General features: G+C 36.3%; 1 pseudogene; it reads left to right on the forward strand.

Annotated features, from left to right (window-relative positions):
• The first annotated feature begins 2,440 nt into the window (after positions 1 to 2,440).
• On the forward strand, positions 2,441 to 53,361 carry LOC149263804 (aspartic proteinase nepenthesin-1 pseudogene; annotated as a pseudogene).
• The last annotated feature ends 18,728 nt before the right edge of the window (positions 53,362 to 72,089 follow it).

The following is a 72,089-nucleotide window of genomic DNA, read 5'->3' on the forward strand; positions in this document are numbered from 1 at the left end:
CCGATCCTATGGTAGCTTTGAACCTTTGTGACAGATTGTAGAGAAAGATTCCAGTAAACAGTGAAGGAAATACAAACCTGTAGTAAAGTCGTTAAATTTAATTGCTGCGCAAGGGTTTTCGACTTTTTATCAACCAGGCCAACTTGAAACGAACGCACAAATAGAGACACGGACGTACTCCACCGGTCAAATAAGGAAACGTAATCCATGAAACAAATTGATGAACCAGTCTATAAAAATATCTCTGTCGAAAAAAAATATCATCTTTCTTTAATAAGGTTATTAAAATGGCTGGTTTCTAATTTACTTCTTACTCCAAAAATCATTTTTGTCACATATTTATTTTTGTATTTTTATTTAAAATTTAATACAAAATAGTAGTTATCTATCATATCCTTGATCTATGATTTTACATTGAAAATTATTAGTATACCTTTCTCATTATTTCTGAAGTATCTTTGTTCTGGTCTCAATAAGAACCACTTACACAAAACCGCTATGCTATAGGATTTCTCTATTTCTTTCATTTATTACTGAACTCTGTTGATATGCATGAAAGCGAATAATATTTGTTTTTGATAACAGGTTTGTAATCCCATTATATTCATGGTACACATGCCTATATATAATCTGATGAAAGGTCTGTTCCAAAATCCAGATACCCCTCATCCATACAGAAACATTGAAATGATTAAATTGAGAGGATCATTGTACTCATTCTATGATACTTTTTGAGTCCCCTGCGCATCCACAATTCTTTTGTACACACACCCCATCAAAAAAACCAGCTAGGAATTTATTCCCAATATCGGTATACTTGATGGTAAGTCTATAGCCTTTTGTAATAATTAGTCTAATCTTCGTGAACTATGCAGCAGTGTTTATTATTGTGGCTTTAATGTTTGGTTTTTGTTGAATTTTTTTTTATTTCTATATCCAAATCCTTTGATAGTAAATCTATAGTTTTTTCTAATAATTAGTCCAATCTCCTTAAAGTATAGCCTTTTCTAATAATTAATCCAGTCTCCCCAAAAATATGCAGGAGTGTTTATTCTAATAATTAATCCAGTCTCCCCAAAAATATGCAGGAGTGTTTATTATTATCCCTTTAACGTTTGGTTCGGGTTAAATTTTTATTTTTATTTTTGTATCTCCAAATCCCTAGAATATATAGAAAAGTAATGCCCTAGAATATATAGAAAAGTAATGCAGAATGTTTCCTCTGTAATATAAACCAGAAAAATAAACATCCTTCCATCAATCCCAGTTGTCACTGTCTCTAATGTTGAGTAGTAACATAACTCCATCCCAAATAGCTATTGCAAATGTACATTTGCAAATGGCGGCTTATTCAAAAATACATACTAAAAATAAAAGTTTATCTTAGAGTGTCGGATTTGATGGAGCACCTTGCGAATCTGGTATTTTTAGATTAAAAAATCCATCTTTGTTATTTAGCTATTCATTAAAAAAATTCTAAGGTTTTTATGTCTGACAATGTCCTGAGTCCATGTACATAATATATGTGATAATAATTTTTTTAGTCTAGATATTCTCTATGTTTTATAAAAATAAAATTTTAAAATAGTTCAAATAATAATTTATATTTAGACTTCAGGTTAAACATTATCAAACTGATGTAAAATGGGACAAGGGACCAATCTTTACTGCGTGATATTTCTACTTAATTGTTAAAATTTATTTAGATGATTATATTTTCTGGAATTAAATTTATAATTGAAAATATATATTCTTAACGCTGAGATACGCTCAAATTAAATTATCGTTACGATTAAATATATTAAATTATATTATTATTATTATAAAAATAAATCAATAAAAATTCATTTCAATCATTTTAATAACGGTTCAAAGTACAATAAAGATAACCCGTATCCTCGGTAATCAACAACGCCTTGGCTCACCTCCCATCAATATAAATACAATGCATCCCTTTCCCTGGAATGGAGTGAAGCATCTCTTGCCTTTTACTTTCAATGCATCCCTTCACCTGGAATGGAGTGGAGTGAAGCATCTCTTGCCTTAATACTTTCTATGCATCCCTTCACCTCGAATGGAGTGAAGCACCTCTTGTTTTAATACTTTCTTTCTTTGCTCGTTTCCCTGGAATGGAGTGAAGCATCTCTGGCCTCCTACTTTCAATGCATCCCTTCACCTAGAATGGAGTGGAGTGAAGCATCTCTTGCCTTAATACTTTCTATGCATCCCTTCACCTCGAATGGAGTGAAGCACCTCTTGTTTTAATACTTTCTTTCTTTGCTCGTATCCTGCCTTGGTGAAATAGTATATCTTGGTCCATATGGCTGGAGTTGGACAGTCACTAGTTACATATCCTGCTGTTACCTGCAACCACCAACTTCTTCTCCCTACTTGTTTGTTAATGTTGTTTCTATTTGTATTCGTTCCTTTTATGGAATGCATGTATGCAACCAAATTTAATTCCGTGCAACTGCCCAATGGATTGAGAATAGATCTTGTCCATAAAGATTCACTGCTCTTTCCACATATCACTTCCGCTGAGCGCCTGAAACGAGCGGTCCAAGGCAGCCAAGTGAGATTTGAAGAGTTGCAACTCATGTCTGCAGTTAATGATAATAAATTGCAGCGTGATATGAAAGGAAGGATATCAAAGCTCCAGTACGGGCAGGAAATGGAGAATTTGTCATTAACCTCTCAATGGGTACGCCACCTTTACCGTATTCGGCAATTCTGGACACGGGTAGTGACCTAATATGGACGCAGTGCAAGCCCTGCACTGATTATTATAATCAACAAACTCCAATCTGTGATCCTTCCTCCTCCTCCACATACAGTAAGGTCCTTTGTAACGACTCTCTGTGTAATACATTTTCTTGCTCCAATGCAGCTGAGTGCATATACAGCTACGGCTATGGTGACGGTTCCTTCACCAATGGGATCCTTTCTTACGAGGCTTTTACCCTTTCTTCTCAACAAGACTCCCCTATTGCGTTTGGCTGCGGCCACAACAACTCAGGAGTTGGATTGGATCAAGGAAGTGGAATAGTAGGCTTTGGAGGAGGCCCTCTCTCCTTGAACTCTCAGCCGGGTACATCCATGGGAAACAAGTTTTCCTACTGTCTAGCCTCTCTTAATGATTATCCTTCGAAAACCAACCCTCTGTTCCTAGGCAACAACGCTACATTAAATGCTGCCAATGTCAGTTCGACTCCTAATATTCAAAGCACCTTAAATCCATCATTCTATTATCTATCATTGGAAGGAATCAGCGTTGGTGGCCAATCATTACCAATTCCTTCTGGTACTTCTGATCTCTGATCTGATGGCTCTGGCGGACTTATCATAGACTCTAGAACGATTGTCACTTATCTGAACCGGAATGCTTATGATTTTGTGAAGGAGGCTTTGAACTCATCGATTAATCTCCCACACGCCTATGGCTCTAGTGTTGGGCTGGACCTTAGCTTCCAACAGGGCGCTTCAAACGAAAACTTTCCCAGTATGACATTCCATTTCAAGGGAGCAGATTTTGATCTTTCCAAAGATAACTAGTTATCTGATATCGGCAGTGGCGTGCTCTGCCTTGCAATGTTATCGAATGGGAACACTAATTCCCTCAGCATATTTGGGAATCTCCAGCAGCAGAATTACCAAATACTTTATGACAACCGAAGGAACATAGTGTCATTCGCCCCTGCTGTTTGTGGCAGCGTTTCTAACTAATCAAGCACGGAGCTTCTCCTTCATTTTTAAGTATGCGTTAGGGTTGTCGTTCCGCTATCACATGAGGTTCGCAAGGACTGTGAAGAGTGAATTACTTTACTCTGTAATAAGCATGAATATGTCATAGTCATCGATATAGATTGTCGAAGTTGTATCGGGGATATCTAATTAGCTGGTTCAATATTTGTCCTATAATTTTTATGTTATCATATTGAGGTTATTTTGATGGCCGATATATAATAGCTGATCTAATATTTGTATTCTACGTTTGAGATTAGTTTATGGAGGTGAAATGATTTTGAAATTGAGGTTACTATCTTTGGACAAGAGCATGCAGCTCTGCTATCTAAGTCCAGAGTTATAGGGGAAAATGTTCGTGGTGTGGAATGCTAAATTGACCCTTTGATTGGTTGTGGTATGTAACGTTGTGGTCACTCTGAACCGCGATCAAAATTGACACGCAAAGCCAGATAAGATGCGAAGGCTTTGAATCTAGACGATAAGATTATGAACGCCATATAAAATAAAATCTAAGTGGTTCAAAATGAAGATTCATTTAAATATAAAACTAGGATAAATATGGTTGATATACATTGATAGGTCGTATATGAAGCATATATACAATTATATAACTATATGTTCTAATGTGATTAATATACCCGAATAAACTTATATCAACCACATTAATAATTATTATCTATATTTAGAATTATTAATAATTATAAAAATAACTATATAAAATTATTAATAACTATATAAGTGTTAGAGTTTAGGCTTCTGTGATCCATATCAAGTTAGAGAAAGATTTCGGCGCATATCACATAGAATTTCATTTGTCGACGCGTTTCGAACCAACTAGTGTGGTTCATCGTCAGGACAAGTTGAACAGATCTAGCTCCTCTATTTAACATGAGGAGCTAGATCTGTTTCTTCAACTTGTCCTGACGATGAACCACACTAGTTGGTTCGAAACGCGTCGACAAATGAAATTCTATGTGATATGCGCCGAAATCTTTCTCTATCTATATAAGTGTTAACAACAAGATTATTTATATATATATTACTGTATAAATATTATATTAATATTATAATAATTATATAAATTGCTAATATATATTAATTAATAATGAGAATAGCTCATAATAATATTATATTATCATTATATTATTTAAATAATTTAATAATATAAAATTGTAAAAAAAATAATAAGAATTATAGTAATATTATATTATTATAATACTATTAGGAGTTTATATTATTATTCTAATATTAATATAATATTTATATAATAATATATAGAAATAATTTGATTGTTATTATTTATATAGTAATTAATAATATTCTATTATAATGTTATAATAATATTATATTATTATTATATTATTATAATAATATACAAATATTTTTATAATAATAATAATATCATCGCATATTATCATTATATTATTATAATAATATAAACTCGTAATAATATTAGTAATATTAAATATTAATATTTCATAATTAGTAATATTAATTAATAAATAATAATAATCATAATAATAATAATAATAATTATTTTTATAATATTAAACATAAAGGACTAATGTCATAAATCCAAGGAACTAATATTAGACAACCATGGTCAACCATAGTTGAATGTCACATTGTGACAAGGATTGCCTCACCATGAAAATAAACCATGTTTATTTTAGTCTTTCTAATATTTATGTTAGGGTTTACCAATGTTGGGTTTATAATATTAGTCCCTTGGATTTGGTATTAAACCCTATGATTAATAGTATCACAAATTATAAAGCCAATATTAAAATTTAGTATTATAAACTAAATATTAAAAAGTCCTAATATTATAAACCTTGTATTAAACCCAAGTGTTGTAATGGAACAATGTGAATATTAAACCCTAGGACGAATATTAAACTCTATGATTAACAAACCCAAGGGATGAATATTGTAAACACTAGGATTAATATCAAACCCTACAAATATAAAACCTATGATTAATACTATAAACGTGAGGAGTTTATATCATAAACCTAATGGATTATAAACCCAAAGAATATATATTAAACACTCGTTAATATTATAAACCCTATCAATAATATTATATGCTAAGAATATGAACCCTTAGATTAATAAACACATGGGATTGATAATATAAACCTAAGGAACTAATAACAACAAGGGATTAAAACTAAAAACCAAAAAGCCAAAAGGATTAATAGTATAACCCAAGGTATATAAAACCTAAGATAAATAAAAGGGACTAAAATTATAAACCCGAGGAACTAATAAACCCAATGGTTTAACATTATAAACCCAAGGAATTATTGAATCCAATGGATAAATATTAAAAACCTAAGGGATCAGTACTAAACCCCAAGTGTTTATGAAACCAAGGAAAGAATATTAAACCCATGGGACTAATATTATAAACCCAGCATTGTTAAACCCAAATATAAACACTACAAACACTAAAATAAACATGGTTTATTTTGATGGTGAGACAATCATTGTCATAGTGCGACATTCAAACATGGTTGACCATTGTATGCCATGATTGACAATGGTTGACCATGATTGAAATTCTAAATGCAAAGCAATAATAAAACAAAGAGATTAATACTAAAACCCCAAAGGATTATGAATCGAAGGGAATAATATTAAACCCATGGGACTAATATTATAAACCCAAGGAACTAATAAACCCAATGGTTTAATATTATAAACCCAAAGAATTAGTGAACCCAACAGATAAATATTAAAAACCTAAGGGATCAAGAAGCGCAAGGATTGATATTACAAATACAAGAGATTCATAAAGATGACCATGATTGATATTATAAACCCAAGTTAATAATAAACCCAAAGGATTAATGCTAAAACCCCAAGGGATTATGAACCCAAGGAAATAATATTAAACCCAAGGGACTAATATTATAAACCCAACATTGGTAAACCCTAGTATAAATATTGGAAAGACTAAAATAAACATGGTTTATTTTCATGGTGAGACAATCCTTGTCACAATGTGACTAAGATTAATAAAGATTACCACGATTGATATTATAAACCCAAGTTAATAATAAACCCAAAGGATTAATACTAAAACCCGAAAGGGAGTATGAACCTAAGGAAATAATGATAAACCCAAGGGACTAATATTATATACCCAACATTGGTAAACCCTAATATAAATATTATAAAGACTAAAATAAACGTGTTTTATTTTCATGGTGAGACAATCCTTGTCACAATGTGACATTCAACCATGGTTGACCATGGTATTAAACCCAAGGGATTGATATTATAAACCTAAAGGAATAATTAAAGTAAGGGATCATTCTAAAACCCCAAGGGATTGATATTATAAACCTAAGGGAATAATAAAACTAAGGGATCATTCCACGCCATTCATCCTGGCTTCATTTACCTTTAGTGAGAGTGAAACTTTTTGTACTTGGTCTTGCAATTTTGATATATCATGTTGCATTTCTTCCTCTTCTTCATGAGTCATGCTAGAGATTTCAGGTTGCTTACTAGGTGTTTCCATCTTCTTTCTTCGGGGCACTGATTAAAGCTAATAATTATTCACTATTCCCTTTCAATTCATTCAAACTAATTTTTCAAACCAATCTTATGCAAAATTAAAAACAAACTAGACACCTTTTTTTCTTCTTTGTAAGAGCTCGATATTGAATCTATTGTATCTCTGTAACTGCGGAGCTTGAATATCTAAAATCACGTCTTGTGGTAGCCCTTTGACTCCTATTTCTAACCCCACAAGTCTAATCAAGATTGGATTCTCCAAGGAAGAGTTATGCCAAATCTTCCATGGTGACCTGATTATAGACTAGTTCAGTAGAGCGAAGTTGTATGTCATACCACGTGTCACTGTTTCGAACTTAGTACCTGAAACTGATACACAAAAAACTACAAGCAGTCCTCTTTCTGAAAATTATTATGAAATTTCAATTTTATTCTCAAACTAAAAGTTATGATGATTTTCCCCAAGTCACCTATTTGGAATGTAATTCGGGAGTCTACAAATCCCTAAATTACTCAGATCATATCTCCAAAAATATAGCAAGACAAGCTCTGAAATTCAGACCTAAAGTTCAGAATGATTTTGGCTCAAATAGGTTTTTTTGTAGCTTCTAAAACATTGTAGAAAAAAAGTGTAGAATTTCTCACTGTAGATTGCCTAATAATGCAATATACTAAAGAAAAAAACTTGATCTACTTCTACAAACAGACTTGCGGAAGCTTAATTGATTTTGAGCAAGATCAAATAGAACACATATAATAGAGAATGAGAAATCAATCACACATGAACACAGAATAATACTCTGGGGAAAGCCTCAGCTAAAAACTCTGATCTCCATATTATCATAGAAGTGGAAATATCTATGGATTACACAAAGCTTTAGCTCACAAGCTATTCAACTCTTAGTACAATCCCTCAATGCTACTCATAGACTGAATAGACACAACAAATGCCTTCCTCTAGTCCTCCAAGCCTCCTATTTCCTTGTGCAGTTTCTCCTGGGTCCTCTGGCTGCCACTTGTGTGAAGTCACATCTCGCACAACTCACCAAACTCAAAAATAGCTATGCAATCCTGATGGAATGAATTCCTTCTTGTTATAGACATTTTTGGGCTCTACAACGCCAAGCATGAAATGTCCATAAACCAAGGGCTCCTAAGTCCCTAAAAGTGTTGTTCTAACCCGTAAAGGAACAAGGTCAACAGATTACAACTTCTCCTAGAAGTTCTCCATGAGAGACTACTTAGAATTGGTCAAAACAGGATCATTGCAGCTGCTCCACTGGCTAAGTGCGTTGCATCTCACCTAAATACACTGTGAGGGTGCGTTGCATTTCAAAATTCCCTTCCGTGGGGTGTGATGGGCAAGAAATGACAAATGACAGTGTCATTCCGCGAGGTGGAGAGGCAATGGAAGCTTCCAGAATCTTCTCCTGTGACAGTTGCCTCACTGAATTCGACCAAGGATGAGTAAGAGACCATCAATCTCCAAGTGGAAGCAAGAACTATCAGAGAGAAGAAACTAGTCAAATCACAAGCTGACTCATCCCCCTTACAGATATCTATATATGGATCTCTCATCCCAGAGATCCAAAGGCTGGAATTTTGCATATTGTAAGGAATTGTTGTTGGTTTCTTGAGACAAACATCAGATTATTGGGTGATCCAAGCTTTGTTTGAGGTGAAGAGGCGCTTCTTTGCTAGGAGGTTGATGCTGGGTTAGAACAACTGGTTGTAACTCCTCTTGGCTCTTTTCTTGTTTATCAATAAAAGCTATTTGAGTTTTCCTCCATGCTTTTGTGTCATTGATGCTTGCTACATTTGTATGGTCAATTTACATCTGATCCTAGATCTTTTATGATTATAGATCCATGTCATTGTATAGTGCTATGCTTCTGTGATCTTACAGGTACTTTGTGAAGTTGGGCGTGCAAGGGAGCAGGTAGCTGAGGACTATCAAAGAAGAGAGGGATCAAATCAGGAGATTAGCGCAAGATAGAGGTTGGTCTTTCTGTTCCTCTCTATCTATAATTCATAAAGGAAAAACAAAACTAGCTTTTCTCTGTTTGTTTCTAAGGCAGCTGTCACACCTTAGTGGGATAGAGCAGTTCTATATAGACACTTTTCCCTGTAACAAAATGGTGACTCCACTAGGGAGCTAATTAGTTTGTTTGTTTATCATTCTTTATTGTTTGTTTCATAAACTTACAAGTACCATTCGAACTGCATTTTCCATAACAAATGCAAAGTAGATAACTGCTACTTCAATCCATCTACTGGGTCTGTTTATGATTTAAACAACTGATTCACAAACTATCTGATTGCCCTTGTGATAGCTCTTAGATCCTCCTTAGATCTACCCCTGATTGTTGCATTATTGATTTCTTTTTTCTGAGGCAAAACCCAAGAACTGAACTGCAAATTGTGACCCGGAACCCAAACAGAGTCTCGTTTCTGGCCTAGCGCGGGTACTGTTCAGAGATTCTGAATTTCAGCGCACTTCCCGAGTGGACAACCTGCGCTTCATTTCAGATTCTCTGTGTTACAGGTGCGCTGGTCAGACTAGCTCTGTGCAGTTGTGGCTTCTGTGGTTCATTCTTTCCAGTTCTATTCCTGAATTTTGCTGCCTGTGATCAGTATATGTCTGTTTGAAACCCCTTTTCCTTGCTTTTATTCCGCCTCCTTTGTACAAAATAACTGTAGATGTTTTTGTGTGTTTGTTCAGTCATTTACAGTTCTCCTTTGCAAAAGTAACGTAATCGTACTGTTGTCCTTTGATGTGAAACTGTCGCAAGTGTCGATTTCAATCATAGGAAAGAGTTTGATTGCTGTTGATGGTTGATTATCCTATTACTATTGCTTTTGGTCTGAATTTGTAATTTTCTAGTGTCGAGAACAAGTATTCAATTCAAAATCGTAAAGTGTTGTGATCGTCTCCATTTTTTGATTTCGAAAAGAAACTTGTTGATATTTGTCGCTTGAAAAGAAATTCAGATTTGTGCATCAACTTTCTTTTTTAGCATTCATATACTAAGAAAGTCGAAAACAAAGAAATGCATGTGCATTTGCATATCGACAGTCTAATTGGCTTGATTTAGGAAAGTGCATTTAGAGTGTGCTCTTTGCTCTTTGTGAAAAGATTTTGTCTTTCTTTTCCCTAGTAGCTAGGATTTTCATTGCATAAAGGAGATAAAAAGTTTGTTTATCATCTTAGATTGCATTTTAGGAATTACATCTACATCTCGTGGTGAACCCAAAAGGAAAACTTCATAAACAAGATCAACTTAAAATAAATTCAACGAATCTAAGAACGCTTTGGAACTTAACGCACAACATTTAGAAGTCTAGGCTAGAGAAGTATTCCGGCATCGTAAAGCCTGGTAGTTGTTGTTCTCACTGATGGTTGGGTGATTCCTCCACTTTGAAACGATAAGTGCCAGTACGGACTTGTGCTCCCACGTACCGTCGAGTATATTTTGGGAGACCCCAATAGGCTTAATCCTTTATCCATAGGAAGTCGTGTCTACCGCCCTATCGATCGCAATGCACTGAACACAACATTCAGGAAGATCGACTGCTGTATCGTAAAAAGTATTCTGCAGTTTTGCGATTGGTTTGGTAATCCCTCTACCTACATTTCCAGAGCAATCCCTTTCGTTCCTTTTCAGAATCCTTAACGGAAAAGGTCCATCTAAGAACTTGTCACTTCAGGCTCATTAAAAATCGAAGGAGACTAGAGTCATCTTTTGTTTATTCTCGACTCTTAAAAATTGAAAAAACAAGTTGTGTCAAAGCATCTAAAATTCATTTAATTCGGAAACATACTTCCCCTTTATTTTAGTTGATCGAGTAATCCACAATCATGGAAGAAAGTCAATTGAAACCCCGTCATTCATGGAGGCTTACGAGTCAGCCGTCTTTGTCTTCGGAACCAAAGCTAGTACGGTCAAAGCGAACTCGTTTAACTGGTTCCAAATCTCCTGTTAAAGTTAGAACAAGTGTTCTAACAACCTTAGAGACTCCGGTTACTCAAAACATTTCTCGAACCCCTGCCTCTACAAAAGAAGTTCAGCAGCCACAGAAGGACAGTGATACTGATCCAACTCTAAGAGTAAACACTTGTGTTACTGAGCCAGTTACATTTTCAATCGATTTGGAGAGTCTTGCTCTTCAAACATCTGTCGTTGTCGATTCCATACCTTCTTCGGCACCAGAAATATTCTACGGACCTGACGGTCTTCCCCTTCCACCTGGTCTGATTTCCATAGAAGAAATTGTGGAAGATCCTCCAACGAGTACTCCATCGCAATTTGGAGTCGGGATCACTCTATATCCTTCTTCATCAGAAGTTAGTCTACCACCAGCGGAAGCTCCTGTAGAATCGCTAGGTAATCTTTTGGATAGACTACAAATGTCTGAACAACCGTCAACATCTAGGATTGTGTCATCTGACACAGCGACGGTAGAGCTCCTTGTTATCACTCCAACAATGTTTTCCTGTATACCATTTGTCTCGACTAGCTCTCAACCGCTAGAAGGAGCCCACTCAGGGGCCATTTCGACAGTATGGTCTGTTCTTGTTTGTTCGTCCGGAATAATATCCAGAAACTCTTATTTTGAGTCTCAACAAATGAATCCATTTGGAGGTCAATTTGGGCAGTCCGGCCCCCAAGGGCAAACCATTCCCTTGAGTTCTGGATTACCACCATATGGGGGGTAGTATACCCTTTCATTATCCCCTCCGGGAGGATATCCATACGGGAGTTCACAACAACATTCAGGTTATACTGGAATTACCTCAAGCGGTTGGGTACCTATACTACCTCAACAACCAAGAGTTGTATACTCGATGCAATAATGCTTACCTATGTCAAATATACCAACTACGCTACCTATTGTGACAGCGTCGCAAGTTCAAGCGCTGCCTGTTGTATGCCAACCTCAGGTTTCTCAAGTTGTAATGCAACAGCCCCTTGACCCTGCGACTCAACCACCATCACTGACTAGTGGAATGACACGGGTTCAGACGGGTACAATTACCCCTCATCTTGGTCAAACTGTTAATATCGGTCAACAGCACATGGCTTCACAACCATGGCTATTACAATACCAACAACCGCAATTCCAATAAATATACCAAGGTTATGAGTAACAAATTTTTGCAAATAGTGGACAGCCGTACATTCAAAACGGTCAAAATCAACCATTTTACAATGCTCATGCCCACCAACCTTACCAAAGTTACCAGCATCAAATGCATTATGCCAGTATGCAAAGACCAACTTCTCAGGCAATCCCATCATATCCTGGGTATGCTTCGCCTAACCTGAATCAGCAGTTACTCTTTGTGGCCACTTTAGAGTTACCTGATTTAAATTGGTTAACAAACGATCCAATCGCTTACGCCCCTTGGTGGCCAGCGATTCCGCATAAACTTCCAACAGATATTCCTAAATTTAATGGAAATCGGGGTGAAGATCCATCGAATCATGTGATGACCTTTCATCTATGGTGTTCATCAAACACCCTAAATGATGATTCGATAAGACTTCGCCTCTTTCAGAGGACGTTAACGGGTCCAGCGGAAAAATGGTACATCGAACTGCCTAGAGCTTCATTCGACAACTTCAGTACCCTAGCCACAACCTTTTTAACCCATTTTTAGTTACCAATAAGGTACAAAATGGGAACAGAACTTCTTACCAATTTGAAACAGACAACAGCCACTCACATGTCTGATCATATACATCAGTGGCGACGTCGTCGTAGAATGGTAAAAATGTATATCCCCGATCAGCTCCTAGCTGAATGGTTTATCAAGTCATTACTACCTTCCATCGCGGAAGATGTGGCAAAGTGGGGAGTTGTAACAGAAGAGAAAGTTATCGCTCATGCGCAATATTTGGACATGATTTACACTCAGTCTGGCACGCTCTACGATAAAATACTTGACGCCCCTAGACCGGAATTCTCAATTCCTCCTCCTCCTAAATAAAACAATGACCCTCATGTCGGCGATGGCGTGATTGGCACAACAGACACGAAATTGAAAAAGGCTACATCCAAAAATGCCCGTAAGATTTCAGGTCAAAATGCAAAAGATGAACTTCTTGCTTCGGAAGTAAATGTCGTATCAACAGATAAAAGCAAAGAAACCAAACAACCAGGGAGCAAGAAGAAAGGCAAAGGGAAGAAGAAGAAACAAGAGGGATCATCACCTGAAAAATCTTCTTCAAACCCTCCTGGAGATAGGAAACCAAAAAATCCATGTTTCATATGCGATGAGGATCATTGGACCGCAAATTCTCCACACAAAGCTGAGCTTAAGAAATTCTTGAAGAATTCAAAAACCTCCGTAGTGTTAACTAATCCGTTTCCAAATCCAGGAACAAATCTGGTTGAAAGTGGAAATGCTTCCCCGTCTCAAGTGCTAATGTTGTCGGTTTCAAAACAGCAAAATGATGCTTTGATATCGACAAGGAACAAAGATTATGGGAATCCACATCTGTCGAACAACAAGGATAAAGATCAACCTAGTAGTTCGACAACAACTTCGACAAAAGTTGCACCGCCCATCATTCCTGAATTGACAATAAAACCACCAAAGGGAGTAGTACACAAGTCGACGTTTAATCCCCACGCTAGAGCGGCAAAACATTATAATATAGTGGAAGATTTGGCCCAATCGCCATCTGCTATGTTGACTCTTGAAGTACTACAGAATTGCCCATCCCAAAGGCAGGCTTTATTATCAGCCATTGGTGGGATAGACCCAAAGGATTCCAATCTTGTATCCTTCGACCATAAAGGATACGATCCTCAATTACCAGCTCAACTAGCTTTCCTTATTCAAGTGAAATCCCTCAACAAAACTGTTCATCGAACAATTATTGATGAGGGAGCATCTACATGCATTATGTCGATGAGTTGCTAGAAAACTTTAGGATCTCCAATCTTGTTGCGATCTTTGACGACATTAAAAGCATTCAACGGAAGGACATATACCCCATATGGTATTCTAAGTAACTTGAAAGTTGAACTAGGAGGGAAAACGGTAGAAGTAGATGTTGAAGTAATTGATGGAAATCTTGATTACAACATCCTACTAGGAAGACCATGGATATATGCTATGGCTGCTGTTGTGTCGACCTATTTTAGGAAGATTGCATTTCCCTTTCAAGGAGGGATTACAATCATCGATCAACAAAACTTCCTCCCCAATGGTTCTCAAGTTACAGGAAGCATTCCCATGATCCATGGAAGCCCCCATTTGCTTCAAAATATCGAAGTAGGCCTACTAAAAGATCCTATATTAATGGGAACTTTCGCCCTTCCACCTCCAATCAACCTGGCGGAAGTAGCGTCAGTAGGAACCTGCAATATGATATCTTCTAAAAAGATCTCAGAAAACGATATCGACATGGATCATGCAACGGTTTTGCCCCCAAGCCCGACTGAAATATTGTAGCAATCAATGTTCCTAGCATGGGAGGCAAACCCAAATCAATGCTCATCAAGCGTTTGGATATATATGTCTAAAGAATATGGTACCCCTTCAGATCCTTGGTCGCAAGTGCATGTCACCGACGAAGGAATTGTCGAATCAATGGTAATTGAAGGGGCACCATGGAATGATTCCCACCATCGTTCCCTTCTTCCTGATTGTGGAGAAGATACCCAAGATGACCTTTATCATCCTTTAGTTTTTGATTTCCTATCAAATACTGTAAACATGGTGGATTCCGAGCGAAACTAGTCCAACATTGAGGAGACTATCGCCATAAATATCTCGACCAAAACAAATGTTGTAGAGAATATCTATGTTGGCAAATGTTGTTCTCCTTCAGAACTGGAAATATATAATGCTCTTTTTCGCGAATTCAGAGATGTCGTTGCTTGGTCATATAGTGAAATGCCAGGCATTGACTTGAGTATCGTTGAACACGAAATTAAGATGTATCCAGATGTCAAACCAGTACGACAACGGCTACGGCAGGTGCACCCCAAGAAAGCCGCTGCCATTAAGGCAGAAGTTGAAAAACTTCTCCGTGTTGGTTTCATCTACCTAGCTCCTCTAACCGATTGGGTATCGAATATTGTCCCTTTTATGAAAAAACAAGGAACAATTAGAGTGTGCGTCAATTATAGGGATGCAAATCAAGCTTGTCCAAAAGACAACTACCCTACCCCCTTCATTGACCAGATAATTGATGAATGCACCAGATGTGAAATATTTTCATTCATGGATGGATTCTCCGAGTATAATCAAATAAATATCCGCCCACAGGACCAGTCAAAGACTGCATTTATTTGTCTGTGGGGCACATTCGCATATCGAAAATTACCCTTTGGTTTAAAGAACGCAGGGGCGACGTTTCAGAGGGCAATGAATTATGCCTTCCATGACATCAAAAACATCGTTCAACCATACCTTGATGACCTTCTGACTCATTCACGAAAGCGGTCTGATCACCCGCAGCATTTAAGAGCGATATTTCTACGTTGCCGACACTACAAGATACGACTCAATCCACACAAATGTGTATTTTGCATCAGTTTTGGTCGTTTACTTGGCTTTGTAGTCCCAAAGGACGGGATTCGTCTCGACCCATGTAGGGTCTAGGCAATCATAAATTTTCCTTCACCTTCGAATTTGCTTCAGATTCAGAAACTCCAAGGGAAAGCGAACTTTCTGAGGAGGTTCATTCCAAATTACGCCAAAATTGCTAAAGGTTATACACGTATTTTGGAAAAGGAAGTGCCCTTTGTCTGGGATCAGGTTGCGCAAGCTTCCTTTGATGCTTTAAAAGAATCACTAATGAAAGCATCATTAATGTACGCTCCTGATTATCAAAAATATTTTACCCTGTATCTGGCTGCAGCGGATACTACCATCGCAATGGTTTTAGTTCAAGAAGTCGATGGAATTGAACATCCTATATATTATTTGAGTAAAAAATTAAATGATACAGAAAGCAAATATTCTTATGTTGAAAAGGTAGCACTCGTATCTGTTCAAGCGATACAGAGATTTCGACACTATGTCCTCTTTCGGAAAACTACCATTCTGTCAGATTGCAACCCCATGACTTATATATTGTCGCGACAGTTGCTGGGGGGAAAATATTCAAAATGTATAGCAATCCTACAAGAGTTTGATCTGGAATTTGTAAAATCCAAGTCGAAGAAAGCTCTAGTTTTCGCAGAATTATTGTGCGATCTCCCATCGTCGTCCAACGATGAAACATCCGAACAAACAATCGTGGATGAAAGTTTGTTTCTGATATCTTCAAGAAATGAGTGGTATGGGGATATAATCATTTATCTCCAAACCCAAAAATACAGGCCAACCACCTCCCGCTCCGAACAAAAACGTATTCGATACCAAGCAAAAGACTACATGATCGTAGGTGATACACTTTACCGTCGTGGTATTGATATAGTTCTGAGAAGGTGCCTCACCCATGAGGAGGCCGAAAAAGTCCTGAATGATTGTCATTTAGGCGCATGTGGGGGGCATCAATCTGGAGATGCTACAGTGCAAAAAATCTTACGAGCAGTATACTTCTGGCCAACAATGTTCAGAGATTGCATAACCGCAGTCAGAAGTTGCCATGCTTGTCAAATTTTCGATAACAAAACCAGAAGACCACCCGCACCTCTGCAACCAATAGTTGCAGTTGGGCCATTCGCCAAATGGGGCATCAATTTCATGACATGTAACCCCACCTCGACCGGGGGGCATGGGTATATCATAGTCTCAGTTGACTATTTTACCAAATGGGCTGAGGCGATGCCTACATTAGATAATACTGGTGAAACAGCTGCCCTCTTCTTTTTCAATCATGTAGTCGCCAGATTCGGCGTACCACAGGCTATAGTCACAGATCATTGATCGTATTTTCACAATCACATGATGGTCGAATTAGCTGCCAAACGAGGGTTGTCTCACGGCAGCTCTACTCCATATCATCCACAAGCCAACGGACAAGTTGAAGCAATCAACAAGGTCCTGAAACGCATGCTGCAAAGGATGATTGGAGTTCACAAGAGAAGATGGCACCTAATACTATACTCAGCTTTGTGGGCTTACCAGACATCGGTAAGGAATGCAACCGGGTTTACACCTTTCCAACTGGTATATGGCCTGGAAGCAGTCTTACCAATCCAGTACGAAATCTCGTCTCTCAAACTCGCAATTGATATCCTCCCCAGAACTTCAGAAGAAGAAGCTCGTTTCTTGGAATTAATCCAATTGGATGAAACCCGTCGTGATGTCACTTTGGCTAACGAAGCCCATAAGAAATGAGTCAAGGCGCAGTTCGACAAAAATGTCAAACCTCGTGTCTTCTCAGAAGGTGACTTGCTCTTGCTTTATGACCAAGAATCCGATAAATTGGGAGCAGGTAAATTTACGTCTTTATGGATGGGCCCCTATATTGTTAAATGAGTGTTAGCAAAAGGAGCCTACGAGTTAATGGATTATGACAGAATTCCACTGGCGCAACCTCGTAATGGGTTGTACCTCAAGCGTTACTATGCGTAATGGTAACCTATATGCTTTTGTTATGTTTTGGTTTTCGCTAAAGTGTTTATTTTGGTCAAGTAATCCACTTTTTACATTTGTTGCAAATGTCAAACCTATTGGAGTCATGTGTTGGATATGCCGACGGAGCAAGTCGTAGTTCGCAGATCATATCTTCCGCAACCTGGGCTATTTTTGATCCAAGTGGCGAGTTAGTAAGTTTCAGAGGGGTATGTATTGGTCGATCAACAAATAACATCACTGAACATAGCGCGTTGATAGAACTTCTCTCTGATGCCATCACACATGGTATACGTCGACTAATTGTCAGGCTAGACTCACAACTCATAATACTACAACTCACTGGTATCTATTCCGTCCGAAACCCAGCTATTTATCGCATGTTCCTGAGGGTTAAGATTTTGGAAAGACAATTTTATTTTATTCAATATCAACACATTTCCAGAAACTAAACACATTAACTGACTCATTAGCAAATTATGTGTTAGATAGACATTTGCAACATTTATAAAAAGAAACATCCCATCAATGTTTGCATTTGGATCATGTAACTTAACCAAAATAAAACTCTGAAAATCAAAAATATATAACTGTTTATGGTTTACACATAATGTTCTGTAACCAAGACAAAATCGATCAAGTGACCCAAAAAATTAAAATGCTAGGGGGCACCCTAGTCTAATGATGCTCGTGATAGCAAGTCACAGCCTGTGCGATCATGCGTAAGAGACGAGTCCATCATCTTGGCACACCAGTAGTATGCCGCTATAGCCTCAAAGGTAGCTCATCAGTCCTCACATCTGGAATACCAAGAGTGAGGCCCTCAACCTGGTCCTGTAATTCTGTGAGAGTCTCGGCCTCATCGAGGTCACGAAGGATAGCCCTTCCGACAGCCTCTCCTGCTGGGGTGACAACTGGTACTCTCAGGCGAGCTACTGGACGAACAGGACCAACATCTACATGTACACATGAGTTTGATTAAAGTCTTGATAGAATAAAGCACACAGACATTATAAATGAAAAACAATAAACAGGAATATGGTCAAAGATTTTACCAATGGTGCCCCACTGTTCGCCATCCGGAAGTACTAGATCTGGATCACCCTGGAAGTCCATGCCAGCATATGGATACTCGGAATACACCATCTCCTGACGATCAAACCACCTGAAGAAGGTATCAGAAAATGAGATCTAAGACTGACCAAGATGCCTACACATATGGTCAACCCATCTCTGCATACGTGGTTCAGTAGGTGAAGGTAAATCGAGTGCAATATACTGCGGCTGCATCAGTGGTATCTTCTCCAAGGCAAAGGCGGTCAAAATAGAACCATACCCAAAGTTCTTCAACCTCCCGCTCTTTATCTTGGTCAACTGTTCTTTCATCACAAGAAGTATTGCGTCGCACCAGTTGAACACCTTTGGTTGGACGCATTCCAAGGCATACTGCATATAAGATCGGTTGGCTACATGAAGAGCCGCACCACCGGCCATCCTACCAAAAGTAAATAGGATAGTCCTGAGGGCCCTATCAGTGACATTACGGATGATGATCTTGTCGTCTTTACTCGGCTGAGATCCTTCTCTTTAGTACCAGCGAACGTAATCTCTCACAGAGTCGCCTCCTCGGGCCGAACCTGATAAAGAGATGGGGGCACCCCGCCTCGACAAGCCAGTCAAGAAATAGATGTCTACTATAGTCAAGGGGATAGATTTGCCCCTGATCTGGAAAACCTGGTTGGTAGGATCCCAAGCATCAAGCAAATACTACAGTAAGTTGATTTGTTGTCTCATGCTAGAAATGCGGAAAAACTTTAGCAAGCCACAGTTCCGCAGTGCGCTTACTGTAACCGGATCATGTAGGGCAAGCATGTCCTCTTCTTCATGCTCACGTTCTCGCCATGTAATGGTCATCTTACTCCAAAGATATCTGAAAAACAAACAAGAGAAGAGTTAGATCCTGATTTTGGTAAGAAACAAGCAAAATTTCCATAAAAAATTGTGCACAGAATTCCTTCTCTGCGCCCATCACACCTACAGTAGTGTTCTAGGTGTGTTGCATGTCAGATAGCCTTTAGACAGGCCAACATTCAATGCACCTTTCGATACACAGAGGGTGCGCTGAAGGCAGAACGAGTTCTTCAAACCCCAGAAGCTCAGAAAAACTAGGAATCAAGCTCAGAATGTAAAATGGAAACCATGAAATGGTAGAGCTCAAGTTTAGCTCCTACCTGGTCCAGACGGCGCCGAGAATCGTCCACAGAATCTCGCAAAATCAACTGATGAAAATCAAAGGGGGAAAGCACCTCCAAAGCTCCAACAAACCAAAGTTCAAATGAAATGGTAAAATGAGAGGTAAAAACACTTTTTCATTACTTTTTACATAGTTCAAAATAAAATATTAGTGTTCTAACTCATTTTCAAGCATATATTGTTCATTTATGACTAGTTTAATGAAGCATTTGAAAATACAGTACAATCTTTGAAAGAAAAAAGCTATTTATGGTAAAATCAAAAAAGGGACCATTCAATCGAGCAGTTTTAGCACATAGTTCAAGCTCGTTAAAAAATAAACATAAGCCATGAGCAAATGTTTCCCCCCGCATTTAAGCTCGTTAAAAAATGAACTATTCCCTAGTAAATAACCATCGTGAATGTAGTACTTCAGCCATTAAAGCCTTGGTCATGTTTGCACCGTCACCTCCACTTTTTCATTGGCCGATCATTCACCTCCATTTGATTGTTTACCCATTTTGAGGAACAGCTGTGAAGAGTGATTTCACTAGCCATCCTTGTGACACTGGCGTGATTGGAAAATTCCAAACCTTACCTAGAATTATCAGCTACCCATTTTATCACTCGTTCCTCAAAAGACGAGTCTCCTTTAAGCTCTTTTCAACTGACTCGTAAAATATGAAAATATTGTTGAGCCATTGGCCACTCCAGCTCGTTAAAGGGACAGGAAGTGCTATCCCTCCTCTATATTTTAATCTTTTTGGACCTGAGGGATTATTACACAAAAAGATCGAGTGCTTGTTTTGTTCGGATCGTTAAAAGTATCGAAAATTCATCCCTTCTGTATTGTTTTATACTTTTTCGGACTTAAGGGATTAGATGACGAAAAAGGAATTTTGGAGTTACCTTTACGTTCCTTTTCGGACTCTCTAAAATTGAAAAGGACCGATTTATCTTTGTTGTTAAACTCGTTAAAAGTATAATAGCGACAAACTTGTCTATAGACAAGAACGACTTTCACTATTGCTAGGCTTGTTAAAACATAGCGATGGGTTTGCCAGAACGGAAAATTATAGAACAAGCATATGTTATGCTCCTCAAGCTTGACAAAAATAAAGAGGTACTGGTCAGCAATGACTGGGGATAATTGGGAAGAAAACTTGAAGAAACTTTGTTGGTAGCAAGTTGCTCTTGAACATGACACTTCCACTCCGTGTCCGAGTCGGGTTGGGTTGTTTCATTCACCGGTTACATCACCATGGTCACGCCATACCATCCACATTTGGGGTTAATGCTACCAATCCATCACATCAGTGTCGCCGATATGTTCAAGAGAAGTCATTCAGAGAATTCACCTGTGTCTCACCCACTACCATACATTATACTCCATTCTTTCATGACTGCCACCCTGAACCTTATATCACCAGATCGTTTTCACCTCCATTAAAATCATTTGCTCCGTTCCGTGTCATTGATGTGGGATTCATTATGTCCCTTCTGTGACAGATCACTTCTTGTCGACATTAGCTCATTATCCAAGAAGTAGATCTAGGAACACCCCATTCAGTACTTTGAAGCTTGCATACCTCAATGGCAAGTTTCTCACTTTCGGCGACAGGTTTACATCAATGGCCTTCGACCGAAAGATTTTACGTGGTGTTCGAAGCCAAGTCCTTTATTCACACCACATGAATTGTACTGCAGTACCTTGAGGGTCATTATCATTATCGGTGATTCCTCTCGTGCTTGTTAACAGTTTACATCATTAACTGGTAATCAAGCGATGTCTTTCCATGTTCGACTTCAGAACATTTCTCACATGGATCGACTTGTACTTTGAGTGAAGATTGGACGAGATTGAAGACCCCGGATCTAGTTTCGTCCATCCCGGCTGCGATATATATTCAGGGAAATAAAGACATTAAATGTACATCATTGTTGCACAGATAATCATCCACTCAAAAGGATGATGGCTCTATCAGAATCATCAGTCTACACTCAGACGATTGTCTGTCCTATGTACATGAAAATGAGTTTATAAAGCTGAGCATGGGAATTCCCGCCTCAGCTATATCATGAAAATATTATGAAGATAATGTATTGTATTGTATCTTATTACAGGTCTCCTTTCAGCATTGAAAGAACTTCGGATCCTCATAATAAAGCATTTCGCCCGACATCAAAAGATTAATAGCCTCATGCTTTAGGGGGCAACTGTTATAGACATTTTTGGGCCCTACAACCCCAAGCATGAAATGTCCATAAACCAAGGGCTCCTAAGTCGCTAAAAGTGTTGTTCTAACCCCTAAAGGAGCAAGGTCAACAGATTACAGCTTCTCCCAGAAGTTCTCCATGAGAAACTGCTCAGAATTGGTCAAAACAGGATCATTGCAGTTGCTCCACTGGCTAAGTGCATTGCATCTCACCTAAATACACTGTGAGGGTGTGTTGCATTTCAAAAGTCCCTTCTGTGGGGTGCGATGGGCGAGAAATGAAAAATGACACTGTCATTCCGCGAGGTGGAGAGGCAATGGAAGCTTCCATAATCTTCTCCTGTGACAATTGCCTCACTAAATTCGACCAAGGATGAGTAAGAGACCGTCAGTCTTCAAGTGGAAGCAAGAACTATCAGAGAGAAGACACTAATCAAATCACAAGCTGAATCATCCCCCTTACAGATATCTATATATGGATCCCTCATCCCAGAGATCCAGAGGCTGGAATTTTGCATATTGTAAGGAATTGTTGTTGGTTTCTTGAGACAAACATCAGATTATTGGGTGATCCAAGCTTTGTTTGAGGTGAAGAGGGGATTCTTTGCTGGGAGGTTGATGCTATGTCAGAACAACTGGTTGTAACTCCTCTTGGCTCTTTTCTTGTTTATCAATAAAAGCTATTTGAGTTTTCCTCCATGCTTTTGTGTCATTGATGCTTGCTACATTTGTATGGTCAATTTACATCTGATCCTAGATTTTTTATGATTATAGATCCATGTCATTGTATAGTGCTATGCTTCTGTGATCTTACAGGTACTTTGTGAAGTTGGGCGTGCAAGGGAGCAGGTAGCTGAGGACTATCAAAGAAGAGAGGGATCAAATCAGGAGATTAGCGCAAGACAGAGGTTGGTCTTTCTGTTCCTCTCTATCTATAATTCATAAAGGAAAAACGAAACTAGCTTTTCTCTGTTTGTTTCTAAGGCAGCTGTCACTTCTTAGTGGGATAGAGCAGTTCTATATAGACACTTTTCCCTGTAACACTTCTTCATACAAGAGATATCCTGAATAGAATATTCATGCAATTGATAGTACACTAACAATTCCTCTGATCTCAACTGGGTCTCTAATTCAACTGAAATACATGAGTTATTTATGAGAAAATATTCAGTTATTTGAAGTACACTAGTTACATGCATGCATGCATTAACTAACTGAACTCACAATTAGTTCCACAAACTGTTGTAACTAATCTAACTAGACTTAACTCAGTTAACTGAGCTAACTAATTACAACTCAAAGTACAAATCATCTTGATCTCCTTAATTAAGGGATAACTTCCTCAATTAAAGGGAAAACTATTGCATGTCTTCACATAGGTTTCATGTTTGATTTTCTCCAACTAATTAAATCAAGATGAATTAATTAATTATTTTTCAAACAGCTGCTAAGATCAAATTTGAATTTTAATTCTAAATTTTAGTTCAGGGAGTAACTAAAATATCCTGAAATGCTATTTATAGCAATGCTATTTTTAGCACTTCTATATTTAGCATTTCTTGTTGCTATTTTCAACACTCCCTCTCAACAAGAAAGGGATTATCTGTCACCCAAATCCTATCTCTGTGGAACTCGAATTTGCATTTTGACAATGCCTTAGTTAAAATATCTGCATCCTACTCCTTGGTCAAAACATACAGCAACAACATGATCTTCTTCACCACACAATCTTGAAGATGATGATACACGATATCGATGTGCTTGGACCTATCATGAAATACTAGATTCTTAGAGAGTTTGATGAAACTCTATTTATCACAATAGATCATAGTTGGATCCATCCTCTAATCAAACAATCTAACTAGAATTTTCCGCATCCAAATGGTCTCACATGCTACCTGACTAGCAGCCATGTATTCAGCCTTTAGTGAGCTAAGTGCAACTGACCTCTGTTTCTTGTTGTACCAAGAAACTGCAGCTGAACCAAGGTTGAAAATTCCTCCTGAAGTGATCTTCCAATTTGATGGACTCCCTGCCCAATCTGCATATGTGATGCCTTGAAGCTTCACTCCCTTTGTCTGTCTGTACCACAATCCATATTGAGATGTGCCTCTGAGGTATCTCAACACATGCTTCACTGTCTTCCAAAACAGCTTAGTAGGTTGAACCATAGCTTGAGTCAGCTGGTTCACCGCAAAGAAAAAATCTTGTCATGTGTTCACTAAATATATCAATGAATGTTGAAAATGCAACAAGATGATGGAGCTTAGTGGAAAGGAGTCGCCTTCACTAAGTGGGCCTGCAGGCTATTTTTTGCGCAAAGTCTATTTTTAGACTATGTCTATTTTTAGACATATGGATCATGGTATATAAGTTGCAAGATGCTATTTGTGGATGATTGGTCATGTTGGTAAAAATAGACGGACTTCTACTTTTAGACATATGGGTGGAGTCTATTTTTAGACTGCCAGGCTAAAAATAGAACAGTCGAATATTATTATCTCTTAATAATATTTGGACTATAAACATTATCTTATCATCTTGGAGGACTTCAGTTTGAGCTATGGATGTGGCACATGCAACTGTCAGAAGGAAATACGATTTTCTTATGGGTCAGTTGAGCTATTGCATGATGGACTTCAGTTAGAACTCATGTGGTTGAGTTTGGTGGAGTTGATTGAGGATTTGATGGAGTTGTGTTCAGTTTGACTTGGTTGAACTAGTTGTATTTCTTCTAACTGCAGAATACACTAGTGATGAGTGATGTGAATTAATTGTTAATTAATTCACTAATTATTAGCTCATAAAGCAACTAAATAATACATCATTTAACTTAGTGCATGGACAGTTCAGTGGAGATAGGTGTTAGAGGTGGAGACTGCTATCAATTGTGACTATAGTTATGCATGAGATTTGCACAATCAATGATGGAGATTACCAATGAGGATTGTGTGGTACAATTCAAGGGAAAAAGAGTTTGGATCTGAACTATTCTCACATTGGATTGTGCAGTAGAGGCAGGCAGACAGCGGAGGAGATTTGAACCTGTGACTTGATTCAGATCTGAGCTAGTTTGTGTGTAGCAGGTCGAGATAGTATTGAGTACTTTTGAGGAGTATTGTACTATGTATTGTTACATGTTCTCTATCATTATAATATACAGATAGTGCAGGGTTTTCAGCTGTATGCTTTCCCCATTACATACTATGTAAATGTGTGCATGCAATTTATGTTTCATTGTTTTTAATTCCACAAAATTGATGATCAATGTAGAGGAGGTTATGTATTATGCATGTATTCCGCAATAGTATATAATTAGGATAATCTTTGTGAATAAGTTTCATATTATTCAAAATTTCTACAATGAAGCCACAAGCTACGGATAAATAGTAGCAGATACTACCTCACCTAAAGTAGCATCCTCCTTCCTCCAGTTACCTACTTGAGGAGTTTGCATGGGCTTGCACTTCTCCATGTGGAATCTCCTGAGTATCTCATTGGCATACTTTCCTTCAGACAAAAACACTTCCCCATCCTTCTGCCACAATTCCATGCCTAGAAACTAGTGCATAAGACCCATGTCTTTCATCTCAAACTCTCTTGCAAGGTCCTCCTTACAAGAATTGATCAACTTATCATCACCTGTCAATATTAGATCATCAACATAAAGAACAATGATCAATGGCTTACCTTCTACCATGATGTGGTAAAGGTTCACATCTGCTTCACTCTTTGTGAAGCCCAACCCAGTGAAATAGCTGACGATCCTGGTGTACCAAGCATGAGGTGCTTACTTCAGCCTGTACAAAGTTCTCTTGAGTTGGGACACATGCAACCCTCGATCAAAGGTCTCAAATCCTTTTGGCTACTCTATGTACACCTCTTCCTCAATGTTGCCATTAAGGAACACAATCTTCACATCCATTTGATGGATCTTCCAACCCATCTGTGTTGAGAGTGCCAAGATCGATTTGATAGATGAGTACCTTGCTACAAGAGCAAAAGTCTCATCATAGTCAATCCCCTCGACCTGTGAGAAACCACAGGCAACAAACCTTGCCTTATGTTTCTCCACATTGCATCAGCTACTTTCTTTACCTTGTAAATCCATCAGGAACTCACCACTGACTTCTCCTCTTTTCTTGGGACAACATCCCAAACACTTTTCTGAACTATGGAGTCATACTCCTCCACCATAGCATCAACCCAGACTGGTTGTTGCACTGCTTCCTCGAAGGAAGATGGTTCGGTCTCTATACATTCCCAAATTAGGACCACGTAACCAATGTAACCAGTGTACCACTCAGGTGATCTCCCTTGTCTGCACTGAGAAGATGGTTGTCCCACATTCTCTCTCACATCCATCACTAATCTGTCAGCTTCCCTTCAGCATTTCCGCCAATCTCTGGAAGACTTTGCATGAGTGGATGTCTCCACTCCTAGATCCTCTACATGTGGCTGCTCCGCATCAGTCTAAGGCTCCTCCTCCTTAGAAACCAAAATTTCCTCCTCTGCATGCAACTTGAGCTGTCTTTCAGGGGAAAATTGCATGGTCTTTTGCTTGTCGAACTTCAGATCTTTGCATACCACTATCCTCTAACTGATAGGCAAGAACACCTAATAGTTGTGGGTCTATCAATGTACCCCAAAAGTATACCCAACTTAGATGTTGGCTCTAACTTCTTCTAGGCATCTTTGGTCACATGGAAAAATACTGATGATCTAAAGATCCTGAAGTGACTCACATCTAGTCTCTTCCTAGAAAAAGCCTCCTCTGGTGCCTTCATTCCCAGTATATGATGCAGGCTTCTATTCTGCAAGTATATTGTTGTATTGCATGCCTCAACCCACAAATGAAGTGGTAGGCCCTGGTCATGCATCATCACCCGAGCTACTCCCACAATCATTTTGCTCTTCCTTTTGGCCATCCTATTATATTATGGGTTATGCGTTGCCGTCAACTCCCTTTTAATTCCTTCTACTGCACAGAAGTACTTAAATTGTTCGGAGACATTCTCTCCACCATTATCGCTTCGCAAGGCCCTTATTTTCTTTCTATATTATTTCTCAACCAAGGCTTTGAACTTACAAAACCTTGAGAAAGTTTCATCCTTCTTCTGCATGAAGTAGATCCAACATCTACGAGAAAAATCATCACTAAAAATAACATAGTACCCTTGTTTAGCGGTGGAGGATGTCGAGAATGGTAAACACACATCTGTATGAACTCGCTCTAGGATTTCTCCAACTTGACTATCTCAATCCTGAAAGGAAGATTTTGCATACTTACCCAAGGTACAACCTTTGCATGTATCCACTTGCTCCACTTTACCCTTGGGAAGTCCGGTAAAAATCTGCTGCATGATCCTCAAGGCCCCATGGTGCAAGTGGCACAATCTTCTATGCCATAGCTCACCAATATCTTGGCTTTGCACCAACTCTGCTTTGGAAATCAATGCAACACATTCATCTACCTCTAGCTTGTAGATATTCTTTACTCAAATCCCAATCCTCTCGGTTTGTCCATTTTCTATGTGCCTCAAGAAAGTCTTTCCTTTACTAAACGCTACATCATAGCCTTTGTATTCCAACATAGCGATGGATACCATGTTCTTCTTTAGTCCATGCACATACTTTACATCAGTCAGGGCGAGAGGAACTCCATGCTCCCTCTGAAACACAACTGTACCTTCACCTGAAACACGATACTTTCCATCATTGCCCATCTCTATGCGCATTTGAAGGTCCTTCTCCTCCAAGGTACTAAATAAACTCTTGTTTCCAGTCATGTGGAATGAGGCTCCACTGTCCAAGTACCAAACACAACCCACCATTGATGAAACCATCCATGCAATGAGGGTGAAATCCAATTTGAATTGTGAGGCCAGTGCCTCACCATCTGATCCCTTCAAGAATCCCTTCTTGGATTTCTTCTGTGGATAATTTGTTGCATAGTGGCCAACCTCATGACAATGAAAGCATCACACTTTCAATTTGTCAATCTTCTTCCCACCATGGGATGAACTCAATTTGGAATGGGAAACCTTCCCTTTCCCTTTCCTCGCCTTGCTAAGCCTAGGTTTTCATCATCATCATGTTTTCGTAAAGATCCATCTCTGGTGCTTCTCCTTATCTCCATCTGCATTAGATTTGACCATAGTCGTTCCCAATCTGGCAGTTTCCCTCTTCCATTTACCGAGTCTTGGTAGCTATGCTAGTTCTTAGTAAGCCCAAGGGGAGCAAGACTCACCATGTCATCATCGGTTGTCATGATTCGTACACTTCCAAGCTCATCCCTACAGGTGGTGAGCTTATTTAGATATATAGACATCATGTCACCCTCTTCACACTTTATTTTCTAAAGCTTGTCTTTCAGCTCCAGCTTCCTCTAATTGCTACTATTATGATATAGACCCTTCAATGTTTTCCACATTGAAAACGATGTCTCCTTCCCATGGCGACTCGAGACAATGTGGTCTCGAATTCCTCGAGAATAATCATCCTCGCTCTAGCCACACATTTCCTCCATTCTGCCAATTGTTGGGCATTAGCTACTATTGGCTTGGGGACTTCTTGATCAATGAAGTCCTTCAAACCCTTGTCTTCTAATACCACTTCCATGTGATCCTTCTAGACTATATAACTCAAGCTACCATCTAGGGCATACTTGAGTCTCAAACCGTTGAATGCCATTTGTGAAATTTGAGATGTGATAAGAATTCGATTTCTATAATCAGGAACTTCAACCTTCAAAATTCTCCCTTCTTTGTATAATGTTCTCTACTTTGATCACCTCTAGTCTGATACCATGTAGAATTTCTCACGGTAGATCACCTGATAATGAATAGACTAAAGAAAAATACTTTATCTACTTCTACAGACAAACTTGCGGAAGCTTCATCGATTTTGAGCAAGATCAAATAGAAAACATATAAAAAGGAATGAGAAATAAATCACACATGAGCACAGAAGAATACTCTGGGGAAAGTGTCACCTAAAAACTATGATCTCTATATTATCATACAAGTGGAAATATCTTCGGATTAGACAAAGCTTTAGCTCACAAGCTATTCAACTCTATGTACAATCCCTCAATGCTGCTCATAGACTAAATAGACACAACATATGCCTTCCTCCAATCCTCCAAGCCTTCTATTTCCTTGCATAGTTTCTCCTGGGTCCTCTGGCTGCCACCTATGTGAATTCACCTCTTACAGAACTCACTAAACTCAGAAATAACTGTGCAATCCTCAAGGAACAAATTACTTTTGTATGAAAGAGATATCCTCAATAGAATATTCCTACAACTAATAGTACAATGTTCCATCCTCTAATCTCAACTGGGTCTCTGACTAAACTAACATACATGAGTTATTTATGAGAGAATATTCAGTTATCTGAAGTACACTAGTTACATGCATGCATGCGTTAACTAATTGAACTCACAATCAGTTCCACAAAATGTTGGAACTAATCTAACTGGACTTAACTCAGTCAACTAAGATAACTAATTACAACTCAAAGTACAACTCATCTTGATATCCTTAATTAAGGGAGAACTTCCTCAATCAAAGGGAAAACTATTGCATGTCTTAACATAGACTTCATGTTTGATTTTCTCCAACTAATTAACTCAAGATGAATTAATTAATTATTTTTCAAAAAGATGCTAAGATCAAATTCGAATTTTAATTCTCAATTTTAGTTCATGGACTAACTAAAATTGGAATGTATCCTGAAATGTTATTTATAGCAATGCTATTTTTAACACTTCTATATTTAGCATTTCTTGTTGCTATTTTCAACAAAAAGTTATAGTGAAAATGCCATGATGACCTGTTTGGAGTAGTGAAACCATAGAATCCGAAGCTTTGATACCAAATGTTATGAAACCAGCTCACAAAAGATAGGAGATAGATCAACGCCTTAGAAATAATCCTCTTCTAGCGGGAAACCTTCTTTTCATTACATAAATGAACAATTCTTAGATGATTCAAATGACTAAACCTCCCTTCTTTATATAGGAGTCTAAGGGGTCACAATATAATCAAGCCTACATAACAATAATAACATAAGGGCACAAAAATAACAATTGTGGGTTTCTATGGGGCATACTAAAAACAATATGGGCACAATAATAACAATAAGGGATACAATGACAATAGTATGGGGGAATCACTAGTATTATAGGGGCCTAACATATGTCATTGCCCAGATTTGCTCAAGAAGCTTGGTTATTCTCCCCTAGGGTTGAATCAAGACCCCTAGGCTCTAAATAAATGATTAGGGAAGACTAAATAGCACTTAGGACTTGCCTCGATGCAAAACATTTCAGTGATTTGGGTTAATGGACAAATTTATGAATTGGATAATACAATGTTGATTTTCTTGATTCCCACATCTAATGAATTATGTTAGTGGATCTAAACTCTTTATGATGTAATGGTTGACATTTAGTTTATGATATTTATTTTATGCAATTATGATAGGCTTATTTCCTTGTATTTTCATTCTTGTGATAGGTTAAGGTTTCCATTTCGAGCATTTCAATTTTTTCAGTTAGTTTAGGATCTGATTTTATGACATTCACTCCATTACATCATGACAACAAAGGAAGGACACATTGTATGCTGCACATATAGTGTCAATAGCTCTTAAGTTTGTACAAACCAAGGGTTGATAATTAAAGTTTGTAGCCTTGAGAGTTGCAACATTCTTGATGCAATATTGAGGCTCATCACATTTTGGCACCATTATCGGGGAGGTGTCAAAGTATGCATTGTTTTCTTCCCTAGTTGATTCATTTCCTTTTACTTTGTGGAAAATCTAAAAAATTGCATTAGGCATCTTGCATTGCATTAACATTCTAATTCTAATTTTTTTATAAAACCAAAAAAATTACTTCTCCAACACCAACCTCCCCATTTCATCATGTGGTGCTGTAAAAGGCACATCACAATTCATTTTTGTAGGTAGAAGAAGAAGAGGTGACAAAGAAGGTAGGAGAAATTGATGGATACGATGAAAATGAAGAAGATCCTATTGGATTTCCCATTCAAGATATTGAGATCAGTTTGCATATGAAGAAAATTCCTCGAACTTGTCTTCCAAATGTCCATGGTATGAGGTTAGAGGATCTAGAAACCTTTCTCTTTGAGTTTGAAATTGTTTGTAGATCTTATGGTTCCTTATTAAACACTCAATAATTGATATTGTTTTCGGTGACATTGAAGGATAGAGCTGTTATAAATGGTTCATGAGTTTAGGGACTAATTCAATAATACCATGGAATGATATGCAAAAGATATTTCTAGAAAAATATAAAGATCCTGATCTTAAAGAAGAAATATTTAGAATGAATCAAAAATAAGATGAGAGCCTTGAGTATCTAATAGAGAGGTTCATGCATAATGTTAGGAGGGAAAAATTACACCATTTAGGATCCAACACACTAAAAACCCTCTCACTTAGAACAATTAGGGATGAATGGATTGATATAATTGATATAATGAGTAGAGGTTATGTATATCAATTATCATTTGAAGAAATTTGTGAAACATGCAAACACATATCAAGAGGTAGGACAAGAGTAAGTAAATCAACATCAAGATCGGTAAATCAAGATAAACTTGGAAATTTTTTTTATGCCTTTAAAACAGAAAATTCTTAGCAATCTAACCAAACAAGTAGAAATGTTAAGAATACAAAATGAGCAAAAAGAATATGTTGATATTTTTGTTGTCCATGCATAAACACATGATGTTAAATATTTCCCCTCCCTACCAAGGTTGAAGAAAGTTTACCAAGAGGACAATGGAGCAAGTCAACTGCCAATGCAACTATGTTATGTAGCTCTCAGAGGACCATGGAAGCTTATTTAACTTGATATGATCCAAGATCCTAATTCACAATTTCAAGCTTATGCACATCCATATCAAAGTAATTGGACCACACCCTTTTCATGGAAACCTTGGCCATCTCGAAGTCAAACCCAATCTTGGCAACAATGTTGGCAAGGAACTTATGGGAAACCACAATATCCTCAATATATTCCTCAATATCCTCCATACCAAACTCCATTTTATTCTTACCATTCACCTCCACCACAACCCTAACCACATCGATCTGAAATATCCACTCCCACTCAACTACCTATACCACAATTTCTGAACCCACACAATGAGGTAGCTTAGCCCACTTGCAATGCTGAGGTACAACACTTTCAATCATATCCTCTTGATATAAATGGTATTCATCTTAGCTCAGGAAGAGTATCACAAAAAAGAGATTCTATTGATATCATTGAAGGACAACATGCAGAAAAAGAAGATTCAAATGAGAAGACCAAAGAATCATGGGCTGCTCTCAACGAAGAAAGGACATCAAAATCAGAGATCGGGAAAGTGTCCTCATGTTCACGATCAGATCATCTATGTGTTGAAAAGAATAATTAGCAAAAATAAAAAGATATGAATTTCAAGGAAGAAGAAGACATCCAAAATGATCCAAATCAGCAAGTGGACTAGGAGCATCACAACTATATTGAAATATTGTTCCAACAAAGTGTCAAGTTTCATTAACCCACTCTTCCTCAATGATTCCTGATCTCATATCAATCAAAGAAGTTGGTATCTCATATTAAGGTACCTGTCAAAGAATATATTTCAAGCCTACACATTAATTTATGTGTCATCTCGATGTGCATTTGGCTTCATTGGAAGTATTCCTACACTTGAAAATGATTTTGTTTATTCAAGTAGAGTAGGATAGGTAAGGAAATAAAAAATAAAAGATAAGAGAAAAAATAAAATTTAAGGGGAAAAGTTGAAAACCTCCTTTGAGGTGCCTGAGTTTGGTGCATTGATTGAAAACCTTCATGGGGTAGTCAATGGGTTGAAAAAAGGAAAAAAAAGAGAAAAATAAAATATTTCCAACGTGAAAACCTCCTTTGAGGTAGCTCGATAGACCTACTAATTGAAAACCTCACTGAGGTGGCTAGTAGGCCTAGAAGAAAAAAGAAGAAGAAAAAATTAAAATCTTTGCTCCATGTATCTCTGTCTCATGAATGCAAGTGTTGTCCAACCTCTGCAAGCAATAAAAACAAGTTATCTAGCAAAAGAAAAGTTGACCACAAGCCTAGTCAAAAGAAGTCAAATTTTGACTCTCTCCTCCTTTGTTCAAATGCTCCAATAGGACCAAGGCCATGCCAATCCATCACCCTCATCTATTTCCACCATCCACCGATCATTCCCAAGCTTTTCCCATTCATTTTACTTGTTGTCCTAAAATACTACAGGAAGGCTGTGTTTTACTACAGGAAACATAAATACATAGAGCATAAAATTATTTTTTTCATATATTGAGAACCATGCATAAAATTGCCAAGTCGTTTCATATGGAGATGCATATGGATGATTCTAACATGCTCAAGTGATTTCAACAAATTCCAGTGAACATTTTTCGAGAAAACAACCTCCATCACCTGCAACCATTTTTTATTTTTCTCGATATTTGTGCATCCATTTACAAAGTTTTTTCATGGGGAGATGCATATGAATAATAGTAACATGCCCAAGAAATTTAAGAAAATTCCAGTGCATGATTTCCAGGAAAACGACCTCCATCAAATTTAGCCATTTTTTTTTTCTTGAGATTCATGCATCCATTGGCCAAAATTTGTTTATGGAGAGATGCATAAGGATGATGCTAACATGCTTAGAAAATTTCAGGTCAATCTGGTATATAATTTGGGAGATATGGGCTTAAACAAACTCCTACAGATTTTCTAGTAGTACTACAGGATGTCCTCCTTGACTACATGAAATAGGCTAAAGGGTATATGAAGGTATGGAAGGTGAAATAAAGTGTGGAAAAAGTGTCTAATGGTGGAATAGGGTATAGGAAAGGTGAACATCACCCATGGACAAGCCCAACACTCTAAGAAGGTTGGATTTGACTAAAATATCTTGATCATGGTAACTGGAAGACAAAGGTTTAGAATTACCAAGCTATGAAGACCTATTCAGAAGAAGCAAAATGAAATTATCACCTCCAGAGGACCATGGATCGATCATCAGTTCAGCAGAAACATGGATGCCTCTCCAACAACCATCAAATAGGTACAGTTATGAAATATTCTTGACCTCTTCTCTTGAGCATATTATAGTTATAAATTTGATGTCAATGCATGAGAGATGGGATTTTATAAGTTAAGAATGGGTCAGTAGTATTAGCCACCTTCAACTAGTTAATTACAACTCACTCCTTGACTCATGCAATGTGGAAAAGCCAAATTAGGAAGGGTGATGATTTCGAGCAATGGGACAATAGTTAAAAGAGGAAAATTATACAAAGTCCAAGTCACCACAACACTCCAAGCCCTCCATCCACTTCATATCCACTATCTATCTGTCATTCATCCATCCCATTTCATAAGAAAAAAATTAATATTTTTCAAATACAAACCCTACACTCTGTCTCACCCTGAAAATTTATTGAAAAAACACAGAGCACATCCTTTCCATTTTCACAAACCTACACTACTTCCTATGAGCCCTGGCATCATCCTCCAACTCCTCTACATTATTTATCATCACTCACATACATTTAGAAGACCTTGAAAGAGAAGGAATGACTACTACAAGAAGGAAGAATTCTACTACGAGAAGGAAGCAAGGAAGAAATTGTGTTAAAACACAAAATTGCAGTGCATAAGAGAGACCTAATCAAAACAGAGAACTCAAAATCCTTTAGGCAATCATCTAGGCCACAATAGAGAAGAAGAAGGCAACAAAAGTCAAGAAGGCATTCACCATAAAAATATAACTCAAAATGTAGTGATGAAAAGAGGATTTCCAAGAGGTCTCTAATCTCTTTCTAGATTTTTTCCAAGGCCTAAAAGATGTTATATAAAGGGGAGAAAGGCATGGAAGTCAATTTTATGACCTACCCTAGGCTTAGACTATCATTTTTGCTCAAAACAAGTTTAAACAAGTTTAAACAAGCTACTACAGGGTTTCATGTAGCTACTACAGGCTGCTACCGAGTTTCCTGTAATTACTACAGGAATTACTACAAGATGTCCTAGCTCTCATATAAAGGCGTTGTGAAGGTTTCAAACGTGTCCAAATGGTGGAAAAAGGTAGTAGGAGGTTGGAGAAATATGTGGAAGACCTTGTCCAGCTGAAAAATATTCAAGAACCCATCTTGAATAAGGGGAAAAAGGCAGGCTAATGGTCTCAAGAAACACTATGGTTTTTTCTATGCATAAACAGTTTTGGAAAAATAAGTGAAAATGGAATGAAGGTTTCAATCGAGAGGATAGGAATGAAATGGATCTACAAGCCAACAAATTTCACTTGCAAAGAAGAAAATTATTTTTGTTTTCTTGAAAGAATGTTAAACAATCATGAAAAGAACAACCACATTTTTGTGCTTATCCTCACAGAACTTACAACTAATATTATTAAGAGAAAGGACTGAGGAATGCACAAGAGAGAGGCCACCAGGGCCATGAATGAGGCACAATGTGGTCACTAATCTGCTTAGAGGATGAGCAACACTTTTAGCCAGGGTGATGATGGGAATCTAAATTAGACATAGATTAAGGCCCATCTTACCATCCTTCAGCACATTAAACCTCTCTTTTTACATTAGATAATGTATCTTTAACTTTAATATGTTCATTAGGAAATTTTATGGCTAATTGTATATTTGTGTCTAATATTATTTATTTTTTTGGAATAATATGAGAATATTGCGTAGATTATGGAGATTTAGAGGAGGAGATAATCTAAGAACTTTCTCCCTACTATAGGAGGATCAATATTAAATACTAAATCAACAAGAAATTTTGGAATTATCTCACAGATTGTAGAGCTCCAATGATTGAGAAAATATAGGAATGTGTTCCCTGCCATTTAATGCATATTCCTAGTATTAGGAACCAGATCCACTAATCAAGGGATTTTGGTGGGGAAATCTTCCTCCTTTCATGAGGAATGATTCCTAATAATTTTGCATAAGTAACAAATCGAATTTTCCTATAGGGTGTGTTTTCTATTAGTCTTATTGTGGACAGAACTCGTATTTTTGTAGCTCCACTTTCATTTTCTGCAGGGATGTAATTGTATTGATGGAAATAATGAAGACTTGTGACATTTTCAGATAGTGGTCTCCTTCATAGGACTCTTATTTTCCTTGGACTTGGCCATCCTAGTAGCCTTAGATCCCTTTTGTATCATTTACTTTTCTTCTATTCACTTTTTATTCACATGCATCTCTTGTTCTTGTCCTTTTTCTATTTCTGCATTTAGTATTAATGATTTCTTGTTGTAGGATTGCATTAAATGGTTGAAGTTATTTTTCAAGATCAGAAGCATCATTTCATCATTGGAACATATTTGGAAGGCCATAGTAATCATTGAGTTACTTGGATTAGTTTGTTTATTCCCAAATCTAGATTTCTAAATGTCCTTTGTGGCAAATAACAGTAGATCTATGCTATTTTTTAGAGAATTATAATGATTTTCAATAGAGTTTATTCCAATTCCATTATATCACAAAAGAATTGAACAAGAGAAAATACTACATTGCATTTTCACTTGATTAAGTTAGGCATTTGATAGATTTACTAGCTCACTAGTTCTCAAATTTCTAGATTTTAGAATAGTAACTTTCTGCTATTTTTTAGTATGGGTTAGTAGAGGTATTATTGAGTGATTCCACTTAGAATGGAGACCTAATACATCCTATTCAAGATGAAATTGTCCCATCCAATTTGGATATTATTTTCTTGTTCATTAAGTGAATTATAATTTCTTGTAGTAAATCTATTGTTTCCTGTAGTACTCTTCCATCATGTATATACTTTCCTAAATTTTCTCAAGAAGTGGTTGTTGTCCCTTATGGTTGAATCAAGACCCCTAGGCTCTAAATCAATGATTATGGAATACTAAATACCACTTAGGACCTGCCTCTTTACCCATGCCAAACATTTTAGCAATTTGGGTTAATGGACAAATTTATGAATTGGATAATACAATGATAATTTTGTCGATTGTCACATCCAATGAATTTTGTTAATGGATCTAAACTTTTTGAAATGTAATGGCTGAAATTTAGTTCATGATCTTTACTTTATGTCATTAGAATAGGTTTCTTTCCTTGTATTTTATTTCTTGCAATAGGTTAAGGTTTCCATTTAGAGAATTTCATTTTCTGCAATTAGTTTAGCATCTGATTTTATTACATTCACTCCATTACTCCATGACAGAAAATAAAGGACACATTGTATGTTGCACATATGAAAGGTGATTTTTCCGATAAGGCAAAATCCCTTTCATTTACAAATTTTGATCCTGAGGCCTGTGGGTTATGGCCCACAAACCTATCAGAAGCGTTATTGAGGCCTTAAGCCTTTAAACCCAAAACCATTCAACTTAATCGATACACAGGAAATACACATGGAAATATGGAAACACCTGCTTCGAACCCATAAGCCGGATCTCAAAAAGAATGAATCGCGTTCATAAATCATCAGGTCCACACATCAAAGACATCTCCATGGTGTTGCTCCTTCCTTTCCCTAATTGCTAATCAAGCAACTTGCACAACAATCTTCCATTGTTGATCAACTCCTTTTGATCTGACGGTTGACATTGATTTCGGGTGGACCACTTGCATGGTGGTTACCCACCCGAAATTAGTGGTTTTTCTCTCTCCTCTACTACTAAATGTCGAGTAGTTAATGGAATGAGGTGCCCAGCCCGAATTACCACTTACTACTTTTTTCTTGCACGAAATACCATTTCCTGTATGAAATCCACCTTTTCGTTGATTATCTTCTGCATGCCTTCTCTATGTGATGATTGTTAGATCTGTAGATCTATCGATCAGACGGCTCTCACTCCCCTTTAACAATCCGCTGATGCGATATGAATACTCTACTCCATGCGAATTAATCCAGTCCGTTGATCCATGAGATCCAATGACCCTTGTGCATCCACTCTTCTCTTCTCGTTCTATTGATGGACTTATGCCTTTCACAGGTTTCCTCTACCATAATCTGTTTCACACATGACACCCATATAAAAATAATATGATTAACATTTGATCATCATCAATCCTTCTAGTGATCGATGGTCGATCAACACTCCAACACACAGAATAACTCAGAAAGACATAAATACACAGATACATGGAATTCACACACACAAGTAGATTTATATTATACATAATTGATTACATTCTAAGGCATTTCAGCCTTAGTCACACTTCCCCCTCTCGACTACATTGAATCTACACTCTGGTTCCACAAATCTCTATCTGTCACTCTATCTCATCTCTCTTACACAGACTCTCTTTTTATAAGATATTACAACAGTCATGGATCATTTAAGATGCACGATTTCCTCCCACAATCACTCAACAAATCCCTAATCTCCCGTTATGCATACATATGGCAGATTAAATTACATTAAATAAGTCTTCTAGAGACTTATCCATTCCATCATTTAGCTTAGTTTTAATAGAATTTGTCCCCAGTTTTTCTCATTTGTCCACGTCTCCTCCTTTCTCAGCTTTGGATTCCTCCTTAAATGAAGATTGCCTAGATGCTCCTCCATCATATAGTGTTGATACCTCTTAAGTTTATACGAACCCCGGGTTGATAATTAAAGTTGGTATTCTTGGGATTTATTCTTGTTGCAATACTGAGGCTCATCACTAGGGTGCTTCAGAAATTTACTATCATATAGCAGCATGAGAATTCCAATATGGAATTGGTTATGCTTAATGTAATAATCATGTCATGCCTTCTCCCTAGCCTTTTACACAGTTTGGTGGATCCCTACCAAGGATTTGTCTTATTAAATCTATAATAACTCTTTCAGCCTTTTCTCTATTATACTGGAATATATCAACTATATTTTGGTAGTAACATAAAGACTATGGATAATGAATTCCATTGACATTGTTATTTCCTACCCATATCCCAACAAGAATGGTGTTTGACATGTAATCTTCTTTGACATATCTTAGTAGACCCATAGCATTGTAGGAATCCTCAAGTACCAGTAATCCCTATTCATATTGTATACCTTCTTCATTGTTTTCTCTAGAATCTTATTGATGGCGTTAACTATACCATTCACTTGAGGATAATATGGTGTTCTCTTTTGATGGTGCAAATAGAATTATTCTTCTAATGCTTGAATGGTTTGATTTAGAAAGTGAGTCCTTTGGTCACTCATCAAGGCTTTAGGACATCCAAAGCAATTGACAACATTATCAAATAAAAATATTTTTCTGGTATTTTTGTGACAGTCCTTGAAAGGAGTTTCCTCATCCCATTGTATGACATAATCCAACACAGTTATAATATATTGTTCTCTGCTTCTATTTCATGGTGAATTAATAAGTTCAATGATATATAAAACCCACTTATCAAATTATTGGAGTATTAATAGTGAGTTATGGAGTGGCATTTAATCCTAATGCGAAGGTTTTCCTACTCTTTCAAAAACATAAAATAAGTGTGACAAAACTTCATCATGTCATGGTGTACTATCAACCACCAGAGACATGCATGAAAAAATTTCTATTTAGTTGCTTTTCCTCCATAGTGTCCTCTAACCACTCCACGAGATTTCATCAAAATGATTGACCTTTCATGCTATACTACACAACTATGGAGTATACCATATTCTCTTAGCTTGTATAAACAACCCGGAATCAATTGATAGCCTACCACCTTTACTACCAATTGTTTCTTCTATGCAATTCTGTAATCTTATGGTGTTGTTCATGTGCTGACTCACTGAGGAAGCAGATGTTCTATTCAAAATAACCATCTACCATATCAACCCTAAATAATTATGCATATCGTAAGTTGTCATTCATGTTTCATGAATCCTCACTAAATAGGATTCTATAAAAGTGATCTAGCCCTATGTTTATCCTACCAAGCTTCATTATCACCTCAAAGTCATGCTCCTGGAAAGGAAATAGCCAAATGCATATTTTCCCTAAATGACATAGGGTTTTTGATGATGTAGCATAATGAAGAGTGGTCAATAGACAATTTTAAATGTGATCCTAGCAAGTAGTACCTAAATTTCTGTAGAGTGTAAGATATCACCAATCCTTCATGCTCCATCATTATATAATTTCACTCTATCAAAGATAGCTTCCTGTTGGAAAATGTGATTGGGTATTCCATCTTAGGCACTCTTGGTTCTACTAGTACAACTCCCATTGCAATGAATGACACATCCACATGAACATGAAACTCTTTTCTCCAATCAAGGAATATGAGGATCGACACAAATACTAATTTATCCTTTAATTTGTCCATTTCCTGTTGGCACTCTGCAGTCCATTTGAATCTTATGTCCTTCTTCAATAATATTTTGAATAATGTATTAATTTTCATATGCCAATGCATAAAACTTATGTAGTATCTAGTATTCTCCAATGTTGCATGGATTTTCCAAACTAAAATTGGAGGTGGAATGTTCACGCTAATCACAATATTTATTGGATCCACCAAAAACAATTTTTGGCACACAACATGGCCTAGAAGAGTCCCCATGCAAAAATAAAAAAAATACATTTATTTAAATTTAGGGAAATATGTACCTATCTACATCTATTCATCATGAATCGTAGTACATCGATATGATTTTTCAATAGACAAAATACAATCCACCCATCCCAATAGACCTCTAAAAATTGATGTATAAAATACTTAGATGATGCAACTACCACTTGACGAATGATCCCCACTCCATAGAAAACATCTTATTATGGAGGTCCTCATTAGTAATCTTAATCTAATGGTATCCTTGGAAACCATGTATCAAGGATTAGGTCTCATGTCCTCTAATTTTTTCCAAAACTTCATCAATGAATAGTGTGGGGAATTGGTCATGAACACAAGTGTCATTCAACTTCCTCAGATCTACAAAAATCTAAATGTCACCAACTTTATTGGTTTTATGACCATTATACTAACCCACTCAGACTTATCAACAAGTTCTATTATTCCATCATCCAACATCCTATCAAGGTATTCTTCAACTTTCTACTTATATATTTCCTTCAGTTAGTAAGGTCTCTATCAAACTAATTTAGCATGTAACTCCAAAGAAATTTTCTTGTACCCTAACTTTCCCACTATACCCTTCATCTCTAGAAATAAATCTTGGTATTTGTGTACTAAGTCAGATATTTTTCAAACAATTTCCTCATCCCAATAGTATCCAATCACTATGAAGTTGGGGTTGTCCTTTTTTACAATATTCACTTTGCAGTTTTTGATTGTTTTAATGTAGTTATGCATGGTGGATTCCAACTATGGCATGATTTCCTCATGTTCTCCATTTAATTCTGAAATATGGAGATCTCTAGGATCTTCATCATCATTAATCTCTTCTGCAACAATGTAACACTTTTACAACTTCTTTGTAGCCTAAAAATTATAATGAAGTGTGCAGAGTGGTACCTTCTTTGATGTAATCCTCGGTCCGGGTGAAAATATTTTGTCCTTTATACAATGTAGTGCTTAATCAACCAATTGATCATCTGATTCAAACTAAAAGGTTAATATCAAATTCTTTATTATTTTACCCTATGTGTGGTACCCCATTGCATCTCCAATTGCAGATAGCAATTTTGGAGCATAATATCCAACGTATGTAAAATGTGTTATACACAATAAACCTCTAGAACCTTATCCTCTCTTCATTCTATAATACATTTATTTAGGTGAGTCATCTAGGATTCCTTCACAAATTTCATTTCTTTACAATCCCCAGAATCCAATCCAAACTAAATCTACAACTTGTTCCTACAGTACTACTGAGACTCTGTCTGCCACTTATGGATTTTAGATCAACACAATAGAGTATCTTTCAGAGTGACATCTATTATTGGTAGCCTGAGATGATCTAACAACTATATTTCAAATTCTTTAATAAAAGTGAAACAAATTGTCAATCTATTGACATAGGAAGGTTCCCAATTTTTTTTACTAATAGATTGTACTATATAGGTTATGCATGTGAACCTCCATGTGGAAACCTCATAAAGTCACTTCTACCAATCCTCCAATGTTTCGTTCAAGTTCGATGAATAGGAAGTAATACTATGTTAACTCATCATGCCATTTTTTTAGATTGAACTAATCATCACACCAAGCTATTGTTTTATAAACATTATTGAGGTCTAATGTAATAAGGTCATCTCTCATAGGCTCAACATAATGGTCCTCTTCTTTAGGATTTAGAGGCACGACAACCATAAAATATCCTGACTTGAAAACCATCTTCCTTTACTTCATATTGCTAATAGCTTGATTATCAAAATCCCACTAAATTATAAGAAACGCTTCATAATGATCTATGTCATCCATGATCTCAATGAATTCAAAGTCTACCTCACTCCTTACTCCATCATTGTCAACTTCGACATCTGATAGTATTCAAATAAAAAATATCTTATAATGATTGGAAAGTTATAGTTGAATCAATGACCACATGACATTTGGCTTACCCACTATTTCCCATGTATCATTTGTTAGTATATTTACATCGGGTCCCAAATCCAACATTTTGTTGTCCATTTCATAGTCTCAATCTAGCCATTGAACCATAATTTTGTATTTGTGAACCTCTGGTGAAATTATTTCTTTATTATCTTCTACATAACCTATCTAGGAATGTCTTCCCTCTCATGTGCATAGTGGTCAATTATTTCCTTCATGAAATGTTCAATCATCCGACATAATGTTTCCAAAGCACACTCATCCTTCATCAAATATAAACAAATTTTAAGAAATTTTTGAATGGGTCTTACCTCCCTAAGAATCACTTAAGGTGGAGTATTATTTTAGATTAATGGAGGCTAGTCATGGAATATTACCATTGATGAATGCATTATTAATCTTAACGCACCCCATTCAGCTACTTGGAAATCCTTCATAGCCCCTTAATATGTTTGTCTTTCTTTGAACATTTCAAACTTTAAAAGAGGTTTTATAGCCTCCTGAACCAAATGGTGAGCTTGATTTGGTGGGTTCACAACATCCATGCTAGTCCTATTTCCTCCTCTTATTACTATGGACACCTAAGGGCATTCCTTTCAAGCCTCAACTATGACCATATATGCATTCAATTGTTACTTATCATGTCACTTTGTCAATAGTAACATTAAATCTTCTATAGCATGGTCTAACTGCTTGTAGTATGTACAAGTAGAGTAGGGTTGTAAGTAGTCTCATTCCATATGTCCCAATTTCCCACAGTTGCAACAGAAAACATCTTTTTTTATGCCCAAAGCCTCCTCGTCCTCTAGTAGAGGGGCCTTATTCTCTTCTTGAAGAATATAGATCCCTAGTTGGTTCATTAAATTTTCTTTTTTCATAGGGATACACACCACCATTATCCCCTCTTGTATTGTGCATGTGGTAAGGATCATAGGTCTTCTCACATATTGATTGAAGTGCATGACATGAATGAATATTATGTCCAATATATTTTTAAAAATAACAAAACAGGGTTTGCGTTGAATTATAAAATTTTTGGATCATTGTGAAGTTGGTATTTACGTACCCCTATACTTGAAAAACTTCACACCATAAAATTTTCCATTCGTCTAATGGATTCACTACCCCTATTGTGATGTAATCGGTTAGTGTCAAGCATTCATTTCTATGGTGACCTTCTCTCCTACATATGGTGCACCACACCTCTTTGAACTTTTCCTTTTCCTTTTTTACCTCCTACAACTATATGGTTAGAGAAACCAGTTGCAAGTGCACTTTCTCCATGCATATGCTACTTTCCCCACCTATAGGTGTATCTTCTAATGGTATCAATGTCTCAAATGCTTCTCACTGGGAAGTTACCTTCTTTTGCATGAATGGAATTCTAATATGCAATAAAAATCATACAATAAACCATTCCTAGTGTTGTGCGTCAAGAATATGAAATGTCAATAGGACCACCAATACCTTATATTGATGGTCATAATAAAAACCAAACTCCATAACATTCTACTTAATTTCCTTCATCTTTTTTATGCACTGTGATTTAGAATTTAGCTTCTTAAATAATTTCAATGGTGCTTGCTTGATATCTACCAACATCTTGGGCTGCCATGGGGCCATTGTAGATTTATACTTAATGTAATACACTAACACACGGTCTTGAAAGGTCATTTATAATTGGGCAATACTCGTCCCCTCATCTGGAATATGCTTCACTATCCATAGTTCCTCACAGATGAGCCAATGATGTTTGAGATTCTTTGTCATAGTTCCATGAAACATTTGTAGTCTTAGTGTAGAAACAGCTTCAACCATTTTCTTTCTTTTGTTGTATTCCTATTCAAAATTCAATTCCTATGTAATCTAAAGGGTGACTCATGCTACTTCTCCTATTGCTACTCCATGGTCCTTCCTCCAATTTCTTCATCCTATTCCCCATTATCAGTCTCACTATCTAGATGTCTTTTAAAAACTATCTTTGATGAATGAGAAAATATAACAATCAATTAATAATTTACCTTAGATTTTGTGAGTGCAATTAGGGTCATAGGTTCTATTTGTAGGATGGCTAAGGCTTGGACAATGGGATGCCTCAAATCTCTTGCATAAGGTAGGTATTCTTCCTCCTTTATCTCCTCTTTTACAATACTTCAATTGTGTTCTTCCCTCTCATCTCCTTCATTGTAGTACCTCTCCCTTGTGCCTTGGGTAGAGGGATCGCATGACACAATGCTCCACTCCTAGTGTAGGATATCCTCTTCTCTCACCTCTGCACCACTCTCCACACTCTCTCCCTCTCGATTTTCCCTGTGATCTGGATCTTCTCTGTCATGAACACTCTGATCCTATGTGGCATAATTTTTCCTCCATCTTCTATCAAATATGGGTTCCATCATAGTTTTCTTACCTTTATCTAGGTTGCATGCATACATCATCCCACTATGCAGGGTACTAGCCACCCTATTTGCCTCATCCCCTATTACTGACGAGATGTAGGTCTCCATTGATCTTATACTAATCACAACACTAATAATCCTACACCTCTTGGGAGATCTACACCCGTTATATAGATCCTCTTTTAGCACTGAATCAGCTACATCTCCAATCATTTGTCTGTTTCTTGGAATTCTTCCCTGTATCTTCCTCTGAACCTTCAACACTTCTATTACATATGCTCTCTTTCTTCACTTATCTTTGCATCACTTGTCCCTTCTGTAGCTTAGACTACCCTTTGTTCAGCTCCCTGATTCCCTACATCTCATAAAGATTTTTTCTCTCATCGTATTAGATTCTGGTGACATTAGACCTTTGTCACAAAGAAAAATCTTTACTCGAGTTGGTCATACTCTCAAATACTGTCCTTTCAATTTCTATAAGAAATCCCTTTTATCCGCATTGTAGGACTGAGTAGACTCTAATAGAAATTCAAGTACATATCCTTAAAGTACACCAACTAACCAAAAATCAATAGCTCTAGATATTAGGTTACTCACTATGTTCAACTGTAGTAGTAAATATCGTGTTTAGATGTACAGTTTTGGTAAGTTTCAACATCATTGTCACTCTTCCTCTCACTTCATCCACTCCCATAGGATTACAAAGCACTCAGTAAAGAAAAATGATTGAAATTATGAAAAGGTGTACCTCTATAGCCACTCTTCGAGAGTGATACACATATTTCTTCACTTTTCCATAGCATACTTGTGTTGTTTATGGTCAAACCACCATTCTATTTCTTCTCTCATCAACCTCCACATCCCCTTATTCAATGCAGATCTTTAGATCTTTACAACAGAACAATTTGTTGATGTTCAAGGGTGATCAAGGGTTCATATTTAAGACAATAAAGCCCCCTCGAATACTGACATTTTCAACACCTGCAACTAGGTTAGGTATCACCAAAGGGATATTGATGGATTTGTATAGCCTTTTAAGGTTATGCTAAGGAAGAGAGGAAGTAAAGCTGACTTTGATTCAGAAAAACCCACCCGAAACTATTACACACACCATATGTTTCAATTGTATTCATTAAATAGAAGTAAATTTAACATCTTTAAAACATAATTTCGAACATTCCCATTATGGTATGAGGTACATCAACCTAGTGAAAATACATTATCTAGACAACAAAATAAATATCTAATAGGAATGTATTAAGTGAGTTCCACAACTATGTCCGATGTGAAGAAGGGAAAATAAATTCTTTCATTTATAGAGCGACATAGTTATTAAAATTATACTTCAACCATAAACTATCCACATGGAACATTTTCCAAAAACACTCAAAATATTTAACTTATTCGTTGATCTAACCATTGTTACAAAATACATATGAAACAGAATAAGGAATTGGCATCAAAGCTTTGCATATTTCATTTCATAATAGACATCATATGTAGTATAAGTTACACAAAAGTACCATACACCCAAACAAGAGAAATCAGATCATCATCATTCATATTAATTATTTAGCCAGTGCCATACAATAATAGAGTAAATATTAACAATATGACAACAGACTATCAAAATCATAGTACAACACTCAAACATAACATTCTACCATTGAAAAAAAATCCTTATATAGCTTTAGTCCTTAGCATAATTCTCCCAAGAATCTTCCACCTGCTCACCTAGACAGCTCGATCTGATGATTTTTCCTCATAAATGTCAAGCCACAACTAATTGTTGGACCACACTAGGTCAAATCAAACTTCTTACCCCAACTAGATAACTCTCATAGCTAGAGGTTGTGTTTTCAATTGGATAATATATTAGTTATGACGTGGTCTTCTTGGCCTTTGTTAGACATCTATGTTGTTTTATGAGCATATGTATGACATGATATTTGTGATGTCCAACACCCTATATGCTTTTCTCCATACTTTAGAAAAAAATCATTTTTTTCTCCTTTTTCTCCTTTTTTCTCGTTGGCCACAATAGGCCACCAATATTATTCATGGCTTTCCCCTGAGAAAGATGGCATGGTTGTGCATGAAACAAAGGGAGGACATTTGCATGTTTTCCCAAAATAATTTCAAACTTTTGTTTACATGTGTACAAGATTGTATTTTCTTCCTCTATCAATCCCATAATAGTTATTGTAATCTCAACAGGTGTAGGAATAGTTTGGAATAAAGGTTCATTGTCAACAATGAGTTGTTGCATGGTGGTCCGTTTTGTAGCAAGGTCCTATGTGAGTTGCATGGATTCGTCCTACAGATATACCACTTTCTAAACAAATTACTGTTGTTTAGCTCTCCACTCATTAATTTTTTGTGTAGTGCCACACTTTCTAGTAGTGCAGCTGTACAATTTGCTTTGGGTAGAGATATCAAACTACCACTTACAGATCCAATTTGTTACTCATCAATTTAAATTCTTATACTGATATATTTAAGCTCGACACTATTCTGTAACTTATTTCACATGTATATGGTGACATCGTATAATATGGTGCACTCATGCTCAAGATCCTATCCGCTTTCAAAAAATTCAAAGGCTAGATGCACCGCTTCTCACCTATCTACTTCCTCTAGAGAGATAGTGGGATTTATTTGTGACCGCATATCTTCCACCTTTTACTTTAGGCCATGGATGACCAATTTATTTTTTCATAATTTCTCCACTGCGGGAGTGTCGATTTCTATTATGACACCTGACATTTCAATTTGTACTTCTACTACTGCTGTTTTGTGTGTCCCTTATCACTCTATGACATTTTTTTCATGGTTCTAGTAGTTGTGTGTGTGCCACTTATAGAATATCATACTCATTAGTGACCTATGCCACATTCATTGAGGTTTCATGTCCTCTAATCTAAGCTTATTTTGCAATGGATTTTTGTAATGAATGTAAACCGTGCATAAGCAATTTTGACATAAGTAATTTTCTTTAGGGTAATGCGTGAGCCCACTATTATATATCGGTGTTGGAGAAGTGCACTAAGAATTGGGGAACAACCAAGTTGTGGCACTCCATCAAAGAAGAAGATGGTTGTGATTTCTCTAACCAGCTCTCTAGTGCAGGAGATGCACTTTGGCCACGATTGCAATAGTTTCTTTTTCCACACTAAGTGTAGGAGTGGTAGCCCTAAATGATTCAATAAAAAAATTGATTTCTCCAACTTGGTTCTATAGTTCCCACTGCTCCCACACTTCTTTTTCAGTGGTGTCATGAGCAGGGGAATCCCTTGTTTTGTCACTTCTTTAATCTGCTCTGCTAATTTCTCTATGTCTTCCTCTTACAAAGAAGTTACTTTTGTACTTTTCAGTTAGGTAGCCTTTCTCTTATTGCTTGCACTATGTTGCTAACCTTTTAGTGGTTTCTCTTCTCCTATTATCAGTACTTCCTCTGCTTCAGGGTCCTAAGGTGGGGGTTATATAAATTAGACTCGCTATGGAGCCATTTTCCCTTCCTGTGGTTGACCTTGGCACTCATCCTCTACACCATTGTCAATTACATGTGTGTCTAGATCCATTGACCATTTCTTCATAATCTAAGACATTATCAACTTTTCAAACATATATAGGCATTGGAATCATTGTTTGTTAGGGTTTGTGTAGGCATAAATGTACAAAAAATATGGTGTGGTATGGAACCGTGTAACAAATTTATAAGCCTCAATAATTTTGACAAGGATCTTAGGTACCTAGTTAATCACATCGCTAATGGCATCCTTTAGCCATCTTGCCTTGATTGAGTTGCCCTCATACACGCCAAACTGCAATTAATTGTTGGATCACACTGGTCTAAATCACAAATGCTACCCACAACTAACTAATTATCACAATTGGAGGGTATGTTGTCAACCAAAGGATATTTCAGTTATTATGCAGTCTTCTTGGCCTCCACCATACATTTGTGTGATCTATCGGAAATCTTCACAATATGTTGTGTGTGATGTCGACCATCCTCTGTATGGTTTCTGCATACAGAGGAAAAATTTCAAATCTTTTTTCCTCCATGGACAAAACTATTGGAAAATTGAGAAGCTTTACTATTATATTAGATTTTCCATTTCTATGATAACTGCTTGTGAAATTTATCGACTTCTTATTAATTTATTTATGTTCTTCTTCATCAAACAATTATCAAATGTAAAACATGAAGATCATAGTACATAAGATATAGGCTCCAAGCTAGGGAAAAACCCCTCCAAGGGTAAAACCAAGAAAATTCTCTTCTTATAGAATCAAATCGAAGTGAGATGTCCAAGGCCCATGATAAAATAAAAAACTTCACCCTAAAGATGTCAAGTTAAACCCTCCTTTAGCACAACAAATCCATCATTAAGAGACCGACAACAAGAGATATATCAAGGAAGAATATTCGTAAATCTTGAGTTCAAGAAGAAACTCCTTCTCTCGTACTTCGACCCTCCTCTTCATCTTTGTCCTTCTTTTGATATTTCAGACCAAAAACATCCAAGTGTGTGTGTCCAAATGAGCTCCATCTTCCCTCTATTTATATTATCCAGAGGGGTGCAAATAAACCTGTCCATTAGGGTAGGATCGACTTGACAGGTAGGATGATTTAGCATTTAGATGGCTTTTTGATCCAAATTACATATTTAAAACTATTTTTTCCTTTTTCTTTACAATAGGTCCAAATAGGACTTTAACTTTTTGACTGAACAAAATGTAGAAGCATGAAAAACATTCTTATCTAAATAAAGTAATAATTCTTGAGCATAAAATGCATGCTTGAAAAATAATTTCTTTTTTTTCTTCCTTTGCATTTTTGCATAAAAATATATAATGACAGAGGTATGATGACAATTATGAAAATCAAACCTAGTTAGATTTTCCAACACAAACAATATGCAACACTATAGAATATCTCGTCCTTACACCCATTAGAGTTCCATGCATGCATGTAAGTGGGCACATCCATATATAATCACCATTCAACATATCAACCAAGTAATCCAAGCTCTCTGCTCCCATTGCTAATTCTAGTACCCCATCCTCCACCCTTTTGAAACCCTCTTATTACCTTACCTCAAAATATACAATAACGCTAGCCCGCACTTGTAGAAACCCTCTTCCATCATTAACATATTATATGTCATATCACGTGATATCATATCTATATTAATGAATTAACTAGTTTAGCTTTTAGTTTTAATATTTTAATACCCACTCATAATTTTTTCCTAAAATAAATCTCATCACAGGCAATACATTTTCTTCCAATGTTATTATATAAACAAATTAAAACTTTTCTTTTGGCCTAAGGAGTATATAATCAATCCATTTTATTTTTAGCTCCTACAACCGCCTTATTTCTCTTAGAAACAACTTTTGTGACCCTAATACTAACATATTACATGCCAATCCTACTAGGGACTTGCGACAAGTGTTATTATATCGACTTCCAACAATAGTAATTTCTAGATGCCATGCTAGGGCAATGCCTACGTATGGAGCCTCATCACAAGGATCAAAAATTTTCAATCAATATGTACAAACTCTATCCCATCTCTAATTTTGTACCTTTGATATATAAGGAGAAAAATCATGTTTCTAACCATTAGACCCTCTCAAGTTTGCACAAAAAAATTGTCTAGGTAGTGACACCTTGCATGACATTAATAACACAAACTTGTTAAGGGACGAGACATTCAGAGACAATACCACATAGGAACTCAATATGTCACTTGTGGGAATTGAACTTGGGTGGGGAGGATAACAATCACTCCTCCCAACCACCCAAAATAAACTAAATTGATAAAATGTTGTGTAGATAGTAATGAGAGCCCACAAGCCAATACTAATAGGAACTTATAACTTGGAAATGTTGAAGATGTTCAAAGACAGTGTTATATAGGGGTGACGCTAAGCATCCTAGCCCATAATTGTTTAGGGATCTAGGTCATTGAACAACAAGACTCAAAGACATTACAACGTCATTAAGCTATGCAATAATCATTCTTCCCAAACATCCGTAATAAACATGATTACGACTATGTTATGAATAACACACCAATATATATAAAATTTAAACTTATATGATCAATAATATGAAAAAAAGAAAAACTTTTGTCAAAAATTACATCATAAAATGAACCATCTAGTAGGGTTCATTCTCACAACAAGATAGTATAAAACGCATGAACAAAAAATAACAAAAAATTGTATTAAATGCATGAACAAAACTTTGATGGTGTGCTTCTTTACCTAAAATTTTCTTATATTTCCTTGTATATAGTTAATAACACCATGGTTATTTAGCCAATTCTTATAAGCCAATTGGTCACGTTACTTAATCCATACACTCGCAGTTAATAAGATTAATGATGAGTGGGAAGGCAGAGGCAACATTGGACAGGGACTCTTAACAACCCCACCGACCCTATGGCGCGCTCTTCTCCAACGAACTTGCACATGGCCATTACAGATCCCGGTCACGCTGGGCCTGTAACGGGCACTACTGCAAAAGGGGCCCGTTAAAAGGTCCCGCACTGCCATTCCGCAACAGGCGACGTACTCGGTACATGCAAATATTATGCTCTATCCTATTAGGAATAGGAATCCGTGATATAAATGAGGACCGTTCAATGGACTTATCGCTACGAAGAGTATAAGTAACGTTTTTTCCTTTTCACAAGAAAAGGAATCCCCCATTTGGGCTGCAGAAGAGATATGGCTGTACGATCAGCTATATCTCCTGCTACATGCATAGGCATGTTTATTTTTTTGTTATTCTGCTGTGTATTTCGTTTGATGCAATGCAGGCATGCATCAGTAGATGGACTGGTCGGAGGAACTGGACTGCTTGACCAAGCGCAGAAGGGATTGAGAATGGAACTTGTGCATACAGATACGTTGCTCGGCAATATTACATCCACTGAGCGCTTGAAACGAGCAGTGGAACGTAGTAAAAAGCGACTAGAAACCCTACAGTTGTCTGCAGTTCTAAATACTAATGCTAGACTTGTTGATGAAATGCAAGTAATCGAGGCCCCTGTGAGTGCAGGGAAAGGTGTGAATGCAGAGAATGGAGAATTTGTCATGAATATGGCGATTGGTACGCCACCTTCATCTTTTTCTGCAATTCTGGACAGTGGAAGTGACTTAATTTGGACGCAGTGCAAGCCCTGCCGCCATTGCTATAATCAGACAATACCAATGTATGATCCTTCATTGTCGTCAACTTACAGAAGGGTGCCTTGCAAAAACCCTCTGTGCTATAGATCGGGCTTCTCTTTTTGCAAAAATAATTCAAGGTGTGTGTACGGGTATTATTATGCTGACGCTGACTACACCAGGGGGATCCTCTCATACGAGACCTTTACCCTTTCTTCTCAATCAGCTCCCCATATTGCGTTTGGTTGCGGGCATCGCAATAAGGGAAGGGGATTCAGCCAGGGAAGTGGATTAGTAGGCTTCGGACGAGGCCCTCTATCCTTAATGTCGCAACTTGGGCCATTGGTCGGTAATAAGTTTTCTTACTGTCTCGTCTCTGTTAATGATTCTCTTTCCAAATCCAGCCCTTTGTTTATAGGTAACACCACTAACTTGAATGACACCAATGTCAGTTCCACTCCTATAATTCTAAGTGTCTTGAATCCATCATTCTATTATATTTCATTGGAGGGAATCAGTGTTGACGGTAAATTATTAGAAATCCCTGTTGGCACTTTTGATCTTCAATCCAATGGCACTGGCGGAGTTATCATAGATTCTGGAACCACTTTCACTCATTTGTTAAGGACGGGTTATGATATTTTGAAAAAAGCGTTGATTTCATCGATTAACCTCCCACTGGTTGAGGGCGGCGTGGGCGGCATGGACCTTTGTTTTAACCTACAGCGTGGCTCTGCAAATCCGAAGATTCCCACTGTAACTTTCCATTTTAAGGGAGCGAATTACCATCTGTCCAAAGAAAACTACATATTGGCTGTTAGCAGTGACGTGCTCTGCCTTGCAATGTTACCGAGTAGTGGGATTTCCATATTTGGTAATGTTCAACAGCAGAATTACCACATACTTTATGATAACGAAAACAATATGCTTTCCTTCTCGCCTGCAGTTTGTGATGCCCTGTGAGCGAGGAAGCAGATTCCTCTGGTAATTCTGCTACATGTATTCCACGATTTATCGGGATTGAAGTGTCGTCATGTTACCGCAGGAGGAACAATTGTTATCTTAGTGCGCACTAATAATAGCTATGGACGTTTTTTGATAAAGGGCAATATGGAAACCCTAACTGTGGATTTCTGTACTTTCATTAAAGTCGGGAAACCTCAAACATTAATTAAAAAGTTAACACACTTGTAGAGATATTTATATCATTAAAAGCTTAAGCTTAACTTACCGAAGAGACAATTATATCATTAAAAATTACAGAAGTTTGAAGTTTGAATGATTGGAGATTTTCATAATTATTTATAGAGATTTCTGGAATTGGAATAGTAGTATTATTGAATCAAACTTAAATATGCATGATTTTTAAGTTTATTTAGTTAAACTTCAATGCGTGATTTTTCAATGTTGTAATGAACCAGTTTTAAAAATAAAACTGTTGTAAGAAAATATTCAATACCAATTATGAGGTAAAAAGTGAAATTTTAGTTGCCACGTAATAGCTCGTTCGAGGGTGTTTGTATTGTCGCTTGTCTTTTGAATAATTTACATAAATAATATTACTTTTAACCATAAAACATTCGAGGTAAATTTATATAGCATGGAGGCGGCTACATTTAAGGTTTTTTATTTGTTTAAAAATTTAAGCTTTGAATAGAGATAAATAAAATTAATGCAATCTAGATTTCAAATTGGAAAAAGAACTTGATGTCAATCTACTCGTATTATTCATAACCATAAGCTTTGTTTAGAAATTAATGTAAGCTAGGTTTCAACTTAACAAACAAAAAATGTCAATGTACTTGGATTATTCATAATCTTTGGAAGTAACGATGGCCACATTATAACAGGTTTACAACCAAGTCTCACCTGCAAATATAGCAAAAGCAATTGTAGTCTATGTAGTTTCCCCCAAAGCTATAACTAAAGTCGATGCGGTTACAAGTGTCAATGATGCCTTTTGAATGTTACTAATGACAATTCTACGTGGCTATAATACGATAGTTTATCCATCGCATTTCCCGAGTGTGATATAAGTTATTTATGTTTGTTTGGATTGGAAATAAATAATTATTTTGATCCGAGAAAATTGTAATATTTTTGAAATCATCCCACAAAGGTTTTTTGAGAAAGGTTTTTTGAGAAGGAGAAAATTACAATTTACAACTTTCTTAGTAATGAATTAACACATTTAATTCAATGCGCACTTGCAAAGTGTAAAAGAGAAAAAATTAAGAAGTCTGAAACAAATTGCTTTCCGGTTAATGCTTGGTTTGACGAGGAATGCAAAAAGGCAAGGAGAATGTTGAAGGGGTCAAACAAGAATAACATAAAGCTCAAAGCTTACAAGCAGTTGTTAAACAAGAAAAAGGTCGATTTCATGGTTTCAAGGAGGGAATAACTAATCTTTCTTGGGAAAAATAATCCCACATTATTATGGAAAGAGCTCCAAATGAAAAAGATATAAATTGGAAATAATATTACAGCTTCTAAATAGTTTGACTATGTGGGATAACTATATGAGCATGATCCCAAGGTTGACCCTCCCCCCTTGGTCAACACTGATATTGAACTCTTCATGGTACAAGAAGTAGAGATGGATATCAAGAATTTGGGTGTTGGTAAAGTAAAAGATTTAGTTGAACAACAAGCAGAATATCTAAAATGGGGCTCAAATATTCTTGCACCTCACATTACAAAAATCTTCAACAACATCATACAACAAGGGATCCCAACAAATTAGACAACCAGTCTGGCAATACAACTTTTTAAGAGCGGTGACGTCAATAATCCATCCAATTATAGGACCATCATGATAAACCCTTTGTTTGCAAAGCTATTTGTAAGCATGCTAGAAAACAAAATTAGGAAGTGGGGAGAAGAAAGAGATAAGCGTGCTAAAGGGCAAGTAGGTTTTAGACCTAAACATTCCACAGTTGATCATTGTATAACTTTAAGGCATATCATTGAAAAAGTTTGGGAGAAGAAGGAAGAAGTCTTTTCTTGCTTTGTTGATTTTAGAAAAGCGTTTGACTTGGTTCCTAGGAATAAGCTTTGGCATAAAATGGAGGAACTTGGGGTTCCTAAACATTTGAGAGTAGTGGTGCATAGGCTATATGAAGAGGTGAAAGTCAAAATTAGAACTTCAGTAGGCATTTCTGAAAGTTTTAGAAGCAATATCTGGGTCAAACAAGGTTTCCCACTATCTCCTACACTTTTGGTTTATATATCGACAAGCTTGAGGAGTGGTTAAATTCGCAAGGGGGTGATGGTATTTATTTGGGAAAGTTTGCTATAAATCTTCTTTTGTATGTAGATGACCTTATTATGATTGCTAAATAGGCTCTTGGTTTGCAAGAGCACTTACTATCCCTTGAACACTTTTGTAGAAGTGTGGGGATGCAAGTCAATATCAGCGAAAAAAAAGTAGTGGTCTTCTCTAAGAAAAGAAAGCATAACCAACATAAGTTCTACATTGAAGGGAATATTCTGGAAGAAGTTGCGGATTACAAATACTTCAGAATTGACTTCAACAAAAATCTAAGCTTGAATGATTGTAGAAAGAAAGGAACTTTGGGGGGTTGGAAAGAATTTTATGATTTTCAAAATAGGTGTAGATAGGTAGAGTTATGGGACTAGTAAACCACTCAAACTCTTTTTGGGCTCCTAGTGACTCCGGTGATTCCCTATGGTTGTGAACTATGGGCCAGCAATACATCCGACATGCAATGGAGACAAATTGAGAAAATTCAAAAGCGTTTGATTACAAACAAATTTAAGATTAAAAGTGCAGTTCCTTATGACATTTTGTTAAGTGAAACAAAGATTGCTCCTATTGAACCAATTGCTATGGTGCAAGTCATAAGATATTTAAAAAAATTTGAGCAAATGGAAGATGGTAGATGGCCTAAGGTTGTCTTTAATGATAGATTATGCAAGAACAAAAAAAATTGGTTGCAGCAAAATAAAAAATGGTTTAGTAAATGGGGTATTTGCTTGAATGCATGTCCCATAAACATCAAAGAGATAAAAGCTTTTTTATGTAAAAGTTCCACAAGCGTACTTGGGATAAGGAGCTAAGAAGAAAGAAAATTTAATATATTGAAGTGTTTAATCGCACTCATGGTCATCAACCAAAAGCATACATAGAGGCCAATATCTCTTGGAGAGCCAAAATTCTTATTTCTCAATTAAGGACTAATTCTCATCAACTCCGTTGTGAAATAGGGCACTGGAAAAGGCCAAAGGAAGTGTGGGAGGAAAGAGTATGCATTTTTTGTTCTTCCAGAAAATTGGAAACAAAAAAACATTCCATTTTAGAATGTGAGGCTTTCAAAGACAACAGGAAAAGTTATATAGATATGCTCGCAGCTAGCTCTTGGGATAATCTATTTAGCTGGGGTTTGTCAAGCAGTTGAGAGCATTTATTTTGAAGCTTCACAGTAAAAGGGGCGAATATATCAAGTAGATGAAGAAGCAATCTGTCCAATAGGCTATGTTTAGCCTCGTGGATGTTAAAATAATTTCTTTCTTTCTTTCTTTCTAAGTAATAATGTAAATAGTATCATTAGTATTATTATGTGAATATTATTAGATGTGTTTCTTTCTAATTTGATGTATTTTCAATTAACATTTTCATTTAATTTTATATTTATGAACTTTATAAATCTGGATAAATATTTAAGTTTCTTAAAATTATATTTGATAAAAAAAGGTAAGAAGTTAAGTTTTAGAGTAGTGTAAAGAGGCTATAATCTTGTTTGGAAAATAGTTTAAATTTAGGTAACATTTTGATAAAATATGGCAAAATTTTTGGCAAATTCTAAGTACAATTTTGAAACTTGAAATAAAAAATAAAAAGTAAAAAAAAAAATTAATTTCTTCAAGGACAATTAGATAGATTATATCAATGGCAAGTTTCTTCAATTAATAATTTTTTTAATAACAACTAATATTTTCATCCATTAATAGTAATAGAAGATAGAAAAATGAATGCAATGACAAAGGAGACACCCAACAACAGTAGATTTGGTTAAAGACCAAGAAAAACCCCACAAGAGGAATCAAACTAGAATTTACCAATTAGCCATTTTTTCTAGATAGCAAACAAATCATCCTTTTTGAAAAGTATTAATTCAAAATACCCAATTTTTTTATTAGAGCATATTTTTAACCTTTTAAATTTTTTTATGCACCAAGTATGAATAATTTTTTTAAAATGTTAGTGATTTTTATGGTCATTTCCAAAAGTGATGATGCACCATCAACCCTTTTTGAGAGGGCTTATTTTTGACACTTCAAATTTTCTAATATATTTAGTGTGAATAATTTTCTTTTAAATGTTGGTGATTTTCATCTGGATTTTGAAAAGCATCAACATTTTTTTAAGGCATATTTTTTACAATTTAATATTCTTATGTCTTTACACTTTTTTTTTTTTTATTTTGATTATTTAACAATATTTCAAGTTGTCTCATTCCTCTTTTTGTTTTTTTTCCTAATATATTTATTTTTTAAGGGTTTTCCAAACATGTGTTTTTTGTTTTTCTTTGCAATGCTATTTTAAAATGATTTTTCTTATTTGTTTTGGTAACATTAACAATTTGATGTTAGGATTTTTATATGTTTATATATTGATAATAGTTTTAAACACTCCATAAAAAATACTTTTCGCTAAAAATGACATATTAAATAAAAAACTTTTATGAAAAAATTGATACAAAATTTGAAAAAATAACAAACTTTTTATGAAGTTTTGATGAATTTTATATTCAAAAATGATATCCTTTAAAGTTATTAGTTTTCTAAATTAGATGATTTTGATAAGACATAAAGTAAAAATAATAAAAGAAAGAAAGTTAAAAATAAATAAATAAAACATACCATTTAAAAATAAAATAAGTTCCTTAAAAAAAAATTAGAAACATAAAATATTAACAAAACATACAATTAAAAAAAACATTAAAACCACTTAAAAAAAAAACTAAAAATAAATTGAAAATAATAAATAAATAAATAAAAAGAATTAAAAAAACACAATTATTTTAAAATAATAATTAAAATAAAATTTAGAAAAAGAAACCTTTAAAAATAATATTTAAAAATTGATGCCCTTCAGGCCTGGTAGGTACCCCTGAAGCCCCACGGGCCCTAGGCGGGCTAGGTCAATTCTTGCCTAACCCATCGAGGGCCTGCAGGCACTAGGGCCTGGGCAGGTGGGGAGATGCGTGTAGGCAACTCCCTGTCGACCTTGGGCAGGCAAGTAGATTCTCAGAATTGACTTACCTATCCAAGGCCCAAACCCTGTAGCTTTGGGAGGGCAATTCAATTCCCAGAATCGACTTGCCTGTATAGGGTCACGATGCCTCTGGCCTTGGAGGGTCTAGAGCTGCGTGCAGGGAACTCCCTGTCTGCTCAGAGCCGAGGGGCTTGGGGCATGGGCGGGAAGCGACTTGTTGCATGTAGGCAGCTCCCTACCCAGCAAGGGCCACAGGGCCTGGATCCTGAGTGGGGGAGGATTTATGTGTAGGAAGCTCCCTTCTCGGCCAAGGCCACAGGGTGTGGGGCTTGGGTGAGGAGGGTATTGCATTGGATCTCACTACCCACCTAGGCCCTAGGCCCAACAACCATGGGCGAGCCAGGTCGATTCTAGGAATCGACCTGTCCCACTTAGGGTTCATGGGGCTTCGATTTTTTTCTTTTGTTAGTTTATTTTTATGTTTACTTTTTAAATTATTTCTTTTAGAGTTTTCTTAATTTTTTTCTAAATTATTCAATCAATATTATTTTTTTATTTTCTAGTTTTTTTGGTTAATTTTTATTTAATTCTTCTTAAATTATAGACTTTTTCCAAATATTTTGTTGTTATATATATATATATATATATTATTTTATCTATTTTTGGTTTTTTCTTTTAAAAATTTTTAAAGTTAATTTTTTTTTTCACATTTTTGTGTTTGTTTATTTTTTTTATTTGTTTATAATTTTTATTTTTATTTTTATTGGATTCTTTTTTTGTCATGCTTTTTATTTTATTTTTATGTTTTAATATATCTTTTTATTTTCTTGTTATTAATTTTTAAAAATTTTGTGTTTTATTTTTTGTTTTTGTTTTTGTTTTTGTTTTTATTTTTTCAAAATATATATATATATATATATATATATATATATATATATATATATATATATTTTCTTTTGTATTTTTCATTTTTATTTATCTATCTATATATATATATATATATATATATATATATATATATATATATATATATATATATTTATTATTATTATTATTATTATTTTGCAAGGTCTGTGTTGATCATCGATTAGGAACCTGAACCTATTAAGGATCAATTTGATAGTTTCTTTTAAATTTTTTGTTATAATGCATCGAGTTTGCCCCCACAATGTGTCGATTTCATGGATGGTATTTAATTTTTCATTATAATGGGTCAAGTGCGCCTACATTACATGTCAATTTGATGGTTGACTTTTAAATTTTTGTTGCAATGTGTCAAGTTGTCTTAGGCTCAGATTTTAAAATCGCTATACCTTTAGCATTAAGAAAAACAAATTACTCTGACTCTTTCATTCAGATGTACATTTAGTCATAAATTTTTTCCATAATGCCATGGTTGAAATATTTTGAAAGCTTAAGGTTTTTTGTAGTCATGATATTTTATCTTTAATGTCACGCTTGGAGATCATTGGAATATTAAGACTTTTCATAGATGTAATATTTTATTTTTAATGTCATGTCTATCGTCAGAATTTTAAGGTTTTTCAGGGTTGCAATATTTTATCTTTAACATCATTATTAAAAAATGTTAAAAAAATACCTCAAGAAAAAAAATGCATTATTCCATCATCAATAATTTTCATTTTCAGGGTGTTTTTTGCACAAAAAATTAGCTTTTATTCCCATTCAAAAAATGTTGAAAATTTAAACTAAAAAAAAACCATTATTCTAGCATCAACTCTTTTTCTTTTCATGATGTTTTTCAGGTTTCTTTGGGTCTTTTGGGCTACAGTTCCCATTTTAAGGTAATAATTCTCATTTCATGAGTAAATTTGTTAAAATGTTCAGCATAGAGTATAATGATCCTAGTACAAAATCCTCCAGAAAAATTAATTGAACAATATTTAGAAATATGTTTCAAGCATTAACATAGATTCAAGACAATGTTTCATGTCTACTATCAAGTATGGTCAACTACAGCGTAATGTTAAATTTTACTACTAGAGCCCAACCACATGGAGGAAGAAGGATGTGTGCAGATGAATCCTTCCAATAACACTGTTGAGTCTGATAGCTTGCCATTGTAGTCAAAAATTGTCTTTGTGTAGTCTGTGGTTAGAAACCAAAATCTTAGAACACATGAGAGCTTTGAACCCTATAATTTCAAACTATACAAACCACTTTCCTCGACCCAACCTCAGACCTATGAAAACCAATGAATGAGGAAAAGAAGAAGAAGATGGTTGGTGATGTCCAAATGAGCTTGAGGTCACTTGTATTTATAGGCTTCCAGCAGTGTTCATTTTCCTGTTAGGGTTGACTTGATCAAATGTGACATTGTGGGCTACACTTCAAGAATACACTTTCCCTTGTCCAAATTGGGCATTTCAATAATCAAAATTAGTCCTCTCAAAAAAAGGAATCTATTCCCATGGTTGGAATTTGTCACTAAGCTGCAAAATTAACACTCTCTCTTAGCTAGGGAGAAATTCCAAAAGCATCATGTAATAATCACCTGTCATCATATCATATCTCATCTCAACTCAACTCTATGTATTGAAACATTCTCAAATCTAAAGAAGAAGAATTAGAGAGCATTAGCTACCACCATCTATAATTTCAGAGAGCACATCTCAACTTGAAACTACATCGGGGAGCACATCTCAACCCAAAATATCACTGGGGAGAAAAACATCATCAACCCCATATCGAGCAATAGGTGTTCTAGGGGAGCACATCTTAACCCATCCTATTTCCTGTTGATCTTCCCAACACTGACCATCAAGAGTCATGTGGTAGAACACATGCATCATAATTAGCTTGGATTGTACACCTCCAAGTACACTCTCAACCCGTTGGAAAAAAAGGAAGCAATAATCCAACTAAGCCCTACTCATGGGTATGCTGCCAACTCAGGTATACTCTGCAAATACCAAGATTGAGGAGAAACATCTCCAACCCTATTGGTAACATATATGGAAGCAACATCTATGAGGATATTTTCTAGATATCCCTCAACCCCAAGAGCCCTCTCTCTCAGTTTCTCTCTATGGGAGCTCAAATAAGGGGGAAGGGTCAGCTCAATGTTCTTGACCGGTGATGCGCTTTATAAAAAATGGTCACATCCATTAGTGGAAGTTGCTCTCTGAAGACCAAGAACTTCCCTTTCGACTGATTCTTGGTGAGAATATCTGCAATATTCTCATCTATTGATATATGGTGGAGTATAATGACTCTTGTCCACACCATGTCTCGAATGTAATGATATAAAATATCTATTTTCTTGGACTTGTAATGAAATATATGATTCTCTCCCAGATGGATCCCACTCTTTTTATCAAAATATATCATAGTAGTATTTACGACCTGATCAAATAGCTCTCTAAAGAGCTTCCTCAACCACACTACTTCGCAACTAGCCATGCTAGAAGCAATGTACTCTGGGTTGTACACCTCCAAGTACACTCATAGCCCATTGGCCAAATGGGGAGCCATAATTCCAACAAGCCCTACTTGTGGGCATGTTTCCAACTCAGGTATACTTTGTGAATACCATGATCTAGGAGCAACATCTCCAACCCTGGGGGTAACATATAGGGGAGAAACATATACGAAGCTATTGTATAGATATCCCTCAACCCGAAGAGCCCTCTATCTCAGTTTCTCATTGTGGGAGCTCAGGTAGGGGGCAAGGGTTGGCTGAGTGTTCTTGACTAGTGATGCCCTTTATCAAAAGTGGTCACATCCATTAGTGAAAGTTTCTCTCTGAAGACCAAGAACTTCCCTTTCAACTAATCCTTGGTCAGAATATTTGCAATATGCTCATCTGTTGATATATGATGGAGTCTAATGACTCCTCTCTACACCATGTCTTGAATTTAATGATATAGAATATCTATTTGCTTGGACTTGTCATGAAATATATGATTCTCTGCCAGATGGATCCCACTCATTTTATCAAAATATATCACTATAGTATCTACGACCTGATCAAATAGCTCTCTAAAGAGCTTCCTCAACCAAACTACTTCCAACTAGCCATGCTATAAGCAATGTACTCTGTCTTGGTTGTACTCAATGATACAAACTTCTGCTTCCTTCTCATCTAAGATATCATGGAAGATCCAATGTTAAAGCAACATCCATATGTATTGCTGTTATCAACAATGTTTCTTGCTTAGTCAACATCAGTATATCCATGAACTCGAACATTTCTGATAGAATATATCAAACCAAGGGTGATCGTCCCATGCAAATATCTCGAAATATTTTTGGTGGTGATCCAATATTCATGGATAAGATCTATCATCAATTGACCCAACTTGTTCACTGCATAGCATATGTCTGGATAGGTATTCACTAAGAATATCAGAGCCCCAATCAACTATCAATACTTCGATGGATTCACCACATCGGTTCCTTCAACTTCTCCACATCACTTCCTGAAATTTATTTCCATCAGTGTGGTTATGGACTTACATTCTGTCATTCCAAATCTCTTCAACAACTTCAAGAGATATTTTCCTTATTAAAGGAAAATCTCACCAGGCATTTTCCCTAGCTCAAGGCTTATAAAATAGTGCATAAGTCCAAGGTATTTCATCTCGAATTCAGAGGCTAACTCACTCTTACACTTGATCATCAGGACCTCACGACCTGTCAGGAATAGAATGTCAACATATAAAACAAAAATCAATGAGATACCTTCGACTACCTTCAAGAAGAGGTTGGTATCAACATTGCTTCTTGTGAATCCCAACTTCACGAGATAATTGTCTATGTGGGCGTACCATTATCTAGAGGCTTGCTTAAAACCATACAATTCCTTCTTCAACCTACAAACATGTGCCTTTCCATCATCTACTTCAAATCCCTATGGTTTCTCAATGTATACTTCTTATTGTAACATGCCATGAAGGAATACAATTTTCATGTTGTTAGGCCCCTATAATACTAGTGTAACCCCTTATTGTTATTAGTACAACCCACTTATTATATTGATGTACCCATGTAGTGCCCATATTGTTACTATTGTGCCCCATAGAAGCCCACTATTGTTATTATTGTGCCCTTACATTATTATTGTTATGTCGGCTATGATTATGTTATGACCCCTTAGACTCCTATATATAGAAAGGATGTCTTTTCATTTGTATCATCCAAGAATTGTTCATTTATGTAATGTAAAGGAGGTTTCCCCCTCGAAGAGGCTGAATTCTAAGGCGTTGATCTATCTTTTCTATCTTTTCTTGAGCTGGTTTCATAACACATGTCCATCTGACAAAGGATCCATCCTTGACTTGTGGAAAGAGAAAATATCGAAAGAATGGTTGTATATCGAGCCACATGTGCAAATATATCACCATAATATTCTCCATCTTTTTTGGATAATCCTTAGGCCACAAAGCTTGCTTTATATTTCTCCATACTACCATCTACTCCATTTTTTATCTTTAATAGCCATTTTGAAGTTACCATATATTTTCCTTTCAATATTGACACAACATCCCATACATTCTTCATTATTGATTCATATTATTTGGCCATAGAATCGTTCCAAACTTATTCTTTCACGACTTGTTCAAAGGTGGGAGTTTCATCTTGAATTATAGTGCTCATGGCTACAACATATCCCTGTACCTTCATGGCTTCTTTCTTTCTCTAAATGATCTACAAACGGGAATGCATGTCTTGTCATCCTATAATGTGTCATGAAGAAAAGGTGGCCTCTTCGTGGTAGGAGGATCACATAGAGGAGGAGCTAAGGGGTCCATGGGATCTAAGGGATTTGTTGTCACCTATGATACCCTCTTGAGATTATGTCAAATGGTCCTATTTTTATCCCTGCTATAGAAAATGATGGATACAGTCTTAGAAAGACAAAAAGGAAGGGTCAAAGTACAGAATCTAAAGGAGAACTGAAATTTTGAGGCCAATATCAAATGGGAGAGCCAAAATTCAAGAGCCAATTATCAGGACCCAATATCGGAAGAGGAATATCGAAGCAAGCGAATGTCGGTAGGTCGTAGCTTAGAGCAAGCTCATATCAGAACCTTATATTAGAAGGATGAACCTCAAAAAAAGTAATGCTTTAACATTAGATTTTCTTAACTCCTTAACAAATGCAATTCCTTTGAAAGCACTGAAGTTGTAGAGAAGAGAAAATAAAAAGGAAACCATAAAAAACCAATGGACTTAGGGGTCCTTTTATCTCTCCTCCCGAGGACACATGACAATAGATAATTAGCTTCGAGGAGCTTACGAGGCAGATGATGTCAGCGTAATGTGGCCATATGGTGGATAAATGTTTGTCAGTTTCCACACTTTTGAGGGCCTAATGGGGAAAATTTGGGTGACAAGTGTCACCACTCAAGTGGCACCACGTGGAAATGATGACATTGGCATGATGTCATTTCGAAGGTCAGTTTTTGGGAAGTTGGAGTTTTCATAACTCCAATCAAATTATTTCATAAATATTTCCAATACAATGAAGGGGCTCCATTGTTAAATGGCTTTGGTCATAAGAACTCCAAAGAATCCAGAGCGGAGAGATGGTCTAACACCTAGGTGCTATGGACGGATATGAGAGGTCAGAGTTTTCAAAATCCCTTTGTAATTGCATTTGAGAAAATTTACAATGGGGACATTTCTGATGTTGAATAAAATTTGGTTATATAAGCCTAAATAACCAAGGGGAAAGAGAAAATACACTACAAAATAGGCCCCCAACAAGAACCCAAAGTCCTTAGCACCCAAGTTCCAAGCCGCTGGTCATGGCACCTGGTCTTATAGCAGAGTTCCAATAAGCAGGTTAATCGAAAAGGGGCTAAGAGAATCGAGATGATATTATTTCCTAACATTTATTTCAAACAGAGTTAGGATGGATGAAGGCTCTGATATTGTAGAACTCAAGTATTATATGGATGGTCCCAAGCGGCAGTGCCATTGAGTAGAAACAAGAAGGGAGCTAAACACAAAAGGGTTGAAGGGATCGAAACTGTGGATTTTCGTAATGTAATTTTAAAGAAAGTTACAATGATTTGTGGCTCTAAGGTTTCACTATGTCATATTGTAGTATGTATTGGGCCTCGATAGTGTACCATAGAGGTTACAAAGTATGGATGGGTTAATAGTTTAGCTATGAAGCATATATAACGCCACCACTCTTGAACACATCCATCTCCTAAAAGAGGAGGTTTAAATTTGTTAAAGGAAGAAAGTGACAAGCAAATGAACAGGTAACTGTGGAGGAATACTGGGGTAGAGGCATGGCCTCACTAAAGGAAATCATAGGAATGAACATGGAGATATTTTTCTATGTCCATCATGGCACCTCCCATTTCTCATGTTTTATTATTTTGGTAATTTTCCTATTTTCAAGTAAAGAATTAGATCTGTTTTGTAATCATTAGGACAACTAGAATATTTGCATGCTCAAACAACTGGTAGTTCATATAGCTCCAACATTTTGGGATGTTTTGTAACTGTTTTTCGAGATCTGTCTCCCTATATAGGGAAACAAAAAAACTCATTATAAAGGCTCCAAAATTATTCTCTTAGGGTTTGAATTATGTATTTTCAGAGATTCGGAGTTTTGTTTGCAAAGAGAGAGGTTCTAATTTTTGGTTCAATGATTATTCATGAGGTGGTAATTGTTATACAAATTTCAAAAGTTTGAGCCTGTGATATGGACTCCATTTTTGAAGATTAATGAAGCATATCTGGTGATTCCAAGTATAGTAATGTGTAGTATGTGTTCTTCCTCTCTATGTCACTTCATATGTGTTTCTCTTCCTCAGGAATTGTGTAAGTAGTAACTATTGGATTCACTCATAAACCATGGAGTTACTTATGTTATATTGTAGTAGACAATACTTATGAGATTGTAGATTTACTATGTTATATTATAGCAAAAAGTACCTATGAAATATTGAGTTGGAAACCTTAAAATGTGCTCCATAATTTTTGCATTTCATTTCCTTATTCTTTCATGATTCTACTGGGATTTACTGCTTAGGGTTTTCGGTTTTTCCAACCCTTTGTGCTAAATTCTTTCCTTACTTTCATCCTTCCCATATTTACTGCAACAATATATAGAGTTTCATTTACTATGTGTAGGCCACTAGACTTGGACATCTATTCATGGGATGATCTATATTTTCTATATGTATGTTTCACTCTACCTTTGTGAAAGATAATTGAACAAGATTTAAAATCATTTTTAATTTATCTCTTGGGAATAAATGAGTTATCTTCAAGAGAGACTAAGATTTCCTAGGAATAGACCTCTCCTCAACCTAGGGATTATCTCTAGGAAGCCACAACATCTTTTGACATTTTTGCTGGGGAAAAATCAAAACATTTTCCCGAGGTACAACACGCGTACACCCCTCATCTAGGTGAGTAATAGGGGGTGTGGGTTGAAGATATCTCACCTTGTTGACTCCACTATTTAAATCTTATTTTGATCATCATGGATTTCAAAAGGCCCCATACTCACTCTGATAGTTCTCAAAAAAGAACCCCCCTATAATTGACACTAAAAAAATCATATCTAGAAGAGTTTGGAAAGAAATAGCTCCTATCACTCCAGATACTTTGATCTCTTTTCCTGAAGTGTCCACTTCCAACTCTCAGAAGGTTTTGATCAACAACTTTGAGTCCTCTTCAAAAGTATTAGAATATTCTGAAGAATGTTTCTCTCTCTTTAGCTCATTTTCTAGACTTTATGAAATGCTTCAATTAATATATGGGAAGATATGGAGAATGATTTTATGAAGAAATGAGGGGAGAAAAGGGATTATGGCTATATTCTTACAAAATTTAATGTAATGAAGAAAAAACATAATGAAGATGTCTAGGAATTTATAAGGATATTTAATAAATTATATAAAGCCTTCCTGCTGAAATTAAACCTTGAAAAGTTGCTACCAAAGTGGTTTTTGTTAGATCCTATGAACTAGATCTTGGCTTTATCCTCAGAGAAATAAAGTCTCGTACTCTGGACCAAATCCAAAGAAATACCCTTCAAGTTGAAGCAAATTTCTTCTCTAATGGAAAGTGGAAGGGGAAAGTCAAAGGGAAAAGTGAAATATGGTGATAGGAGGAGAGGAAAGGAAGAATATAGCTCTTCAAGCCTTGCAAAGGAAACTCAGGAACAAAAGTTCAAAGAGATGAACAAGTTGATAAGGAATTTGTCTAACAAATTGGTAAAGATGGAGTTGGAGAACAAAAATCCCCCTCATCAAAGTCAACAAGCTTCGAACAGAAATTTTAATCCTCAATACAGGAGACCACCTTTGTAGCTCTTGCAAAGGGAGAGAAAGGATCAACAAGATCACATTCAGCCTCCTTTGTACCTAGAGGATGATCCTAAAGATAATATTGAAGAAACCATAGAAGTTCAAGAAAATCAATTCTCTTCTCTCTCAGAGCAAGGAAATGAAATAGAATCCAATGAAGGAGAATGGGATGATTTGGAGGCCCCACTGGATGATGATGATATAGACACTTATTGTAGGTAGTTTGTTGACTTCGTGCAAGCCCAATTTCATAGGAAATATGATCTTAGGTCATCTAGGAAAAAGTACAAGGGAAGGATTAGAATGAAGAAACTCTCCATCCAAGTTCCCTAAGACAACAGATAGAGGGATGAAACCACTCAACCTTATCCTACCAACCAAGAAAGAATCCTCCCATCCCATTACAAATGAGTATGGACCCTCCAAAATACAGTAATTTACCCCACCGATGAACCCAATCTGCAATGAGCATAAAGCCCTTGTCGATTCTACTAAAATTGATAAGAATATCTCTGCCTTCAGTCTCCAAAACGAGTTAGACAAAGTCAAGATAGTTGTCCCTTTGAATAAATTATTGAAACAACTCCATTATAAGGCTCATGTGTCTCAATTTATGAGGTCACCCACTAGTACCTCCCTAAAATATAGCCTTAACCTTCAAGAAAAGAGGCATATGGTTGTGTTTGGACCCATGTGGAGGAGAAGGACCCTTCCACTCCTCCATTCTATGTAACCTTGGTAATTCAAGACCTACTACTACATAATTCTATGCATGATTGAGGAGCATCTCACAACTTAATGCCCTTATCTATGATGGAACAATTGGGACTGCAGATAATGAATCAATACAAATATTTATACTCCTTTGATTCCAAAAGAGTAAAGTGCTTGGGTGTGATTAAGGATTTGGTGGTCAATTTGGCTCAAATCCCAGTAAAGAGTGTAGTATTGGACATTGCAGTTGTTGACATCCCTGCAAGGTTCGATATGCTTTTGTCTAGGTCATGGGGAGTGAAACTTGGGTGTTCCATTAAGCTAGATTTAACTTATGCTACCATTCCCATGTTTTTTGGAGAAGAGTACCAAATGTACAGGGGATCTAGATTCATGAAGACAATTACAAGGGTAGACTATTCAAACAATTCTCCTATGTATGGTAAGGAGAATGATTTTTCTTGTCTGTTGTTAGAAGAAGATGATCAAATCACGGCAGACACCTAGGTGGAATGTACAAATCAGTTGAGTAAACAATCATCAAAACATGACAAGGTATGGAAATTATATTTCGATGGTGCTTATTTTAGAGAAGGAAATGGGGCACGTGTGTTATTGGTGTCTCTAGAAGGTAGCTTGATCCCTCTCTCTTTCAAGCTGAAGTTGGACGCCATAAACAATGTTGTTGAATACGAAGCATTTTTTTGGGGTTACAAGCAGCTAAAAATATTAACATCAAGTCCTTAAATGTGTATGGGGATTTAGAGCTGGTGGTAAAACAAATAAAAATTAGTGTCAAACCAAGAATCTAATATTAAAGACTTATTGAAATGAGGTGTGGGATTTTATTGAGAAATTTTCTTTATCCATCAATATTCATTTTTTACCGAGAGAAAGAAATCAGATGGCTGACTCTTTGGTAATTATTGCTAGTAATTTTAAGCCTCCTCAAAACCCCTTTCTCAGATATGAAGTTGAGGTCAGGTACAAACCTTTAGTGCCAGACAATATGAAGTACTATCAGGTATTTGAGGATGATGATCAAATCCAACATTTTATGGAGGTTATTAAACTTGGTGATTAATCAAGAGGACAAAGAGATGACATGTGAACAACAGTGACGTTGGGAAGAAGCCATTACTGGTCACAAGGTATTGCAGCTAAAGGGGAATACCATCCCATAGGGTTGGTTCAAATGGAAATTATTTTTAACTCAAATGATTGGCTACTAAGACAACTCAGCAAGAGCTTTCTGAAAATGTGGAGGATTGCAATATTGGCACCATGGAAGATATGAGAATCATCAAATTAACTAAAGGAGTTCTTAGGGAATACAAAAAAGGTACCTAGACCTTTTTAAGGACTACATGGATGTGTTTTTCTAGTCATATGATGATTTGAATACTTTTGATCTTGGCGTCATACAACACAAAATTCCTTGAAAAATAGGGGTGAAGTCGTATAAGAAGAAACTCAGCTAGATTAATCCTCTATTGCTCCAATTAATTGAAAAGAAGGTGAAGAAATTGTTACAGGTTAAACTAATTATGCCTTTAAGGTATTCTGATTGGTAGAAAATTTTGTTCCTACCAGGAAGAAGAATGGAGAAATAAGTTTGTGCATAGATTTTAGAAATTTGAATAAGGATTCACTAAAATATAATTACCCTATGCCTAAAATGGACTACATTATGTAGAAAGTAGTAGGTTCTACTTGAATCTCCATAATGGATGGATTCTTAGGATATAACCAAGTCATTTTACACCCTGAGCATCAAAACCAAAAACGTTTACTACACCATGGGGAACATTTATGTATGTCAAAATTCATTTCAGCCTCATAAATGCTAGAGCTACTTTCCAGAGAGCAATGAATATAGCATTTGAGAGTGGGATAAATTTGTAGTGGTCTATCTAGATGACATAACTATTTTCATTGAGTCAAATGAAGAGAACCTCAAGCATTTGTAGCTCACATTTGAAAAGTGAAAAAGGTATAGTCTATCTTTAAACCCAAAGAAATCTTAGTTTTCTTCAAGTGAAGGGAAGCTATTGGGCCACATTGTAGCAAAGGAAGGAGTAAAGATTGATCCCAAGAGGGTGGAAGTTATCAACAATATTTCATTACCAATGAATAGGAAAGAAATCTATGTTTTCTTGGGCAGAATCAAATTTTTAAAAGGTTTATACCAAATTATGTTGAAATTGTCAAAGAGATCACAAAGATGTTGAAGAAAGGCAAGGAAGTAAACTAGATTGTAGAATCCAAGGAATCATTCTCCATAATTAAAAGGATTTTGTAGAAGCCCCAGTCTTAGCAAGCCCATATTATTAGTGGTCATTCCTCATTTTCCGTTTTTCCTCTCCTAACATAGTGGCACTTGTCCTATTGTAGAAAAATAATGAGGGACAAGAAAAATTGGTCACATTTTTTAGCCAAGTGTTGCAAGATGCAGAGATGAAGTATAATATGTTAGATAAGCAAGCTTATGCCTTGGCCGAAGCCTTGAATTCCTTATAAATTTATGTCTTGAAATCGAATATAATAGGATATGTTCCAACTACCGCTATGAAAGACATTCTCGTGAAGGTAGACAATGAAGGTAAGAGGGGCATGTATTTATAGGTGGTGGTTACCAATAGGGGCAACCAAATCCTTAATCACACCCAAGCACTTTACTCTTTTGGAATCAAATACATGCCAACAATCTCCCCCTAAGAGGGGCATGTATTTATTAGTCATAATGCCAACAATCTCCCCCTTTGGACTTGAGGGCAACCAATTTGGTGTTTGGTAACCACCACCTATAAATACATGCCCCTCTTACATTTCTTGTTTTTAGCCAATCCATGCCCCTATAAATACATTTAAACACATCTGTGGATAACCAAAATTCAAGAATACGACATGGAGATCAAACCGACTACGTTGATCAAGGGGCATGGATTGGCTAAAATATTGTCCAAGGCTAACTTTCAGGCCCTAGTTTTAAACTTGTTAATAGATAAGGAAAGAAAAGGTGGAAGATCAGAGGAACAAAATTGTATTGAGACCTAAATACAGAAAATCTAAATAAAGTACCTCGTTTCACAATGTTAAAGTATCAAGTCCATTAGTTAATTTTTCTTACATTTCCATTGAATTTTGACAAATTTAAATACAGGGCATTAAGGCTACAAGCCCAAAAGTTTGTTATTTAAAATGGCCTTTTTTATTGGAAGGACCTCATGGGGATTTTGCTGTTATTATTGGTAGAAGACGAGATTCACAAGGTGATTGATTAATTCAATAACTATGTATCTGGAGGACATTACAGTTAGAGAGCCACAACCCATAATATCATTAAATAAGGTTTACATTGGCCCAAGTTGTTTCGTGAGTTTCATGCTTATTTCAGATTCAGTGAGAAATTTCATATTTTTGCTAAGAAGCAGATC

This window comes from Pinus tabuliformis, chromosome 6 (assembly GCF_031772625.1).
Source record: "Pinus tabuliformis cultivar Carrire ecotype Pingquan chromosome 6, CPIR1, whole genome shotgun sequence".
Lineage (NCBI taxonomy): Eukaryota > Viridiplantae > Streptophyta > Pinopsida > Pinales > Pinaceae > Pinus > Pinus tabuliformis.